Source organism: Lepisosteus oculatus, unplaced genomic scaffold, assembly GCF_040954835.1.
Source record: "Lepisosteus oculatus isolate fLepOcu1 unplaced genomic scaffold, fLepOcu1.hap2 HAP2_SCAFFOLD_96, whole genome shotgun sequence".
Classification (NCBI taxonomy): Eukaryota; Metazoa; Chordata; class Actinopteri; order Semionotiformes; family Lepisosteidae; genus Lepisosteus; species Lepisosteus oculatus.
The window spans coordinates 4,072-73,467 of NW_027168432.1; the positions used below are offsets into that span (position 1 = coordinate 4,072).

General features: G+C 45.7%; 24 non-coding genes and 1 pseudogene across 24 annotated transcripts; 12 read left to right on the top strand and 13 right to left on the bottom strand.

Moving 5' to 3' along the window:
• Positions 1-4,596: 4,596 nt before the first annotated feature.
• Positions 4,597-4,669, bottom strand: trnar-acg (transfer RNA arginine (anticodon ACG)). Its single transcript has one exon. It is a non-coding gene; the product is annotated as a tRNA-Arg (tRNA).
• A 1,624-nt stretch (positions 4,670-6,293) lies between these two features.
• trnas-gcu (transfer RNA serine (anticodon GCU)) lies at positions 6,294-6,375 on the top strand. Its single transcript has one exon. It is a non-coding gene; the product is annotated as a tRNA-Ser (tRNA).
• A 1,339-nt stretch (positions 6,376-7,714) lies between these two features.
• On the top strand, positions 7,715-7,796 carry trnas-uga (transfer RNA serine (anticodon UGA)). The gene has a single exon. It is a non-coding gene; the product is annotated as a tRNA-Ser (tRNA).
• A 1,695-nt stretch (positions 7,797-9,491) lies between these two features.
• trnag-gcc (transfer RNA glycine (anticodon GCC)) lies at positions 9,492-9,562 on the top strand. Its single transcript has one exon. It is a non-coding gene; the product is annotated as a tRNA-Gly (tRNA).
• A 5,443-nt stretch (positions 9,563-15,005) lies between these two features.
• LOC138237429 (U4 spliceosomal RNA) lies at positions 15,006-15,147 on the bottom strand. Its single transcript, XR_011188961.1, has one exon. It is a non-coding gene; the product is annotated as a U4 spliceosomal RNA (small nuclear RNA).
• Positions 15,148-16,439: 1,292 nt separating this feature from the next.
• Positions 16,440-16,558, top strand: LOC138237389 (5S ribosomal RNA). Its single transcript, XR_011188923.1, has one exon. It is a non-coding gene; the product is annotated as a 5S ribosomal RNA (ribosomal RNA).
• A 635-nt stretch (positions 16,559-17,193) lies between these two features.
• Positions 17,194-17,364, bottom strand: LOC138237424 (U1 spliceosomal RNA). The gene has a single exon (XR_011188956.1). It is a non-coding gene; the product is annotated as a U1 spliceosomal RNA (small nuclear RNA).
• A 5,510-nt stretch (positions 17,365-22,874) lies between these two features.
• LOC138237397 (5S ribosomal RNA) lies at positions 22,875-22,993 on the top strand. The gene has a single exon (XR_011188930.1). It is a non-coding gene; the product is annotated as a 5S ribosomal RNA (ribosomal RNA).
• A 2,724-nt stretch (positions 22,994-25,717) lies between these two features.
• Positions 25,718-25,799, bottom strand: trnas-cga (transfer RNA serine (anticodon CGA)). The gene has a single exon. It is a non-coding gene; the product is annotated as a tRNA-Ser (tRNA).
• A 1,389-nt stretch (positions 25,800-27,188) lies between these two features.
• On the bottom strand, positions 27,189-27,270 carry trnas-gcu (transfer RNA serine (anticodon GCU)). Its single transcript has one exon. It is a non-coding gene; the product is annotated as a tRNA-Ser (tRNA).
• Positions 27,271-27,866: 596 nt separating this feature from the next.
• On the bottom strand, positions 27,867-27,980 carry LOC138237367 (U5 spliceosomal RNA). The gene has a single exon (XR_011188901.1). It is a non-coding gene; the product is annotated as a U5 spliceosomal RNA (small nuclear RNA).
• A 393-nt stretch (positions 27,981-28,373) lies between these two features.
• LOC138237377 (U5 spliceosomal RNA) lies at positions 28,374-28,487 on the bottom strand. The gene has a single exon (XR_011188911.1). It is a non-coding gene; the product is annotated as a U5 spliceosomal RNA (small nuclear RNA).
• Positions 28,488-31,784: 3,297 nt separating this feature from the next.
• Positions 31,785-31,926, bottom strand: LOC138237349 (U4 spliceosomal RNA). The gene has a single exon (XR_011188885.1). It is a non-coding gene; the product is annotated as a U4 spliceosomal RNA (small nuclear RNA).
• An 11,013-nt stretch (positions 31,927-42,939) lies between these two features.
• On the top strand, positions 42,940-43,021 carry trnas-cga (transfer RNA serine (anticodon CGA)). Its single transcript has one exon. It is a non-coding gene; the product is annotated as a tRNA-Ser (tRNA).
• A 6,322-nt stretch (positions 43,022-49,343) lies between these two features.
• trnar-ccu (transfer RNA arginine (anticodon CCU)) lies at positions 49,344-49,416 on the bottom strand. The gene has a single exon. It is a non-coding gene; the product is annotated as a tRNA-Arg (tRNA).
• Positions 49,417-50,713: 1,297 nt separating this feature from the next.
• On the top strand, positions 50,714-50,830 carry LOC138237381 (U5 spliceosomal RNA). Its single transcript, XR_011188915.1, has one exon. It is a non-coding gene; the product is annotated as a U5 spliceosomal RNA (small nuclear RNA).
• Positions 50,831-51,060: 230 nt separating this feature from the next.
• Positions 51,061-51,140, top strand: LOC138237358 (U4 spliceosomal RNA; annotated as a pseudogene).
• Positions 51,141-62,289: 11,149 nt separating this feature from the next.
• On the bottom strand, positions 62,290-62,361 carry trnae-uuc (transfer RNA glutamic acid (anticodon UUC)). The gene has a single exon. It is a non-coding gene; the product is annotated as a tRNA-Glu (tRNA).
• Positions 62,362-62,562: 201 nt separating this feature from the next.
• trnah-gug (transfer RNA histidin (anticodon GUG)) lies at positions 62,563-62,634 on the top strand. The gene has a single exon. It is a non-coding gene; the product is annotated as a tRNA-His (tRNA).
• Positions 62,635-63,208: 574 nt separating this feature from the next.
• On the bottom strand, positions 63,209-63,281 carry trnav-aac (transfer RNA valine (anticodon AAC)). Its single transcript has one exon. It is a non-coding gene; the product is annotated as a tRNA-Val (tRNA).
• A 1,196-nt stretch (positions 63,282-64,477) lies between these two features.
• Positions 64,478-64,549, top strand: trnad-guc (transfer RNA aspartic acid (anticodon GUC)). The gene has a single exon. It is a non-coding gene; the product is annotated as a tRNA-Asp (tRNA).
• A 1,149-nt stretch (positions 64,550-65,698) lies between these two features.
• On the bottom strand, positions 65,699-65,770 carry trnae-uuc (transfer RNA glutamic acid (anticodon UUC)). Its single transcript has one exon. It is a non-coding gene; the product is annotated as a tRNA-Glu (tRNA).
• A 201-nt stretch (positions 65,771-65,971) lies between these two features.
• On the top strand, positions 65,972-66,043 carry trnah-gug (transfer RNA histidin (anticodon GUG)). The gene has a single exon. It is a non-coding gene; the product is annotated as a tRNA-His (tRNA).
• A 574-nt stretch (positions 66,044-66,617) lies between these two features.
• On the bottom strand, positions 66,618-66,690 carry trnav-aac (transfer RNA valine (anticodon AAC)). The gene has a single exon. It is a non-coding gene; the product is annotated as a tRNA-Val (tRNA).
• Positions 66,691-67,882: 1,192 nt separating this feature from the next.
• trnad-guc (transfer RNA aspartic acid (anticodon GUC)) lies at positions 67,883-67,954 on the top strand. Its single transcript has one exon. It is a non-coding gene; the product is annotated as a tRNA-Asp (tRNA).
• The last annotated feature ends 1,442 nt before the right edge of the window (positions 67,955-69,396 follow it).

The window sequence follows — 69,396 nt, forward strand, 5'->3', positions numbered from 1 at the left end:
TTTAACAAACAACACACACAACATTTTACATTGTCAATTCAGTTCAAATCAATGTATTTCTATATAGCACCTTTCACAACAAGGTTGTCTCAAGGCACTTAACAATGCAAGTTGTTAAGAGCCTTGTGTCTAATATGCCACTTAGGTTACGTGCTGTCTCTTTGAGGCAAATGTTTAAATCCTCTGAGTTAAGTGCTGAAGTTATAGTAGTCCTATCAGTATTGTTGCCTCCGATCAACAGATCCTCAGTTTTCTCAGAGTTGAGTAACAAAAAGTTTTCACACATCCAAGTCTTTCCTTCATTAATGCATTTAACTAAAGTGATAATAGAAAAGTTGTCGTTTGGTGTGAACAAAATGTTTATTTGAGTGTCATCAGCATATGAATGAAAGTTCATATTATTTTTTCGTATTATCCTACCTAGCAGCAGCATGTAGAGAGAGAGAGCAATATTGGCCCCGGCACTGATCCGTCTGGTACCCCAAATTGAACTGGTGACGTTGATGAAGCAGTACAATTATTAGATATTTGAACATAATGAAAACGATGAGTAAAATGTGAAGTAAACCACTGAAGGACGGTTCCAGATAAGCCAACCTCAAACTCAAGCCTGTGTAACAAAACAGAGAGGTCAACCGTGTCAAAGGCAGCTCTAAGATCTAGAAGCACAAGCACTGTTGCATTCCCCACATCAGTAGCTAAGAGAATATCATTTACGACTCTCGTTAATGCAGTTTCAGAAAGCAGACTGAAATTTCTCAAGTATATTATTTGAATCCAGATACGATTGACATTGGGCAACAACTATTCTCTCAAAACTTTTAGATTGAAATGGGACCTTTGAGACAGGCCTGTAGTTGTTAAGAACTTGTGGATCCAAATTTGACTTCTTAAGGAGCGGTCTAACAACCGCTACCTTAAATTGATCAGGTACAACGCCTGACGCAAGCGATGCATTCATCATACTAATTATAGGTCCTGCCAGTCCTTCGAGGGAATCTTTGACTAGCTGAGTGGGGATGGGATCTAGCGAACAGGTGGTTGACTTTGTCTTACGTCTGTGTCCATGAGTCCACCATAAGAAGAAATCTGAACAGGAGCGGTGATCATGCGAGGTCACCACGGAGGAAACCACTGCTCTCCCCCCAAAAAAAACCACCACTGCCCCTCTCAAGTTTGCTAAAGACCACATGGATGTTCCACAGCAACTCCTGGAACAATGTTCTGTGGACAGACATGACAAAAGTTGAACTTGTTGGTAAATGTGCACAGCGTTATGTTTGGAGATAACAAAACACTGCATACCAACTCCAAAACCTCATCCCACCTGGGAAACATGGCGGAGGCTGTACGGCTTGCAATCATCGAGGGACCGATGAATTCCAAGATGTATCAGGAAATTCTACAGCAGAATGTCAGGGTGTCTGCCTGTGATCTAAAACTCGAAAGAGGCTGGGTCATGCAGCATGACAAAAACAAAGGAGTACATCAACAACAGAGTGGCTGAAACAGAAGAAATTCCGTATTTTGGGATGGCCAAGTAAGAGTCCTGACCCCAATCCCATTGAAGTGCTGTGGCGTGATCTGAAGCAGGCCGTTCAGCGCAAGACATCCCAAAAATATACATGAACTGAAACAGTTTTGCATAGAGGAATAGGCCAAAATACCTCCTAACCGCTGCTCAGGTCTGACCAGCCGCTACAGAAAGTGGGGATTGAGGTTTTTGTCATAAAGGAGGTTCCACTAGCTCCTTAATATAAGGGTTCACGTACTTTTTCCATCAATGACCTTGATTGTTTAAACCATTTGGTCAATAAAGAAACAGCAATGTCAAATGTTGGGCTTGTGTTGTTTGTTAAATCAGACTCTCTTTATTAATTATTATGACTTAGATAAAGATAAGATCACATGTTAGGAGCCATTCATGCAGAAATCCACATCATTCCGAAGGGCTGTTTACAAAAGTTTTTCTCCCAACTGTATGTGAGAGAAAAGAAGAGACGCTCACTGAGTAAGGTGGGGTTGTAGCTTTGCAAATCAAAAGGACATTTGTACGCTCAAAATGGGACAGGAGCACCCCAGATGGTACTCAAACCCACAATCCCTGGCTTAGGAGGCCAGTGTCTTAGCCATTAGGCCACTGCGCCACACTGGGTGAGGTCGATCATGCTGATGAAGAGCCAGTTTTTTTTCCTTTGCTTTTTCAAAGGGATCCCCAAAATTAGGGAAGTTAGGCAGCAGAAGGTTTACTGTGACCTGAGAAGGACCGGCATCCAATCACGGTGGTACACACACACACGCTCTCACTCATCTGAGCTACACGGCTACCAAGATGATCTCAGTTGCGCCGAGCTGGTACGGAACATATTGAACTCATCGACGGCGAATTGTCTCTCAGACAGGCTTTTCACCTCTGAGCTCCCTGACTGACAGTAATCAGCTAGGTAGTGAAACAGTCAGCTGCTTCTAAGCCTTAAACAGCTGCATCTCGGCGCTTCCACAGAGAGATGATTTGAAAGCCAAACATCGCCCATTGGGAACACCTTACTATCACTAGTTTAAGAGACTCTTAAGGTCTTGCAGAGGTGCCTGTCTAATAGCATGCGCTTTGCAAGCTATAGGTGTTTAGGCTGAGGCAGAATGCCTGTTAACAAAATGTTTTTCTAAAGGGGCCTCGCACTCTTTTCCAAGCAATGGTCACCATCCCCACCGAGTGTCACAATGTAGTCATGTCCTAGGACATCACCTGTTAGTCTCCATTTGTCTGCCACCAACACTTTAGGTTACGGGGTCACAACCGCACCCCAAAGACCAGAGGAGCTGTTGTCGTTCTGGCGGCGCAGATTGGGCTGAAGGTGGGGCGCTTGAATCTCGCTGTTGGAGGCCGTCTGAAACTGACCCAAGCCTTTCCCTTGAATTAAATGTAAATAAGAAATGAACCCCAGATGCATATGGAATCAATCACGTGTTTCCTTTGAGCCGTTTCAGAGACTGCTCCAGAGTTTACCTTGCACAGATGCGCAAAGATTAATGATGGGGGTGCACGCTTCCAGGCGTCTTACAACTGTAGGGACTGATTAGAGACAATTCGTAGCTTGTGCTCATTTCCCTCTATTCCCCGTGTTGCAGTGGTAGGATGACGTAAATTCCTGCTTCGACACGTAACGGCATTATAATCAAGTGCAGGAGCTGAGGGCTTTAGTTTTGTTTCGTTTTCTATGGCGTTCGTAAGCGCGCAAATCAAAGGCAATTCCTGCGTCTAACACGAATGTAAATGCTTTTGAAAGTGCAGTGTGGTGCAGCTTGTAAAATCCTTGTCCACATTTTTGGTTTGTTGATGTTTTTTCTGTCTGCCAAAGTTGCATTTTGACATCCGGACTGGGGGACTTTATCATTTGAACGTGAAGCCAGCCTTAAACCCTCTGAGGCGTGTCTGTCTGCCGGCACGAATCTTGTGAAAGGTATTTTTTTTAACGGAGAGCAACTTTAAAAAGGTTTCCGCAGCCAAATCGCAGTCCGTGTTTGATTATAGGAGAATTGCGGCGGCGGCGAGCTCGCATTTGTCGTGCTCGAGTGGTTAAGGCGATGGGCTCGAAATGCGTTGGGGCTTCCCCGCGCAGGTGCGAAACCTGCTGACTCCGGCGTCTGCCGCACGTCGCCTTGTGCCTGCGCGGCAGAGGCGAAGTGCCGCTTTTCCTTTCCTGGTACTATAACAACGCGAAATCGCTTGGACCCGCTGCCATGGAAATCAATTCTTCAGATAACTACACATTTTGCGTTCGCACCTCTGGTGCTCTACTTATGCCTTTGAAAACCTAATGAATAAAGCTGAAAGAACCGACACGATATGTAGGTGCTGGTAAAGCACGCAGTCAAGAACTGTTAACAGCAAGGGTTTCAGTGGGTTAACTGAGGAGAAGGCGTGATCGCTAATTGTTGACTTTTTATTTGGTGTTAGAAACACTCTTACTGTGCATGACGTGCAACAAATGTAGCCACAGAAATTGCATCACGCTTTCATGTATGCTATTGCAGACACCAACGTTGCCTAGATAGAAAACCGAAAAAGCCGTGGGTTTGCTTGCTGGTCTGAAGGATCTCTCTTCGAATCTCTATCATTTGTCAATGGAAGTAAAAGGCGCTGCAATCTCATACGTTCAGAATCAAACCCGCAGCTGTTGTTCGACTTTTTTTTCTTGACTAATTACAACTGAGTGTCGCATGAGCAGTTACATAAACTTGTCTGGTATATTTGAACACAAATGCCGTTCTTCAATTAAAACTAACAGTACATTGTCAGGGACATTCAGTTCTATACAAACAAGAGACAGACAAGAGAATATTTCTACCGTTCATGTGGACTACGTGTTGACTTACTGATCGGAATAATTGAAAGGTTCGGGCTCATAGCCGATGCAGTGCGTGCTAATTAGAACAGCAACGCTAAGCTCTCAGCACCGTACTGAGCCCAGGTGTTTTTCTAAAGCTGTCAGGTGCAGTTCATTTACATGAAGGAAATATCTTACTGGGTACGATTACAATGCAGTAAGTAGCACAGACTACTTAGGGAGTAGCCCGATGTGTTTAAAAACGACCCGAGCCAGGCAGGAGTCGAACCTGCAATCTCCTGATCCGTAGTCAGACGCGTTATCCATTGCGCCACTGGCCCTGGTGTGACACTGCAGGACTGTAACCCAGTGAGATGAGCACTGCACCTAGTAAAATATTACCCCCGGTCCATTCTTTTCCAAAAGTGAGAAACACCTGTTTTCTACATTTTGTCTGTTTTAAAACCATATCTCTTTAAACCAAACCAAGAGTTTGTCTTTTGCACTGATATTCTGATTCATTTCGATTTCAAAGAAAAAAAAAACATTACCTTCCAAAGCATCATAAAATTGTCCCTTCCTCCAGACTCTACTTCTCTCTTGTAGTAGTACAGCAGACCTTTCCAGGTGAGCAGATCACAGAGTCCGAAATGAGCTTCCTCCATCAAGCAAAGTACCTGAACATGACTCTGTCTTCATAAAAGCGCCCCTGTAATAAAGAAATTAAATCCGAAATCAAGAGGGCAGTTGCCTACTGAAGTTCAAGAAGTCATCAATTTTAACCCAGCAACACATTAAAGGCTGCATCTATACAAGTACGATTCTAGAAATGCTCACCAGATTACGTTTTAAGAAGGAACTGTGCCTCAGGTTCCGCCGAGATCTTAACTCGGATGGCAGGATTCAGAGTCCGGAGTGCGGACTGATGGCGCACGGAGGGTCCATATACTGTGGATCCCTCAGTGATCTTCCGCGTATTCAAACCGCCAGCGTGTGACTCCCCTGTCCCCGTGACCTCATTGCTCTGCTCTCGCCTCTGTGGAGCTGAGCCCGACTCATGGTAAAGTGGAAAAAAATATGCCCTCATCGTGGGATTTACTCTGGATCGAGGATAGATGTCACTTTTTTATCGTTGAACAGGATGTATGTGATGTGGCGACTAGGTTCAATATTGTATCCTTTTAAAAGATTAAGGACTGGGGTGAGCGTGATTTACCACCCTTTCAGCTAAGAACCCGACATGAGCACCGTTTAAGCTGCATAGACTCGGTCGTTTAACTCTTCTCCATTAGCAGGGTTAAGGTTAAAGAAAAAAAACATTGCTGACTTCTTTTTTTTTGCCAGCCGCTAGCGCTGATTAGCAATGTTTGTATTTCATGTTTTGCAAGTTCCATCCATTTTAAGAAAAACAAGTCGCGTTAAAGACAGGAAATGAATACTTGCATTTAATTAAGTCTAGCCGTAGGCGGTTGTCTGTAAGGACCAGTTCTGTTCGAGAAGACAGAACAAAGAAGGCACCACTGGGATTCGGACTCAGGATCTCCTGTTTAAGAGACAAGCGCTTTAACCAACTAAGCAACGGCGCCCCGGTAGTGTTGTCCTTTTGCAGCCACTTGGACACACCACTCAGACACATCTGCATTCGGTGTGTGCTCCGCCTGCTCGCTGAGCAAGTTGCCACCTTTACATACAATAGCAACATCGACACCAAGAGAAAGGATGACAAATGGCTTTTATCTGGAACTTTTCATGTCCAAGGAGCTCAATGTGCTTTCTGTGTACAACAGGGCCACTGAACTCCACAATGGCCACTGAACCACAGCAGTGGCTTGCTGGCTTGACATCTCCCAAGGAAAATGTTGAAATCGCATGTGGAACAGGAAAAGGACCCTTGAGTACGAGGGAAAAAAAAGAAAAAGATCATCTGGAGCGCGCCAACCCATGTCTGGACAGCCCAGTTTCATCGACGAGGTGGCCGAGTGGTTAAGGCGATGGACTGCTAATCCATTGTGCTCTGCACGCATGGGTTCGAATCCCATCCTCGTCGCTCTCTACGTTTGACGTTGGCTCTCCTTTTGTTTGCTCCAGTACTAGAGCCTTACATTTTCTAGCGGTGGCTGAACATGGTATAGTAGGCTAACGTTGGTATCGAGCAGTGGTAGTAACAGTATTTACGTGCCGCTGCTGCCAAGTGGCTCTGGGTTGAGACCGCGTTTTCACTTACTTGCAGCACAAATGGAGAAAGCGATTTTTGACAGTCTCTCGAGAGACTGCGCTAGGTGTTTAGGGATAGACTTTGTCAGTTCCCCCTGGGATGATGGCCTCTCAAATAGTTTGTGATTCCTCTAGACGTTTATACAGTAGAAGCCTGCTTCGTGGCTTAAATCCAAGCTAAGGAAACGAGTTAGAGGTCTGATGCAGAACTGCGAATTCAATGAAGGGGAACACTACAGTACATTGCACTGTATGTGTGAGGAAAGCTGCCCCCTACTGTTCCTTGTCGACCGAACAGAGGACTGTAAAGGATACCGCCAAGAAACTTTAGGATGCTGGTTGGAATCCAGCTCCAAAGAAGCCCCTTTGGGTGTTATGTAATCAAAAAGTAAGAACAGAGAATCTCCCTTTGATCAAAAGCGCAACAGAACTGTTTTCCGTGGAGCAGGTTTCAGACCCGTAGACCTGTTTTATTTGTAGGGCAGGGCGCATTCCCAAACGCGAATCTCCTGTTTTAGAAATGCTTTGGGCGGCATGAAGTGAAAATAAGAAGTGGGCTCCAGATGCACATGGAAGCAATCAAGTGTTTCATCCGAGCTGTTTCAAAGACTGCTCAACAGCTTTCCTTTTACAGAGGCCCAACGATTAATGATGGGGGCCCTTCAATGTGCCTTACGACTCTAGGGAGTGATTGAGACGATTCGTAGCGTGTGTTCATTTCCCTCTATTCCCCATGTTGCAGTGGTAAGATGACGTAAATTCCTGCTTCGACACATAACGGCGTTATAATCAAGTACAGGAGCTGAGGGCTTTTGTTTTGTTTCGTTTTCTATGGCGTTCGTAAGCGCGCAAAACAAAGACAATTCCTGCGTCTAACACGAATGTAAATGCTTTTGAAAGTGCAGTGTGGTGCAGCTTGTAAAATCCTTGTCCACATTTGTGGTTTGTTGATGTTTTTTCTGTCTGCCAAAGTTGCATTTTGACATCCGGACGGGGAGACTTTATCATTTGAACGTGAAGCCAGCCTTAAACCCTCTGAGGCGTGTCTGTCTGCCGGCATGTATCTTGTGAAAGGTTTTTTTTTTAACAGAGAGCGACTTTAAAAAGGTTTCCGCAGCCACCTCGCACTCCGTGTTAGATTATAGGAGGAATGCGGCGGCGGCGAGCTCGCTGTAGTCGTGGCCGAGTAGTTAAGGCGATGGATTTGAAATCCATTGGGGACTCCCCGCTCAGGTTCGAATCCTGCCGACTACGGCGTCTGCCGCACGTCACCTTGTGCCTGTGCGGCAAAGGCGAAGTGCCGCTTCTCCTTTCCTGGTACTATAAAAATGCTACATCGCTTGGTCCTGCTTCCATGGAAAGCAGTTCTTCAGGTAATTCTACTCTCTTACCAAAGCTGTTAGGTTCCTTTCCGTGGTGAGATGGGTTGTCATGCAACGCTGCCACATAGTGCCGACAGACAAGTGTGTTGCGGGAGAAGAGAAAAGTGTTTGAAGATTTAAGAGTGTCTTAGGTGGAGCCAAAATCAAGTGTCACAAATGCAAGTGGGAAGATTTCCAATGTTTAATATGGTCAAAATAAGCGGAAGTTACCAGCTGGTCCGGCACAGTCTGCCATGCTTTTGTCATATACTGTAAAGTGGTGTGGAACTGGGTGTCGAACTGGAGCCTCACCATTTGCATATGTGAGGCTCCAGTTATACATCGAGTGTCACATTAAATGACAAAAATGAAGAGAGTTAAAGCACCTGGAGAGGTTTTCTTACAACTTTTGAGCTGACACAGTTTTGGAAAATGTTTCCTTCACGGTGCACTGAACAACATAGGCAGCCAAGAGTCTCCAAAACAAAACAGAATGGACAGATAGGAGAAAATTCCCACTCGTCCTGAAGTTCCCAAAATCCAGCACTGAGCGTAAACAAAGTGTCTAAGTAGCGTGGGAATGCTAACCCTAACCCTAGCTGGAGTTTGAGCAATCCGGCACTGAGCGTAAGAAGATGAGTCAAAGTAACGTCTAATCGGATTAGTTTCCTTAGAGCTGGTTCAGAGTTTGCTCAAGAGTTTACCTTTCACAGATGCGCAAAGAAGAATGTTGGGGGTGCACGCTTCAAGGCGCCTTACAGCTGTAGGGAGTGATTCGAGACGATTCGTGGCGTGTGCTCGTTCCCATATACCGTACGACCCGGGGTGCAGTGCTAGGATGACGTACAATACCGCTTGGGCACGTAACGGGGTTATATGCAAGTGCAGGACGTGAGGGTTTTCGTTTGTTCGTTTTGTTTTGCTCTGCTTTGCTTTGTTTTGCTTTCCATCGCGTTGGTAAGAGCGTAAATAAAAAGGCGATTCCTGTGTCTACCACTAATGTAAGAGCTATTTCAAGTGCGACGTGGTGCGGCTTTTCAAATGCTTGTGGGCATTTCTCTGTTGTTGATTCTTTTTTTGTGTGTAACAAAGTGGCATTTTCATGTCCGGACGGGGAGACTTTATCATTCCGACATGAAGCCACCCTTAAGTCCTCTGAGGCGTGTCTGTCTGCAAGGCTTGTATTTTGGAAATGTTTTTTTGAAACGGAGAACGACTTTGAAATAGGCTTCCGCCGGCGCCTCGCGATCCAGGTAAGATTGTAGCAAGAACGCAGCGGCAGTGGGGCTTGCTGTAGTCGTGGCTGAGTGGTTAAGGCAATGGACTAGAAATCCATTGGGGTCTCCCCGCAGAGGTTCCAATCCTGCCGACTACGTTGTCCGCTTTCAGTCGGTGTGTTTCGGCACAAGCAAAGAAGCGCGCCTCTTTGCTGTTCCTGGTGGTTTTAAAACGCCCAATCGCTTGTACCCGCTGCCTTAGAAATAAGTTCTTCAGCGTCCGCAAATGGCATTTTGCAGCTGGAAGCAGATGTCGACGCGTTTTGCACAGAGCACCAAAAAAGCGTCTTTTTTAAAGGCCCAGGCACTGAGCATTGGTGGTTCAGTGGTAGAATTCTCGCCTGCCACGCGGGAGGCTCGGGTTCGATTCCCGGCCAATGCAGTGGCTTTTGCAGCGAGCGGCTCCATCACTTGCATCCCCTTGCAACTCGCAACTGAAAACCCACTGAAGCTAAGCAGGTGTGAGCCAGGTCAGTACCTGGATGAGGATGAGCTACAGGGAAAAACAAAGCTTCCAGCTGGAAGCGGTGTTAATGGTGCCGGCGGGGGGGCGCTCACCCTGAGGTCTGTGCGGGTCCCAATGCCCCAGTATAGTGACGGAGATGCTGTGTTGTAAAAGGGCGCTGTCTTTTGGATGAGATGTAAAACCGAGGTCACAGCGCTCTGTGGTCATTCAAAATGACCACCAAAACCTTTGACAAAAGCTCTTGGTAATTGATGGTCTTCAATAATGCTTCTCCTTTAGGTACATTTTAAATCAGCTGAAAAATGCTGTGAAATGGGGGGGCACTTCAGGCCAGTGTAGGATTTGGGTTACAAGAACCATGAAACTGCACGAGAAAGCCCGTACACTGATTACACGGCTTTCTATTCAAAGGAGGACAAAAGAAATTCCCTGAGTTTGATTTTTTGCAGCACAGAGAGGAGCACTGTCGTGAGGCTGGTTAGCTCAGTTGGTTAGAGCGTGGTGCTAATAACGCCAAGGTCGCGGGTTTGAGCCCTGTACGGGCTAGGTCCAGGTCCCTGTTTGTGAAACAGGCAAATGACTGTCTCAGGGGCCCATTCCTCATTCTCAAGACACATGTATGCAGTATGTACACTGTGCATTGAGCAATAGGGACTGAATACACCACAGGTAAGGTTAGAAGTCATTCTGAGGTGCCACATGTGAGGGATACAGCTAGGCATCCGAAATGTAGGGTTTGAGACCCTTCAGGAGTACTGCATCCTTTGAGACAGACCCGTGCATGTTAAACAAATGATCATTTCTTTCGGCATTAGGGACTAAATATACTAAACATATGATGCTAAAATGTTATTTTCACATATATTAATGTAATAAATGATTGCTTATGCTTTAGAAACAAATCTAATTAAAATAAAAGCTTAAGTTTTGTATTTATCTTGTACCATAGAACATGATTTTCTTTGTATTTCAAGCCCACAAAGTGTCCAAATGACGCACTACATGATATAAGGAAGATTATCACATGCATATCGGTATTATCTTTCTTATGAAAATGCATTCCTTTCATTACCTTTTACTTTTTAAAATGAACTCAAATTGAGTATAATGTAATAATTTAAGTAGAATAGATTCTAATAATATAATGATCCAGTGTTTTGCACTACTTCACTGCTTCACTGCTCTATGCCATCTGGAAATAAATCCTCAGACTGCTTACTGCCCTGGGCATGTACCAATAAATTAAAGGAGCACATCTGTTTATCACTGCGTTGAAGCAGGAGACACACAGTCTCTGCAAACACATCCTAGATACAGTGTTCCAGCACCTTTGACCTCATCCAGAACATATCATTTCTTGAAAGGGATTGCTGTCCGAATGCACATCTGAATCCCAAGCAGAATCTCTAGTAAAATACGATCATTTGTGAAACAGGCAAATGACTGTCTCAGGGGCCCATTCCTCATTGTCAGACACATGTATGGAATGCTTTCACCGTGCATTGAGCAATAGGGATTAAAAACACCGCAGGTAAGGTTAGATGTCATGTTCTATGATCATTTCTTTCAGCATTAGGGACTAAATATACTAAACGTATGATGCTAAAATGTTATTTTCACATATATTAATGTAATAAATGATTGCTTATGCTTTATAAACAAATCTAATTAAAATAAAAGCTTAAGTTTTGTATTTATCTTGTACCATAGTACATGATTTGCTTTGTATTTCAAGCCCACAAAGTGTCCAAATGTTCTATGATCATTTCTTTCAGCATTAGGGACTAAATATACCAAACGTATGATGCTAAAATCCTGAAAAAAGGATGTGCTCCATCTCGTCAGTAGATTGGATTCCAAAACTGATTTGGGTCAATATACATTACCTTTGAAATTAAAGTACAGTCTACTGTAGGGAACCATCAACTTAGAAAGCATTGGCCTTCCCTGGGGGTCAGGTAGGTGCAAAAGATAAACCTTTATCCTATCTTTATCTTAAGATAAGTGGCCAAGCAGTATTTTTCCAAGTTTCACCAAGCACATCATGTTGCCATAGTAGACAAAGTTCTATAAAATGTTAAATAACTTTTAAAAAAAGCATCTTGGTCTTACAGTACTGTACAAGGTGAATTAAACTGTCCCTGGTAATAAAAAGTAATTAGAAGCATCTCAGAAACTTTATCTCTAGAAACATTAGCTGTTTTATATCATGTAATTTAGTGTGATGTTGTCAGAATTCAAGGACATTATCACACACAGAAATTGGTTCAGTTAAATCTAAAAAACACAGCTAAACATGGGTTTAAATGTAACAGAAGTCTTACCTCTTGTCAAAAGATTTAATTCAAGAAGCGATGTAATAAATGATTGCTTATGCTTTATAAAGAAATCTAATTAAAATAAAAGCTTAAGTTTTGTATTTATCTTGTACCATAGAACATGATTTTCTTTGTATTTGAAGCCCACAAAGTGTCCAAATGATGCACTACATGATATAAGGAAGATTATCACATGCATATCGGTATTATCTTTCTTATGAAAATGCATTCCTTTCATTACCTTTTACTTTTTAAAATGAACTCAAATTGTGTATAATGTAATAATTTAAGTAGAATAGATTCAGGTAGGAAATATAGAGTCATGATGTATATGGCTGACATCATTTCACATGGGTGAATTTTAAGCTAAGAAATAAAAACATTTACAATGAAGATACCATTGCTTAATTTTAAATGCCTTTAAAAAATAAATGCCTCCTGAGAATAATTTGCCACTCCCAGATCCTTGGTAAGGTACTGTTTGAATCCAATCAGGAGAGGAGCATCCAGGGAGTGCTTTCTATAGAGTCCAGCTTGGGCCACTCTCTTCCGGCCTGCTGATACTTTTTAACTACTCAGGGCCTGTAAGGATATAAAACACCGGTTTAAACATTTTATACCTATAAGACAAATTAGAATTTTAGTAAAAAATAGATACATCTGAAAAATAAAAAAGTCTTACTGCTGATAGAGTTCTTCAGAGCTCACATCTTCCCCTTCCTTATCCGCTTCTGTTTCAGTTTCTAGAGCAGCCTCTGGCATCTAATCCTCCTGGACAGCGGCCTCTTGCTCAGGGCCGCTGGAATGCAGGTAGATTCTTTTCAACATGCTTTTACATAATATGTTGTAACAATGATTTCAAAAAGAAACTACAGAAGCCTTACAGATTAAAAATATCTCACCTTGCCAATGTGTCTTCAGGCTTCCCATGTACAAAAAGGCCCAAGGACTCTAGCAGTCTTACAACCACTATCCTGTTTGCCTCACCAGACACGATCTCTATTCTGTGGTAATCCACGATGACCCCCTTCTTCAGGTGATTCATCATGTCCTCCCTCGCCTGTTGAGAGGCCATCCTGATCTTTTCTGCCGTGGCGTGCTTCATACACGCCCTCTTCAAGTGAGCAGGAAGCTGATCAAGAGTATTCAGGTACATCTTGCACACCAGGGGAATCCGCGCGGGTTTCCTTTGAAAATAAATAATACCATCTGTGTATAGAAACAAGCTAAGACTGATTTCTTAAATTATCCTTAATTTTCTCTCTCATAGTTTGAGCATAATGATTTTATTGCATTTATATAAGAATTGCTCATTGCTCCTAAATAAATAATGGTTTCATAAAAAAATGAACACTTACTTGGGCTCAGTCACAGACTTTCCAATAGAAGCCATTGTGGAGTTCAGCAACTGCAGGTCCTAGAAGTGGGGAAGGAATTTTAAAAGAGAAATTGAATTACAATACAGAAGGAATGGCTGAGGGTTCACTGAAATATATAAATATACAAATTCCAAAGACTGAGTCCATATAGAAACAACTACCTTTCATTTTCAGTATAAGAAAAAAAAACATTATCTTCCAAAGCATCATAAAATTGTCCCTTCTTCCAGACTCTACTTCTCTCTTGTAGTAGTATAGCAGACCTTTCCAGGTGAGCAGATCACAGAGTCTGAAATGAGCTTCCTCCATCAAGCAAAGTACCTGAACATGACTCTGTCTTCATAAAAGCGCCCCTGTAATAAAGAAATTAAATCCGAAATCAAGAGGGCAGTTGCCTACTGAAATACAAGAAGTCATCAATTTTAACCTAGCAACACATTAAAGGCTGCATCTATACAAATACGATTCTAGAAATGCTCACCAGATTACGTTTTAAGAAGGAACTGCGCCTCAGGTTCCGCCGAGATCTTAACTCGGATGGCAGGATTCAGAGTCCGGAGTGCGGACTGATGGCGCACGGAGGGTCCATATACTGTGGATCCCTCAGTGATCTTCCGCGTATTCAAACCGCCAGCGTGTGACTCCCCTGTCCCCGTGACCTCATTGCTCTGCTCTCTCCTCTGTGCAGCTGAGCCCGACTCACGGTAAAATGGAAAAAAATATGCCCTCGACGTGAGATTTATTCTGGAGCGAGCCAGTGTTGCGCATAGCTGCCTTCAAAGCAGTTAACCCAGGTTCGATTCCCGACCAACGCAGTTGCGAATGTTTTCAAATGCTGTCATGAGCCTTGGATTGTGACTAGCAAAGCGAAGCCTTTTGAAAGAGCTAAAGCACTGCAAAACGGAATTGAAGGAGAATCTTACAGGGGATTCTGAGCAGCGTCTGCATACATGCAGTCAGATAAAGGTGCTGAAAGCTTGAGCTACTCTCAATGTCATGCTGCCCTTCCCCGGAGTAAATCTGTTACATTGAAAGAATGCTTCTGGCAGGTTCAAAAAGGGACCCTTGTTAATTGGAGAAATCAATGATTTCGAATGAATTCTGTATGCGTTAAAAGACAGCTATACACAGAAAACATGCAGGACACTGCTCACGATGTTTCCCGAGCCGAAACACAGTGCGTTTTTCCAAGCCATTTGACAAAGCCCACCCACTGAAAACTGCAGCAGATCGTGTAAAGACGTTCAACTTTGTAACTACTGCACGCACAGGAAGCAGAATAAATTCCTCTTTTCAAACTGTCAAAGGTTTGCTTTGCGAACGCTGCAGGACATCGCACAATCTCTTTTGAATGGGGACAAACGATTTCTTATGAAGCGCAGTAAGTACAGACGTTTAAAATGCTCCACTCATGCCGACGATGCAGCATGAAGAAGCGCAACCTAACGTTTGACAGACAAAAGCCAGGCGCCGCTATGAGCAATATGAAATCATACTGACAGCACACGGCGTTTCGCGCTGACACAAAAGTAATCTCGACAGACGCTGTTCTCTGCATAAAGCTGAAAGAGCTAAAGAGCGTTCCTGTTGACACGTAACAAGCTCGTTTCTTTCTACCATGATATCACCGTGACCAAATCTGTCTTTAAACACCTTGCTCAGTCTCTGACAAGACTGTCAAAAATTGCTTTCGCCGATTGTATTGCAAACCGGCGGAAGCGGGGTATTGGGAAAAGTTTTCAACTAGCAATAATCGAGCCTCGGCTAAACCTCACAGGCTACGATACTGCCACTGCGCAAAGCTGACGGTTGCCAGGCAACCGCGGGGATCCTATGGAAATCGTTATCGATCGTCTCATGGCATGTCGTTGCTATAACGCTTCATATTTGTCGTCTTCTTCTTCTTCTAGCTTGAGGTTTTGAAGAATTTCATGACAGACAAGGGCTCCGTTGGGAACAAAGGGCGTTGTGAGAAAACCGTTGCTTATTTTCAGCAGCAGAAATACAACCCTTTAAATACAAGATGACAGAACAATGACGAAGGGCATGCCGGGAGGAACTCATGCACTACAGAGGAAAGGGGGCGGGCACGTACAGTTCACATTCAAGCCACAAGTACTCTTCTTGGATGTTGCACAAACAAATCCTAACGTCTTGAAAGCATTGCAGCATGTTTGTGTCCCATTTCCCGTGGCTGCGGGACGACTGACACGAACGGACAAACACAATCTGTGGCGTTTAGCGTGACATAGTCTTGCAGGCATCGTGCTGTCTCACTGCAATATTATACCGCTGGAGGAAACAGTCCATCTGGCCATGAAACTCATTTGAACGTCTAGCTACAGCAACTAACAATATCATGATTTATTCAGGATGTGTGGAATCAGCACGTCCCGGAGACAGCTTCCGAAATCGTGAGCATTCTCTGGTGGTAGGGGCGTTCAAGATGGCGCTCAGGTGGGAGGTAAAGTTTAGTGGTTGGGGAGTTTTTTTGAGTTTTTCATGACCTGAATGTTAATTTTTGCTTTTTTTGACTACAGAAAAATAAGGACTTAACACTAGTTGTTTAAACTTCAGTTTTAATTGAAAGAAAAAAAAACGATTTTTTTTTAGGTTTAAAAAGTCCGATATGAGTAACACTGGGAAAAGAAAAGAGAGTGCTGGGTCTTCGAAGGAGAACTCTAAGATACCTCAATCGTATATGTATAGCACTACAAAAAAATCGATGGCAACTAAAGGGAAAAGTGAAGCAGCTGCAGGGGCAGCAACAGGGCGGAGGCGCCGCGCGCCCGGCCGACGTGTTGGACCGGTGCGCTTTACGTGCTGAAATAAACACGCGACAGCCCCGAAATGTTTCCAGAGTGCTGTGCACTGAAGACTTGGCTGGTGCTCCTCTGTGCAGATTGTTGGTGCTCCTCCAGTGTGGGACGAGCCAACACAAGGGAGCGCATTCGCCAACATCCAGGCACGCAATGCGATTTGGAAAGCAGCTCCTTTCCAAAGAGTTGCACACGAACGATCCTTCAGTCCCGCTCGGGGGGCACGGAACCCCCGCCACACACAGCTTCAAGTAGCGAGTCAGGCGCTGGGGCTTTCGCTTACGGCCACACCACCCTGAAAACGCCCAATCTCATCTGATCTCGGAAGCTAAGCAGCGTCGGGCCTGGTTAGTACTTGGATGGGAGACTGCCTGGGAATACCAGGTGCTGTAAGCTTTTGCTCTCCCGGCCAGCAGGGGTCGCCGTTGGTGCCGTAGGCTTTGGGAGGAAAACCTGCAGGATGGAAAGGTGATCTATAGCCTCATCTCTAGAGATGTTTTGTTGCTGTGGCATGTGTGTGACCCATATTCAAAAAAAAAACCCGTCTGTAAAACGAATATCGAAGCTGCCTCTAAATCTGCAAATGAAGATGAGTCGATAAACCACTCGTTTTTCGTATAACTAGACATATATTCATTTGTTACCGATTTCATTCATTGAGCACGGATACAATAGAGGTACAGCCATTCACTGTTTGACATGTCTGCACTGGTACAGAACCGAGCAATCAGAAAACGGGTGAAACTGTCTTTAGACTCAGCATACAGTACCGAGGCCCCCCATGACCAAATAAAGGCTAACCTCGATAATCAGCCTAAAGAACGCAGACTACAGCAAAACGACTGACTTTGAAAAGGGAATGAACGTCCGGAAGGAGTAGTGGAACTAGCTTGAGATGCTTCTCCGGACCCCTAACTAAAAGCCAGCGAGAACCAGCAGCGGCGTCCACTCCTGTCGAACCGGGATCCTTCCACAGCCACGCAGCTCGTGGTGTCTTAACCCTCCCGTATCTGATTTTGGACCAAGCACATCAGGGGAGAGCGCGAACGCAGTCCCCCACTACCAGAAATTATGCAGTCGAGATTCCCACATTTTGGGAATTTGCAGGGGTCAGCACAGCCGGAGTGCAATGGCCGAGCCTCGCCCTGGGTGAACCGATTTTCGATTTTTAAGAACTTTATTTTCTTTTCACAAAAAAATACAGGAAATCACAAATCAGAAAGCTTTACATTAATATACATACTTAAAACAGTATATATGATCACATCTCATTACATTTTGACACGGTAACAGTTACATAGCAACAATTTTCTTTTTTTCTGGTGCAAATCACATTCTTTATTTAAACATGATAATGTTTTTCACAGTTTCTTGAGATACTGTCCAATGCTCTCTATTTCCCACAGATTTTCTGCTTCCTCCCTCCCTTCTCTCCACAGATCTCTGAGGTAATAGTTCTCTCGGGTGATGAACAGGGCCAGGCTACCTGCTGCCTTGACTGGGACCTCGATGCCTTTGAACAGCCCCATGTTCCTCACTCTCCACAGGGCGTCTTTCCCACTGTTCACCACGGCCCAGATCCTGTCAAACACGTCAGGGGGAAGTTTGACAGGAGAGATGCCGTATATGATGAAAGCAGCGGTCAGGGTAAATTGGGGCGAGAGAGCCTGCAACCAATCTTCAAACTGTGCCCAGAAGGCCTTAGCAAAAAAGCAGGACCACAGGAGATGGGTCACAGTCTCCTCCTCGCCGCAGCCCACCCTAACGCAGCGAGGGCTGGGGGTGAGGCCCCTACGGTACAAGAAAGTTCGTACCGGTAAGCACTGGTGGACGACACTCCAGGCTAAATCTCTGTGAATGTTGCACAGAAATTTAGAGGATGTGTGTTTCCACACCTTCCTTGTTTGGGCTGATGTTAAAATGCCCACAGGGGTCTGCCTATTGTTCTGGGGTGCTACGAAATCTTCCAGTTTTTGGACGCTGACATCTCGGAGGGGAATATGGCCAATTGGGTGAGATCTTAGAAAACTTTTAACTGTCCCATAAATTGCAGGGCATGTGTCAGAGAGTGGGACGTCCAGCTTGGGTCTGACACCCCACACTCTGAACACCTCCCTACCTACCCAGAGCCTGGAAAAATAAGTCCAGGTACGCGCTGCAGGTGCTGTTGCAAAGCCTCTCAGCACAGAGGCCAGGAAAATGCAAAGCAGCTTCGTAGCAATATCTGGGACAGACTTCCCCCCTGAGGGTAGCGGCCTGTACATTATTTCCCTTCTGAGTCTTTCCTGCTTCCCACCCCATAGAAATTGAAACATCAATCTCCTCAGCACCGCCGCAACACGGTGTGGGATTGGGAAGGTAGAAGCCAGAAAATTCAAGACAGGCAAGAGCTCGGCTTTGATGACCAGCACCTTCCCTGTCATGGTGAGGTCTCGGTCCTTCCATTGCATCAGTTTTTTGTTTAAGATTGGCAATTTGTTCTGCCAATTTACTGTTCCCATCTCTTCTCCAAAATACACCCCCAGGACCTTAATTCTCTTCTCTTGCAGCCTGAGATCATGTCCTTCTTTTGGCTCCCTCCAGTTCTGATAAAAAATCTCACTCTTAGATGTGTTAATTTTTGCGGAGGAAGCCAAAGAGAACCGATCACAGCACTGCAGAGCTCTGCTAATTGAGGCATTGTCAGAGAGGAGCAGGGTGACGTCATCCATGTATAGAGATGTCTTTACCTCTCCTCCCCCACTTCCAGGCACTGGTATCCCATTAATGGCCTGATCCTGGCGCAAGGCACAGGCTAAGGGCTCCATAGCCAAAACGAATAACAAGGGGGATAATGGGCAGCCCTGCCTCACCCCTGAACAGACTTCAAAGGTGCGTGATCTATTGCCATTAACCATGACTCTGCTGTTGCTACCTGTGTACAGCAGGTTAATCCACTTTCTCATGATGGGGCCAAACTTCATGTGCTCAAGTACCGATGTTAAGTACTGCCGGTTTAGGCGGTCAAAGGCCTTTTCTAGGTCTACACCTAAAATGCACAGAGGGAGGGAGCGATCCTCAGAGTACAGACAGACATCCCTCAACAAGGCCAGGTTGTCGCTCATCAGGCGTCCTGCTATCCCACAAGTCTGTTCTTTCCCTACCAGTGAGGCCACTACATTTTGTAGGCGCAGGAAAAGGGCTTTGGACAGGATCTTAGTGTCCACGCCTAACAGGCTGAGGGGTCTCCAGTTCTTTATGTCATTTTTTGCTCCTTTCTTAAACAAGAGAGAGATAGTGCCTTCTCTTAAGGAGTCAGGCAGCAATTCTGTCTTGTAGCTTTCCTCGAATAGGAGCAGTAGCGGATCCTGAAGCAGATCCCAAAAGGTGCAATAAAATTCTTTAGGGAGCCCGTCAGCACCCGGAGTTTTCCCCTTCTGTAAGCTCTCCATAGCCTGTCTCAGCTCTTCTACTGTCAAATCCCTCTCAAGTACTTCCCTATCTTCTTCACTCAAAATGTTTTCTAGCTTTGAGGTAAAAAAATGAATATCTTCATCCTTTACCTCTGTAGAGCTGTACAGTCTTGAGTAGAAGGCCTCGGTGCAGGAGAGGATAGCACTCGGCTCTGTTCTCTCTCGTCCCTCCTCATCAACTACACTTTCCATGACAGTCTTGGAGCCTACCACTTTCCTGAAAAAGAAGCGAGTACACTTCTCATTTTCTTCCAAGAACTGCACTCTGCTTCTTAACAGCACTCCTCGACTACTTTCTTCGGCTATGCTCCGGATGTCCTTTTTTAAAAGGGCGATATCCTCGAGCACATCGAAGCCACTGTGCAGCATCGTGTAGAGACGCTGCAGCTGCCTCTGTTTCCTGGCTAGCACTCCTCTCCGTCTGGCAGCAGCCTTCCTTCCCTCAGCCATGAAAAAGGCCTTTGTCCTCACCTTCACCTCCTCCCACCACTCTCCTACTGACCCGTACAGACACTGCAAGGACAGCCACTGTGATAGTTTCTCCTTGTAGCGGGATACTACCCCCTCGTTCTCTAGCAGCTTTGTGTTGAGTTTCCAGAGGCCTGGGCCAAAGACAGTCCCGCCCTGGAGTTCCACTCTACACCCTAAAGCCTGATGATCTGAGAAGAAGACAGGCTGAAGAGTGACCCCAACAACTTTCACTCTCTCTGAGACAAAGCAATAGTCAATTCTGGAGCTGCTATTCCTCCCTGACCATGTATATCCTGCTGTTGTGGGATATATACATCTATATGTGTCTGAGAGTTTAAAGTCTTGAACTAAGTTTTGCAGGGCCAGTGAGCTGGAATCCAATTTTATCGGAGAGCTAGACTGCCTGTCTGTGTGCTCTAAGATACAATTAAAATCCCCTCCCACTATCACGTCTGTGCTGCATAACAATAGGGGGGAGAGTGCCTTGAGTAGCTCCACCCTTCCTCCTACGTCAGTAGGGCAATACACATTGATTAGCCGCAGGTTAACGGTCCCCCATTCCACATCCACACACAGCAACCTGCCATCTATGACCCTCTGAATACTTTTCAATTTGAATGCCCATCCTTTGAAAAGAATGGCCACGCCAGAGGCTCTGTTGTTATTGTCCCCTGACCAAACAGAAGGCCCTTTATCCCACCTATCTTCAAAACTTTTATACCTCTCTTGATAGGCTAAAGCACACTCCTGCAACATCAACACATCTCCCTCTCTCTGCTGGAGGTAATCAAAGACAGACTGGCATTTAACTCTGTCATTGATACCTCTTGTGTTAAGAGAAATTATGTTAAGAGCCATATTACATAAGAAAGTGGAACCAGTCTTTACAAAACACATTTCTCTTCGGTCTCACCTGTTACCTTTTTCTTTTTCTTTTTCTTCTTACCAATTTCCTGCCAGCCATCCTCTGAATGAGCCTGAACCTCCTTCTTGATCAAGGTATCTCCCCTGCCAGGTAAGTATGAGTTAAACAGGCCCCTGCAAGCGGCCCGCACCCACAGCACAAATCGCGCAGCCTAGGCCACCTCCTCGCCCCGCACGCCACCGCCTCCTGCTGGGCCCACTCTTTCACACACTCACACGCCACACTAACACTCAAAAGTGTGGGCAAAACGAGAAAACGAGCGCGCCGTTTCCTACACATCTGCAGTCGCCGTTGCGCATTCGCAGCATGTCCCGGGATGCAATTCGGCCTCATTTGCATAACTCCAGACCGGCAGATCGCCACGCAAGCTCGCGACGTGCGCCTGCCACACACCGAACAAACCTTTTCAGCAATTTCCAAAAAACGGGCCTGCTCGCCTGCCCACAAGGCTCCGTCTCTTACCTGCTCTCCAGAGCCTGCTGCCTTCTGTGCTTTTCTCTCGGCACCGCTGCAGTGCACACAACTCCTGCAGCGGGAGGGGGGGAGAAAGTTCCCGCGCTCCGCCGCAGGGAAGGCTCGCTCCGTGCGCACACGTCCTTTCGATGCCAGTCCAACAAGTGCTCCGCATTAGCTGCGTCGGGGCTCCGGCGTGTCGCACCTCACCTCACCTCGCACTGCCCCCTCCTTGAATGTCTGCCGCTGGGCATGCCCCACTCTCCTCCGCCTTATCTTATCGCGTGTGAGCACCGACAATGGCCACAATGCCGGGGAATGGCACCTGTAAAGTGTTAATTGGGGCACAGGAACAGCCCGTCTCGTCTCGGGGGGGCCGGCTTCAGAGACAATACAGCAAACACAGCGGGGCGGGGGAAGAAGACGACACCACACATGCGGGTACATTCAGCTCCGGCGGGAACGAGACATTTGTCGGTCTTTTCAAGTGCCGAGAGCCGAGCAATCCTTCACTTGTATCGTTTCTCCCCGGTGACTAGATCTGGCCCTGCGACTCTCGACTGGGCTCACCCCCGGGGCAGCCCAGCAGGTGTGAGCCTGGCCGGCACCCGGATGGGAGATTCCACCCCGGAAAAGCTCCGGTTGCTGCTGCTCCTGCAAGAGGTGTGACTGGGACCAGTAGGGAGCGCTCACCCTGCGGGCTGTGTGGCTCTCTTACGCCCCAGCCTCCTGATGGAGGTCAAACCGAGGTCCCGACCCTCCTTGGCCATTAGGAAACCCCAGGGCGTCTCTCAAAAAGAGACGCCGGGGGTGTCCCTCTGGTGTTAGTGCTCCCCTTTACCCATCAGTCGGGGTCTCCTCCTAATCCCCGTCTCACCTGTAACAATCAATGACGAGGCCCCCCTGTCCGTGAGATTTAGTACTCGCGCAAGAGACCGGGGGCAGAGCGCGAACGCGGTCCCCCGCCCCCCACAAAGTGCGCGCTCCGGGTTCCCTCTCGGGGCCCTGCAACACAGCGGAAGGGCAGCGAGAAGGAGCCTCTTGCTCTGACGCCGCAAGGCCACAAGAGGGCGGAGGCGCCGCGCGCCCGGCCGACGTGTTGGACCGGTGCGCTTTACGTGCTGAAATAAACACGCGAAAGCCCCGAAATGTTTCCAGAGTGCTGTGCACTGGAGGTTTTTGTCTGGTGAAGACTTGCCTGGTGCTCCTCCGTGCAGATTGTTTGTCCTCCTCCAGTGCGGGACGAGCCAACACAAGGGAGCGCATTCGCCAACATCCAGGCACGCAATGCGATTTGGAAAGCAGCTCCTTTCCAAAGAGTTGCACACGAACGATCCTTCAGTCCCGCTCGGGGGGCACGGAACCCCCGCCACACACAGCTTCAAGTAGCGAGTCAGGCGCTGGGGCTTTCGCTTACGGCCACACCACCCTGAACACGCCCAATCTCGTCTGATCTCGGAAGCTAAGCAGCGTCGGGCCTGGTTAGTACTTGGATGGGAGACTGCCTGGGAATACCAGGTGCTGTAAGCTTTTGCTCTCCCGGCCAGCAGGGGTCGCCGTTGGTGCCGTAGGCTTTGGGAGGAAAACCTGCAGGATGGAAAGGTGATCTATAGCCTCATCTCTAGAGATGTTTTGTTGCTGTGGCATGTGTGTGACCCATATTCAAAAAAAAAACCCGTCTGTAAAACGAATATCGAAGCTGCCTCTAAATCTGCAAATGAAGATGAGTCGATAAACCACTCGTTTTTCGTATAACTAGACATATATTCATTTGTTACCGATTTCATTCATTGAGCACGGATACAATAGAGGTACAGCCATTCACTGTTTGACATGTCTGCACTGGTACAGAACCGAGCAATCAGAAAATGGGTGAAACTGTCTTTAGACTCAGCATACAGTAACCACTCGGCCACCTCGTCTAGGAAACTGGGCTGTCCTGACACGGGTTGGCGCACTCCAGTTGATCTTTTTCTTTTTTTCCCCTCATACTCGAGGGTCATTTTCCTGTTCCACATGCGATTTCAACATTTTCCTTGGGAGATGTCAAGCCAGCAAGCCACTGCTGTGGTTCAGTGGCCAGTGTGGAGTTCAGTGGCCCTGTTGTACACAGAAAGCACATTGAGCTCCTTGGACATGAAAAGTTCCAGATAAAAGCCATTTGTCATCCTTTCTCTTGGTGTCGATGTTGCTATTGTATGTAAAGGTGGCAACTTGCTCAGCGAGCAGGCGGAGCACACACCGAATGCAGATGTGTCTGAGTGGTGTGTCCAAGTGGCTGCAAAAGGACAGCACTCCCGGGGCGCCGTGGCTTAGTTGGTTAAAGCGCCTGTCTAGTAAACAAAAAATCCTGGGTCCGAATCCCAGCGGTGCCTTTTTTTGTTCTGTGTTCTCGAACAGAACTGGTCATTATGGACAACCGCATACGTCTAGACTTAATTAAATGCAAGTATTCATTTCCTGTCTTGAACGACTTGTTTTTCTTAAAATGGATGCAACTTGCAAAACATGAAATACAAACCTCGCTAATCAGCGCTCGCGGCTGGCAAAAAAAAAAGAAGTCAGCAATGTTTTTTTCTTTAACCTTAAGCCTGCTAATGGAGAAGAACCTAGTCGCCACATCACATACATCCGTTTCAACGATAAGAAGGTAACAACTATCCTCACTCCAGAGTAAATCTCACGTTGAGGGCATATTTTTTTCCACTTTACCATGAGTCGGGCTCAGCTGCACAGAGGCGAGAGCAGAGCAATGAGGTCAGGGGGATAGGGGAGTCACACGCTGGCGGTTTGAACACGCGGAAGATCACTGAGGGATCCACAGTATGTGGACCCTCCGTGCGCCATCATTCCACACTCCAGACTCTGAATCCTGCCATCCGAGTTAAGATCTCGGCGGAACCTGAGGCGCAGTTCTTTCTTAAAACGTAATCTGGTGAGCATTTCTAGAATCGTACTTGTATAGATGCAGCCTTTAATGTGTTGCTAGGTTAAAATTTATGACTTCTTGTATTTCAGTAGGCAACTGCCCTCTTGATTTCGGATTGAATTTCTTTATTACAGGGGCGCTTTTATGATGACAGAGTCATGTTCAGGTACTTTGCTTGATGGAGGAAGCTCATTTCGGACTCTGTGATCTGCTCACCTGGAAAGGTCTGCTGTACTACTACAAGAGAGAAGTAGAGTCTGGAGGAAGGGACAATTTTATGATGCTTTGGAAGGTAATGTTTTTTTTTTCTTTGAAATCGAAATGAATCAGAATATCAGTGCAAAAGACAAACTCTTGGTTTGGTTTAAAGAGATATGGTTTTAAAACAGACAAAATGTAGAAAACAGGTGTTTCTCACTTTTGGAAAAGAATGGACCGGGGGTAATATTTTACTAGTTGCAGTGCTAAGCTCACTGGGTTACAGTCCTGCAGTGTCACACCAGGGCCAGTGGTGCAATGGATAATGTGTCTGACTATGGATTAGGAGTTTGGAGGTTTGACTCCTGCCTGGCGCTGGTTGTTTTTAAACACATCAGCCTACTCCCTAAGTAGCCTGTGCTACTTACTGCATTGTAATCGTACCCAGTAAGAGATTTCCTTCATGTAAATGAACTGCACCTGACAGCTTTAGAAAAACACCTGGGCTCAGTACGGTGCTGAGAGCTCAAGTTGTACCAATAAACTTGACAGTAAAAGGTTGTAATTAGTCAAGAAATAAAGTCGAACAACAGCTGCGGGTTTGATTCTGAACGTATCAGATTGCAGCACCTTTTACTTCAATTGACAAATGATAGAGATTCGAAGAGAGATCCTTCAGACCAGCAAGCGAACCCACGGCTATTTCGGTTTTCTATCTAGGCAACGTTGGTGTCTGCAATAGCATACATGAAAGCGTGATGCAATTTCTGTGGCTACATTTGTTGCACGTCATGCACAGTAAGAGTGTTTCTAACACCAAATAAAAAGTAAACAATTAGCGATCACGCCTTCTCCTCAGTTAACCCACTGAAACCCTTGCTGTTAACAGTTCTTTAATGCGTGCTTTACGAGCACCTACATATTGTGTCGGTTCTTTCAGTTTTATTCATTAGGTTTTCAAAGGCATAAGTAGAACACCAGAGGTGCGAACGCAAAATGTGTGGTTATCTGAAGAACTCATTTCCATGGCAGCGGGGCCAAGCGATTTAGCGTTTTTATAGTACCAGGAAAGGAGAAACAGCACTTCGCCTTTGCCGCGCAGGCACAAGGAGACGTGCGGCAGACGCCGTAGTCGGCAGGATTCGAACCTGCGCAGGGAGTCCCCAATGGATTTCGAGTCCATCACCTTAACCACTCGGCCACGACTACAGCGAGTTTGCCCTCGCCGCATTCCTCCTTTAATCTAACACGGAGTGCGACGTGGCTGCGGAAACCTTTTCAAAGTCGCTCTCCGTTAAAAAAAATAAATACCTTTGACAAAATACGTGCCGGCAGATAGACACGCCTCAGAGGGTTTAAGGCTGGCTTCACGTTCAAATGATAAAGTCTCCCCGTCCGGATGTCAAAATGCAGCTTTGGCAGACAGAACAAACAGCAACAAACCACAAATGTGGATAAGGATTTTACAAGCTGCACCACACTGCACTTTCAAAAGCATTTACATTCCTGTTAGACGCAGGAATTGCCTTTGATTTGCGTGCTTACAAACGCCATGGAAAACGAAACAAAACAAAAGCCCTCAGCTCCTGCACTTGATTATAATGCCGTTACGTGTCGAAGCAGGAATTTACGTCATCCTACCACTGCAACACGGGGAATAGAGGGAAATGAGCACACGCTACGAATCGTCTCAATCATTCCTGTTAGACGCAGGAATTGCCTTTGATTTGCGCGCTTACGAACGCCATGGAAAACGAAACAAAACTAAAGCCCTCAGCTCCTGCACTTGATTATAATGCCATTACGTGTCGAAGCAGTAATTTACGTCATCCTACCACTGCAACACGGGGAATAGAGGGAAATGAGCACACGCTACGAATCGTCTCAATCACTCCCTAGAGTCCTAAGGCGCATTGAAGGGTGCACCCCCATCATTAATCGTTGCGCCTCTGTGAAAGGAAAGCTCTTGAGCAGTCTTTGAAACAGCTCGGATGAAACACTTGATTGCTTCCATGTGCATCTGGAGCCCATTTCTTATTTTCACTTCACGCCCATTAAAGCATTTCTAAAACAGGAGATTCGCGCTTGGGAATGCGCCCTGCCTTACAAATAAAACAGGTCTACGGGTCTGAAACCCGCTCCACGGAAAACAGTTCTGTTGCGCTTTTGATCAAAGGGAGATTCGCTGTTCTTACTTTTTGATGACATAACACCCAAAGGGGCTTCTTTGGAGCTGGATTTCAACCAGCATCCTTGGCGGTATCCTTTACAGTCCTCTGTTCGGTCTACAAGGGACAGAAGGGGGCAGCTTTCCTCACACATACAGTGCAATGTACTGTAGTGTTCCCGTTCATTGAATTTGCAGTTCTGCATCAGACCTCTAACCCGTTTCCTTAGCTTGGATTTAAGCCACGAAGCAGGCTTCTACTGTATAAACGTCTAGAGGAATGACAAACTGTGATTCTGAGAGACTGTCAAAAATCGCTTTCTCCGTTTGCGTTGCAAGTAAGTGAAAACGCGGTCTCAACCCAGAGCCAACGTTAGCCTACTATACCATGTTCAGCCACCGCTAGAAAATGTACGGCTCTAGTACCGGAGCGACGAGGATGGGATTCGAACCCACGCATGCAGAGCACAATGGATTAGCAGTCCATCGCCTTAACCACTCGGCCACCTCGTCGAGGAAACTGGGCTGTCCGGACATGGGTTGGCACGCTCCGGACATGGGTTGGCACGCTCCAGATGATCTTTTTCTTTTTTTTCCCTCGTACTCGAGGGTCATTTTCCTGTTCCACATGCGATTTCAACATTTTTCTTGGGAGATGTCAAGCCAGCAAGCCACTGCTGTGGTTCAGTGGCCAGTGTGGAGTTCAGTGGCCCTGTTTATTATGCCTAATAAACAGGAGATCCTGCGTGATCCTAGATGATTGCAAGCCGTACAGCCTCCGCCATGCTTCCCAGGTGGGATGAGGTTTTGGAGTTGGTATGCAGTGTTTTGTTATCTCCAAACATAACGCTGTGCACATTTACCAACAAGTTCAGCTTTTGTCACGTCTGTCCACAGAACATTGTTCCAGGAGTTGCTCTGGAACATCCACGTGGTCTTTAGCAAACTTGAAAGGGGCAGTGGGGGCAGACACTTCCCGCCCCCCAAAGAAAAGAGCGCCAATCAGACAGGCGGAGACCAAGGACTCGCAGAGCAGACAACCACAATCGCCATAACAAGAGCGATTGTGAGCGGTTTTGTTTTCTCTCTTTGACCAGCCCAGCTGCGCCCCACCCGAAAGCAGGGAAGCAGAAAAATTGCATGGAACTCATTCATGCTCCTCTCCACGGAAATCTTTAGTAAAAGGCAAAAGATTTGTATGAAATGAATAGAAACCAGAGTGCGTGGCTGCACAGCTTCAGGAGCCCAGGCCACCTTCAAGGCCTCTGCCCTGCCGGTCGTGGTTGGCAATGCACCTGGCCTTACAAACGAGCCAGTGGGGTCCGTTCAGCTCCGGGCTCATCGCCTGCGGCTCTCGGCTTGCGGGCGTGCCCAATCCGTGCGATAACTCGGAAAACACCCGGCCACACTGTGCCGGAAACGACGCACTCTGGGAAGCCGCTTTGCAAAGCGAGGTCCCAAGATCCCCTGCGGCCGGACACTTCCCGCCCCCCAAAGAAGAGAGCGGCAATCAGACGGGCAGAGACCGAGGACTCGCAGAGCAGACAACCACAATCGCCATAACAAGAGTGATTGTGAGCGGTTTTGTTTTCTCTCTTTGACCAGCCCAGCTGCAACCACCCGAAGGCAGGGAAGCACAAAAATTGCACGGAACTCATTCATGCTCCTCTCTACGGAAATCTTTAGCAAAAGGCGAAAGATTTGTACGAAATGAAGAGAAACCAGAGTGCGTGGCTGCACAGCTGCAGGAGCCCAGGCTGCTTTCAAGGCCTCTGCCCTGCCGATCGTGGTTGGCAATGCACCTGGCCTTACAAACGAGCCAGTGGGGCCCGTTCAGCTCCGGGCTCATCGCTTGCGGCTCTTGGCTTGCGGGCGTGCCCAATCCGTGCAATAACTCGGAAAACACCCTGCCATACTATGCCGGAAACGATGCACTCTGCTACAATATTATTGCTACATATCTGCATTTGTTGGTTTTTAAGGAGTAAGAGTGCAGGGAGTTTAAACCTGCGATCCAGTGTGTTGAAGTATTTCACAACACTACCCCTAGCACATCTGGAAATAAATCCTCATAATGATTATTGCCCTGGGCATGTACCATAAAATCAGTGAGCATATATATATATATAACTGTGTTGAAGCTAGAGACACAGAATAACTGCAAACACATCCTAAATACAGTGTTCCTGCACCTTTGACCTCATCCAGAATGTATCCTTTTTTGAAAGGGATTGCTGTCAGAATGCACAACTGAATCCCAAACAGAATCTCTAGTCAAATATGATCATTTGTGAAACAGGCAAATGAGTCTCTCAGGTGCCCATTGCTCATTTTCCGACACATTTATGCAATACTTTCACCATGCATTGAGCAATAGGGATTAAAGACACCACAGGTAAAGTTTTCGCGTTGAGCAATAGGGATTAAAGATACCAGAGGTAAGGTTTAAAAGTGATTCTGAGGTGTAACACATCAGCTAGGCATCTGAAATGCGGGGTTTGAGAGCCCTTCAGGGAACACCGTACCTTAAAGGTACCAGAAGTCCACTAGTATAAGCATTAAGTCACTGTCACCCCTGTTACAATGTGATTGCTACATATCTTCATTTCTTTGGTTTTTAAGGAGTAAGAGTGCAGGGGGTCTAAATCTGCGATCCAGTGTGTTGAAGTATTTCACAACACTACCTGTAGCCCGTCTGGAAATAAATCCTCATTCTGATTGTTGCCCTGGGCATGTACCAATAAATCACTGAGCATATATATATATAGCACTGTGTTGAAGCTAGAGACCTGTATGTATAATATGATGCTAAAATGTTATTTTCACATATATTAATGTAATAAATGATTGCTTATGCTTTATAAACAAATCTAATTAAAATAAAAGCTTACGTTTTGTATTTATCTTGTACCATAGAACATGATTTTCTTTGTATTTCAAGCCCACAAAGTGTCCAAATGACGCACTACATAATATAAGGAAGATTATCACATGCATATCGGTATTATCTTTCTTATGAAAATGCATTCCTTTCATTACCTTTTACTTTTTAAAATGAACTCAAATTGTGTATAATGTAATAATTTAAGTAGAATAGATTCTAATAATATAAAGATCCAGTGTATTGCACTGGCCTGGTCAGCCTGGCCTGGTGGATGGTGCACATAGCACTTTCAGTGCTGGAGGTGTTAATGGCGGAGGTGTTGGAGAGTGATAGCTGTGTGGGATGGGTGGGTGAGTAGCTGTCGTGGGTTGTAGCTTTTCCTTTGCAGCTTGTCCTATACCTTCCTCCTGTAGGCGTCCTTGCTCTCTCTCAACTTCTGTTTTAGCTCCCATCATGTAATGATGAACATGATTTACATGATAAAAGGAAGATTATCACATGCATATCGGTATTATCTTCCTCATGAATATGCATTCCTTTCATTACCTTTTAATTTTTAAAATGAACTCAAGTTGTGTTTAATGTAATAATTTAAGTAGAATAGATTCTAATAATATAATGATCCAGTGTGTTGCACTACTTCACTGCTTCACTGCTCTATGCCGTCTGGAAATAAATCCTCAGACTACTTACTGCCCTGGGCATGTACCAATAAATTACAGGAGCACATCTATATATCACTGCGTTGAAGCAGGAGACACAATCACTGCAAACATCCTAAATACAGTGTTCCAGCACCTTTGACCTCATCCAGAACGTATAATTTCTCTCAGGGGCCCATTCCTCATTCTCAAGACACATGTATGCAGTACGTACACTATGCATTGAGCAATAGGGATTAAAGACACCACAGGTAAGGTTAGAAGACATTCTGACTATATTCTAAAATATTGGACTCATATTCTTATGATGGCAGACATGATGCTGTGTTTAAAACCGGGGTAAATGGACATTATATGACTGTCAATTCTGTTTTGTTTTGTAGACTCTTGGCTGCCTATGTGGTACAGTGCAGCGTGAAAAAAACATTTTCCAAAACTGTGTCAGCTCAAAAGTTGTAAGAAAACCTTTCCAGCTGCTTTAACTCTCTTCATTTTTGTCATTTAATTGTCTGTCGGCACTATGTGGTAGGGTTGCATGACAACCCATCTCACCACGGAAAGGAACCTAACAGCTTTTGTAAGAGAGGAGAAAGGGACCTGGCCTGTACGGAGATCGAACCCACAACCTTGGCGTTATTAGCACCACGCTCTAACCAACTGAGCTAACCAGCCTCACGACAGCAATCCTCTCTGTGCTGCAAAAAATCGAACTCAGGGAATTTCTTTTGCCCTCCTTTGAATAGAAAGCCGTGTAATTCAGTGTACGGGCTTTCTCGTGCAGTTTCATGGTTCTTGTAACCCAAATCCTACACTGGCGTGAAGTGACCCCCCATTTCACAGCATTTTTCAGCTGATTTAAAATGTACCTAAAGGAGAAGCATTATTGAAGACCATCAATTACCAAGAGCATTTGTCAAAGGTTTTGGTGGTCATTTTTAATGACCACAGAGCGCTGTGACCTCGGTTTTACATCTCATCCAAGAGACAGCGCCCTTTTACAACACAGCGTCTCCGTCACTATGCTGGGGCATTGGGACCCGCACAGACCTCAGGGTGAGCGCCCCCCCGCCGGAACCATTAACACCGCTTCCAGCTGGAAACTTTGTTTTTCCCTGTAGCTCACCCTCATCCAGGTACTGACCTGGCTAACAAATGCTTAGCTTCAGTGGGTTTTCAGTTGCGAGTTGCAAGGGGATGCAAGTGATGGAGCCGCTCGCTGCAAAAGCCACTGTTTTGGCTGGGAATCGAACCAGAGCCTCCCACGTGGGAAGCGAGAATTCTACCACTGAACCATCAATGCTCAGTACCCAGGCCTTCAAAAAAGACGCTTTTTTGGTGCTCTGTTAAAAAAGCGTCGACATTACCTCTTTCAAAAGGCTTCACTTTCCTAGTCAGATTCCAAGGCTCATTGAACCCGGGCTGTTTCCTCCAGCGGTATAGTATTGCAGTTAGACAGCACGATGCCTGCAAGACTATGTCACGCTCTGACGAGACTGTCAAAAATTGCTTTCACCGATTGTATTGCAAACCGGCGGAAGCGGGGTATTGGGAAAAGTTTTCAACTAGCAATAATCGCGCCTCGGCTAAACCTCACAGGCTACGATACTGCCAATGCGCAAAGCTGATGGTTGCCAGGCAACCGCGGGGATCCTATGGAAATCGTTATCAATCGTCTCATGGCATGTTGTTGCTGTAACGCTTCATATTTGTCGTCTTCTTCTTCTAGCTTGAGGTTTTGAAGAATTTCATGACAGACAAGGGCTCCGTCGGGAACAAAGGGCGTTGTGAGAAAACCGTTGCTTATTTTCAGCAGCAGAAATACAACCCTTTAAATACAAGATGACAGAACAATGACGAAGGGCGTGCCGGGAGGAACTCATGCACTACAGAGGAAAGGGGGCGGGCACGTACAGTTCACATTCAAGCCACAAGTACTCTTCTCGGATGTTGCACAAAAAAATCCTAACGTCTTGAAAGCATTGCAGCATGTTTGTGTCCCACTTCCCGTGGCTGCAGGAGGACTGACACGAACGGACAAACACAATCTGTGGCGTTTAGCGTGACATAGTCTTGCAGGCATCGTGCTGTCTCACTGCAATACTATACCGCTGGAGGAAACAGCCCGGGTTCGATGAGCCTTGGAATGTGACTAGGAAAGTGAAGCCTTTTGAAAGAGGTAAAGCACTGCACAACGGAATTGAGGGAGAATCTTCCAGGGGATTCTGAGCGGTGTCTGCATACACGCAGTCCGATATGGGTGCTGAAAGCTTGAGCTACTCTTAATGTCATGCTGCCTTTCCCCGGAGTAAATCTGTTACATTGAAAGAATGCTTCTCGCAGGTTCAAAAAGGGACCCTTGAATGTGGACATAAAAAAACAAGAGTTCGCTGGCATTATATGCTAGAAGACACAGACCGGCGCCAGACCGGTAAAATGCCAGATGAACTAGGGATTGGACAGTTTCCAAGTGCTTGTACAATCGATGGAAATGTTCAAATAAATGTGCAAAAGAAATAAACAAAATAATCATTTATTTCTTTATCATATTGGCTAGCTAATGTCTTTGCTAGTTAGTGGCTGTGTTTCTGCGTTGGGTAGCAACGGGTGACTGTTCTCAGGCGGAAGATGTAAACAGCTTAATGTTCGTGTTAAATAATTCATTCTATACAGCAATCGCATATTTGGGTACCGTTTCATAAAACTTTCATGCTTAAAATGTTTAGGGAGAAATAGAAGACTGGTGTGTATTTTTTCTTTAAACTACCAAGACAAGCCATACACAGTACAGTTTATGTACATACAGTAATGTTTATGTTCCTAAATTAATATTGTTTATGACCTTCAGATGCGTTATGCTCCTCTTCTTTTTATGCTCAGCTACTAAAATTTCCCTTTAGTGGTAAAATCCATATAAATATTCAAAACTAAGCGGATTAAAATGTGCACAGTAAAGACATTAAATGATTAAATCTTTTCACTACCAACCAATGCACCACGAGTGCCCCTGTCGGTCATTTTGGCCAGCCAAGCACTTACCGCGGTGTCCTCCGGTGCCCTGCAGTGGCTTGTGGGTAGGTTACTGTACCGTGGGTTTTTATCGCGCATTTTGAATGGCTGCATCTGTATGATGTTATATGATGGTTTTTTTTTTTTTCAAATTTTAAATGATCATTTTTCATGGAGCTTTGAAGGGGATAAATTCAGCCTCTTTAGCCAGGCCAGAGCTCCAGGAGCCTGTGTAGGATTCTAGCTTTCTCCCCTTGCAGGCATCGGGCACAGAGGACCTCATGGTTTTCCTAAAAATCTTTTTTTTTTGTATTCCTTGTTGTTCCAAACTTAATTCTAAACACTTTTAATTAGAAATTATATTACAAATAGTGCAAAAAATGACTAATTTCACAAAAAATAATGTAATATAAAACAGATGTTTTTAACTTTATTGTAGTGTTTTAGAAACTAATATGTCTTGAAAAATGGTTATTTTTCACTCCTAGGAATGAAAGCTGTTGTTATATGATGTTTATTTTCAAATTTTGAAAAATCAAAGGATTCTATCTTTCTCCCCTTGCAGGCATCGGACACAGAGAACCTCATGGTTTTCCTAAAAATCATTTTTTATGTTCCCTGGTGTTTCAAACTTAGTTTTAATCAATTTTAATTTGTTATTATGTTAAAAACAGGGTAATAAGTTTCTTATTGGACTATAAATAATGTCATATTGTCTGCTATAAAACTGATGTTTTCAACTCCATTGTAGAGATTCTAGAATCAACCAATAGAGAATTGAAATAAAAAAGGGCATAAGAAGACATTACCAACAACGACCACAAGATGGAGATATTGTCCAAAGAGGCAAGAGGGCAAAGCCGCGAAAAGGTAAAATCATTTCTTGAAAGAGATTGCTGTCAGAATGCACATCCGTATCCCAAACAGAATCTCTATTAAAATATGATCATTTGTGAAACAGGCAAATGAGTGTCTGCTACAATATGATTGCTACATATCTGCATTTGTTGGTTTTTAAGTAGTAAGAGTGGAGGGGGTTTAAACCTGCGATCCAGTGTGTTGAAGTATTTCACAACACTACCCCTAGCACATCTGGAAATAAATCCTCATAATGATTATTGCCCTGGGCATGTACCAAAAAATCAGTGAGCATGCATATATATATCACTGTGTTGAAGCTAGAGACACAGAATAACTGCAAACACATCCTAAATACAGTGTAGTTCAGGTGGGTAGCTGCGTCAGCATGCGTAGGCTGCAAAGGAACAAGTAATAGGTTTATTCCATGCTGAAAAAAAGAAGAAAGAGAACACAACGTTTCGGCCATGGAGCCTTCTTCAGGTGTGAGAGAGACAGGGCAGTAGGCAGAGGTAAAGTAGCGGGAGAACAAAGGTTGGGAGGGTGGAGGAGTGAGAGACGGGAGCAGGGGACAGAAAGAGAGGCCAATCAAGAGGTGTGAAGTCAGAATGGGTGCAGAGAGGTGTGAAATGAAACTTCCAATGAATGGAGAAAATTTAAAAGAACAGTAGTCTGTCATTAAGGGAAGGGAGAATGTGTGATCCTAGCTGCAGAATAATTTTAGTTTCGGTGGTCTTTCTGATGTATGAGTTCCGAAAACCGTTTTTGAGAACACAGACGGAGAGATTAGAGTGGTCGGGGCCGTCAGAGGTGAAATGAGAAACAATGGGCTTGGAGAGATCTTTAATCTTCACAGCCCTGACGTGTTCTCTGAAGTGGTCTCCGAGTCTCCTTCCTGTTTCTCCAATGTAGATGGCTGGACATTTACTGCAAGAGATACAGTAAATGAGGTTGCTGGAAGTACAAGATGCTGTCTGGGTGATCCGGAATTGTCCTGAGGGGCCTTGAATGAGTGTGGTGGTGGCTGTGTACTTGCAGGTGATACAACGAGCTCTGTTGCAAGGGAAAGTGCCTGGTGTGGATGGTTGTTGAGGGCGGTCAAGGGAGCTGTGAACAAGGAGGTTACGCAGATTAGGTGGTCGGTGATATGAGATGATAGGGCGATCAGAAAAGAGGGCCCCAATGGAGGGATCATCCTGTAGGATGGAAAAGTTGTGGTTAATGGTCCTGGGGATAGGAAGTGTGTTAGGGTGGTAAGGAAGCACCAAAGGAATGCGGTTGTTACGGCGGGAGTTCCTGATCGGGTTGATGGTCCAGGGGGTGTTTTTGGCTCGGGCAAGGGCCCTGTCAATCACACTGCTGGGGTATCTTCTGTTGATGAAAATTGAGTACATTTCGAGGGCTTGGTTCTCGAAGTCGATGTCATCGCTGCATAGTCGTCGTAACCTAAGGAACTGTGAAAAAGGAAGAGAGTTTTTAGTATGGTTGGGGTGAAATGAGCTGTACAGGAGGTAGCTGTGTGAATCCGTGGGTTTGTAATAAACTGAAGTGGACAGTCGGGGGTAGTTGATAGACAAGTGGATGTCTAGAAACGGAAGAGTGGTGGAAGATATGTTAACCGTATATTTGAGGGACGGGTGGAAGTTGGTGAAATGGTGCAGGAAGAACTCAAGCTGATCGCTGGAGCATGTGGCGGCACCGACGCAGTCATCAATATATCACTTGTAGAGGTCAGGGACATAGCCAGTGTAGGAAGCGAAGAAGCGTTCTTCTACCCAGCTGACAAAAATGTTGGCATAGCTGGGTCCCATTCTGGTGCCCATGGCCACTCCACTGACCTGTTGGTAAAAAAGATTATTGAAAGAGAATGCGTTCAGTGTGAGGACCAATTCTGCAAGGCGTACCAGGGTGTGGGTGGGTGGATCAAGCACTGTGCGTTTGTCCAGCGTGTGCTTGAGGGCTGTAAGGCCGTCATTATGGGGAATGACGGTGTACAGAGATGTGATGTCCATGGTAAAAATGTGGCATTCGGTACCCTGAAATTGGAAATCATTGAAAAGTTGGAGCGCGTGGTTGGTGTCTTTGATGTATGAGGGAAGATCTTCAACCAGCGGTCTCATGAGGCTGTCGAGAAAGGCTGAGATGTAAGTAGTTGGACAGTTACATGTTGATACGATGGGGCGTCCAGGGGTGTCAGGTTTGTGGATTTTGGGGAGGAGGTAAAATTGAGATACCTGTGGATGTTCCATGATGAGCCGGTTCGCCTCCTGGGGGAGCTCGTTACTGCTGATAAGAAGGGAAATGGTGGATACCACTTCCTTTTGGTAGTCAGTGGTAGGGTCCTGTTGGAGAGGGAGGTAGGCAGAAGTGTCAGTTAGTTGTCTAGAGGCTTCAAAGATATATAGATCCTTACCCACACCACAACAGCACCTCCTTTGTCCGCTGGTTTGATGACGATATCATCCCTGTTGCGGAGAGACTGGAGCACCTGATTTTCTCCTTGGGTGAGGTTAGACCTATGTTTACTGGGTATAGAGAGTGCCTTGGGAGCTTGATTAGTGCATTGGTTGATGAAATAATCAACTGGTGGAAAACGGCCAGAGGAGGGAGTCCAACAGCTCTGTTTGGGATTAATGTTGTTAATGACATCAATAACCGGGTTATAAAGGAACAAGTAACAGTGTTCCTGCACCTTTGACCTCATCCGGAATGTATCGTTTTTTTAAAGGGATTGCTGTCAGAATGCACAACTGAATCCCAAATAGAATCTCTAGTCAAATATGATCATTTGTGAAACAGGCAAATGAGTCTCTCAGGTGCCCATTGCTCATTTTCAGACACATTTATGCAATACTTTCACCATGCGTTGAGCAATAAGGATTAAAGATACCAGAGGTAAGGTTTAAAAGTGATTCTGAGGTGCAACACATCAGCGATACAGCTAGGCATTTGAAATGCGGGGTTTGAGAGCCCTTCAGGGAACACCGTACCCTAAAGGTACCAGAAGTCCACTAGTATAAGCATTAAGTCACTGTCACCCCTGTTACAATGTGATTGCTACATATCTTCATTTCTTTGGTTTTTAAGGAGTAAGAATGCAGGGGGTCTAAATCTGTGATCCAGTGTGTTGAAGTATTTCACAACACTACCTGTAGCCCGTCTGGAAATAAATCCTCATTCTGATTGTTGCCCTGGGCATGAACCAATAAATCACTGAGCATATATATATATAGCACTGTGTTGAAGCTAGAGACCTGTATGTAATAATATGATGCTAAAATGTTATTTTCACATATATTAATGTAATCAATTATTGCTTATGCTTTATAAACAAATCGAATTTAAATAAAAGCTTAAGTTTTGTATTTATCTTGTACCATAGAACATGATTTTCTTTGTATTTCAAGCCCACAAAGTGTCCAAATGACGCACTACATGATATAAGGAAGATTATCACATGCATATCGGTATTATCTTTCTTATGAAAATGCATTCCTTTCATTACCTTTTACTTTTTAAAATGAACTCAAATTGTGCATAATGTAATAATTTAAGTAGAATAGATTCTAATAATATAATGATCCAGTGTGTTGCACTACTTCACTGCTTCACTGCTCTATGCCGTCTGGAAATAAATCCTCAGACTGCTTACTGCCCTGGGCATGAACCAATAAATTACAGGAGCACATCTATATATCACTGCGTTGAAGCAGGAGACACACAATCACTGCAAACACATCCTAAATACAGTGTTCCATCACCTTTGACCTCATCCAGAACATATCATTTCTTGAAAGGGATTGCTGTCCGAATGCACATTCAAATCCCAAACAGAATCTCTAGTAATATACGATCGTTTGTGAAACATGCAAATGACTGTCTCAGGGGCCCATTCCTCATTGTCAGACACATGTATGCAATGCTTTCACCGTGCATTGAGCAATAGGGATTAAAGACGCCACAGGTAAGGTTAGATGTCATGTTCTATGATCATTTCTTTCAGCATTAGGGACTAAATATACTAAACGTATGATGCTTAAATGTTATTTTCACATATATTAATGTAATAAATGATTGCTTATGCTTTATAAACAAATCTAATTAAAATAAAAGCTTAAGTTTTGTATTTATCTTGTACCATAGAACATGATTTGCTTTGTATTTCAAGCCCACAAAGTGTCCAAATGTTCTATGATCATTTCTTTCAGCATTAGGGACTAAATATACCAAACGTATGATGCTAAAATCCTGAAAAAAGGATGTGCTCCATCTCGTCAGTAGATTGGATTCCAAAACTGATTTGGGTCAATATACATTACCTTTGAAGATAAGGTACAGTCTACTGTAGGGAACCATCAACTTAGAAAGCATTGGCCTTCCCTGGGGGTCAGGTAGGTGCAAAAGATAAACCTTTATCCTATCTTTATCTTAAGATAAGTGGCCAAGCAGTATTTTTCCAAGTTTCACCAAGCTCATCATGTTGCCATAGTAGACAAAGTTCTATAAAATGTTAAATAACTTTTAAAAAAAGCATCTTGGTCTTTCAGTACTGTACAAGGTGAATTAAACTGTCCCTGGTAATAAAAAGTAATTAGAAGCATCCCAGAAACTTTATCTCTAGAAACATTAGCTGTTTTATATCATGTAATTTAGTGTGATGTTGTCAGAATTCAAGGACATTATCACACACAGAAATTGGTTCAGTTAAATCTAAAAAACACACCTAAACATGGGTTTAAATGTAAAATAGAAGTCTTACCTCTTGTCAAAAGATTTAATTCAAGAAGCGATGTAATAAATGATTGCTTATGCTTTATAAACAAATCTAATTAAAATAAAAGCTTAAGTTTGGTATTTATCTTGTACCATAGAACATGATTTTCTTTGTATTTCAAGCCCACAAAGTGTCCAAATGACGCACTACATGATATAAGGAAGATTATCACATGCATATCGGTATTATCTTTCTTATGAAAATGCATTCCTTTCATTACCTTTTACTTTTTAAAATGAACTCAAATTGTGTATAATGTAATAATTTAAGTAGAATAGATTCAGGTAGGAAATATAGAGTCATGATGTTTATGGCTGACATCATTTCACATGTGTGAATTTTAAGCTAAGAAATAAAAACATTTACAATGAATATACCATTGCTTAATTTTTAATGCCTTTAAAAAATAAATACCTCCTGAGAATAATTTGCCACTCCCAGATCCTTGGTAAGGTACTGTTTGAATCCAATCAGGAGAGGAGCACCCAGGGAGTGCTTTCTATAGAGTCCAGCTTGGGCCACTCTCTTCCGGCCTGCTGATACTTTTTAACTACTCAGGGCCTGTAAGGATATAAAACACCGGCTTAAACATTTTATACCTATAAGACAAATTAGAATTTTAGTAAAAAAAGATACATCTGAAAAATAAAAAGTCTTACTGCTGATAGAGTTCTTCAGAGCTCACATCTTTCCCTTCCTTATCCGCTTCTGTTTCAGTTTCTAGAGGAGCCTCTGGCATCTTTTCCTCCTGGACAGCGGCCTCTTGCTCAGGGCCGCTGGAATGCAGGTAGATTCTTTTCAACATGCTTTTACATAATATGTTGTAACAATGATTTCAAAAAGAAACTACAGAAGCCTTACAGATTAAAAATATCTCACCTTGCCGATGTGTCTTCAGGCTTCCCGTGTACAAAAAGGCCCAAGGACTCTAGCAGTCTTACAACCACTATCCTGTTTGCCTCACCAGACACGATCTCTGTTCTGTGGTAATCCACGATGACCCCGTTCTTCAGGTGATTCATCATGTCCTCCCTCGCCTGTTGAGAGGCCATCCTGATCTCTTCTGCCGTGGCGTGCTTCATACATGCCCTCTTCAAGTGAGTAGGAAGCTGATCAAAAGTATTCAGGCACATCTTGCACACCAGGGGAATCCTCACGGGTTTCCTTTGAAAATAAATAATACCATCTGTGTATAGAAACAAGCTAAGACTGATTTCTTAAATTATCCTTAATTTTCTCTCTCATAGTTTGAGCATAATGATTTTATTGCATTTATATAAGAATTGCTCATTGCTCCAAAATAAATAATGGTTTCATAAAAAAGTGAACACTTACTTGGTCTCAGTCACAGACTTTCCAATAGAAGCCATTGTGGAGTTCAGCAACTGCAGGTCCTAGAAGTGGGGAAGGAATTTTAAAAGAGAAATTGAATTACAATACAGAAGGAATGGCTGAGGGATCACTGAAATATATATATATACAAATTCCAAAGACTGAGTCCATATAGAAACACCTACCTTTCATTTTCAGTATAAGAAAAAAAAAACATTATCTTCCAAAGCATCATAAAATTGTCCCTTCTTCCAGACTCTACTTCTCTCTTGTAGTAGTACAGCAGACCTTTCCAGGTGAGCAGATCACAGAGTCCGAAATGAGCTTCCTCCATCAACCAAAGTACCTGAACATGACTCTGTCTTCATAAAAGCGCCCCTGTAATAAAGAAATTCAATCCGAAATAAAGAGGGCAGTTGCCTACTGAAATACAAGAAGTCATCAATTTTAACCTAGCAACACATTAAAGGCTGCATCTATACAAGTACGATTCTAGAAATGCTCACCAGATTACGTTTTAAGAAGGAACTGCGCCTCAGGTTCCGCCGAGATCTTAACTCGGATGGCAGGATTCAGAGTCCGGTGTGTGGACTGATGGCGCACGGAGGGTCCACATACTGTGGATCCCTCAGTGATCTTCCGCGTATTCAAACCGCCAGCGTGTGACTCCCCTGTCCCCGTGACCTCATTGCTCTGCTCTGTCCTCTGTGCAGCCGAGCCCGACTCACGGTAAAGTGAAAAAAACTATGCCCTCAACGTAAGATTTACTCTGGAGCGAGGATAGATGTTACCTTTTTATCAATGAACAGGATGTATGTGATGTGGCGACTAGGTTCAATTTTGTATCCTCTTTAAAAGATTAAGGACTGGGGTGAGCGTGATTTACCAACCTTTCAGCTAAGAACCTGACGTGCGCACCGTTTAAGCTGCATGGACTCGGTCGTTTAACTCTTCTCCATTAGCAGGGTTAAGGTTAAAGAAAAAAAAACATTGCTGACTTCTTTTTTTTTGCCTGCCGCTAGCGCTGATTAGCCAGGTTTGTATTTCATGTTTTGCAAGTTGCATCCATTTTAAGAAAAACAAGTCGCGTTAAAGACAGGAAATGAATACTTGTATTTAATTAAGTCTAGCCGTAGGCGGTTGTCCGTAAGGACCAGTTCTGTTAGAGAAGACAGAACAAAGAAGGCACTGTTGGGATTCGGACCCAGGATCTCCTGTTTACTAGACAGGAGCACATTACCCAACAAGTTTCGACGAGGTGGCCGAGTGGCCAAGGTGATGGACTGCTAATCTATTGTGCTCTGCACGCATGGGTTCAAATCCCGTTCTTGTCGCTTTCCATGTCTGATATGTGTGCCTGTTCGACGTTGGCTCTCCTGTTGTTTGCTCTGGTACTAGAGCCATACATTTTCTAGCGGTGGCTGAAGAAGGTATAGTAGGCTAACGTCGGTATCGAGCAGTGGCAGTACCAGTATTTACGTGCCGCTGCTGCCAAGTGGCTCTGGGTTGAGACCGCGTTTTCACTTACTTGCACGGAGAAAAGGAGAAAGCGATTTTTGACAGTCTCTCGAGAGACTGCGCTAGGTGTTTAGGGATAGACTTTGTCAGTTCCCCCTGGGATGATGGCCTCTCAAATAGTTTGTGATTCCTCTAGACATTTATACACTAGAAGCCTGCTTCGTGGCTTAAATCCAAGCTAAGGAAACGAGTTAGAGGTCTGATGCAGAACTGAGAAATTCAATGAACGGGAACACTACAGTACATTGCACTCTATGTGTGAGGAAAGCTGCCCCCTTCTGTCCCTTGTCGACCGAATTGAGGACTGTAAATGGTACCGCCAAGAAACTTTAGGATGCTGGTTGGAATCCAGCTCCAAAGAAGCCCCTTTGGGTGTTATGTGATCAAAAGCGCAACAGAACTGTTTTCCGTGGAGCAGGTTTCAGCCCGTAGACCTGTTTTATTTGTAGGGCAGGGAGCATTCCCAAACGCGAATCTCCTGTTTTAGAAATGCTTTGGGCGGCGTGAAGTGAAAATAAGAAATGGGCTCCAGATGCACATGGAAGCAATCAAGTGTTTCATCCGAGCTGTTTCAAAGACTGTTCAAGAGCTTTCCTTTCACAGAGGCGCAACGATTAATGATGGGGGTGCACCCTTCAATGCGCCTTACAACTCAAGGGAGTGATTGAGACGATTCGTAGCGTGTGCTCATTTCCCTCTATTCCCCGTGTTGCAGTGGTAGGATGACGTAAATTACTGCTTCGACACGTAACGGCATTATAATCAAGTGCAAGAGCTGAGGGCTTTAGTTTTGTTTCGTTTTCCATGGCGTTCGTAAGCGCGCAAATCAAAGGCAATTCCTGCGGCTAACACGAATGTAAATGCTTTTGAAAGTGCAGTGTGGTGCAGCTTGTAAAATCCTTGTCCACATTTGTGGTTTGTTGATGTTTTTTCTGTCTGCCAAAGTTGCATTTTGACATCCGGACGGGGAGACTTTATCATTTGAACGTGAAGCCAGCCTTAAACCCTCTGAGGCGTGTCTGTCTGCCGGCACGAATCTTGTGAAAGGTATTTTTTTTTTTAACGGAGAGCGACTTTAAAAAGGTTTCCGCAGCCACCTCGCACTCCGTGTTAGATTATAGGAGGAATGCGGCAGCGGCGAGCTCGCTGTAGTCGTAGCCGAGTGGTTAAGGTGATGGACTCGAAATGCATTGGGGACTCCCCGTGCAGATTCGAATCCTGCAGACTACGGCGTCTGCCGCACGTCGCTTTGTGCCTGCGCTGAAAAGGCGTAGTGCTGCTTCTCCTTTCCTCGTGCTATAAAAACGCTAAATCAATTGTCCCCGCTGCCATGGAAATCAGTTCTTCAAGTAACCACACACTTTGTGTTCGCACCTCTGGTGCTCTACTTATGCCTTTGAAAACGTAATGAATAAAGCTGAAAGAACCGACACAATATGTAGGTGCTCGTAAAGCACGCAGTAAAGAACTGTTAACAGCAAGGGTTTCAGTGGGTTAACTGAGGAGAAGGCGTGATCGCTAATTGTTGACTTTGTATTTGGTGTTAGAAACACTCTTACTGTGCATGACGTGCAACTAATGTAGCCACAGAAATTGCATCACGCTTTCATGTATGCTATTGCAGACACCAACGTTGCCTAGATAGAAAACCGAAATAGCCGTGGGTTTGCTTGCTGGTCTGAAGGATCTCTCTTCGAATATCTATCATTTGTCAATGGAAGTAAAAGGCGCTGCAATCTCATACGTTCAGAATCAATCTCGCAGCTGTTGTTCGACTTTATTTCTTGACTAATTAGAACTGAGTGTTGCATGAGCAGTTACGTAAACTTTTCTGGTATATTTGAACACAGATGCCGTTCTTCAATTAAAACTAACAGTACATTGTCAGGGACATTCAGTTCTATAAAAACATGAGACAGACAAGAGAATATTTCTACCTTTCATGTGGACTACGTGTTGACTTACTGATCGGAATAATTGAAAAGTTCGGGTCATAGCCGATGCAGTGCGTGCTAATAAGAACAACAGCAATGCTGAGCTCTCAGCACCGTACTGAGCCCAGGTGTTTTTCTAAAGCTGTCAGGTGCAGTTCATTTACAGTACGCCCCCTGTCTCAACGGTAGGACGGAGTCAAATACTGCCTCGACACGCAACAGCATTATAATAAACCGCAGGACTTGAGGGCTGTTCTCTTTGAATGTTCCAAGTCATTCGTAAGAGCGTAGGTCAAGGGCCATTCGGGCATCTCCTGTAACTCGAGTAAAAATGCTATTCAAAGTGCAGTGACTGAAATCGTCATCCACATGTCTCCGTTGTTGATTTCTTTCTGTCTAAGAAAGTTCTATTTTCATGTCCGAACGGGGAGACTTTATCATTCCAACTTGAAGCCACCCTTAAGTACTCTGAGGTGTGTGTCTGCTTACACGTATGGCGTAAAAGGTTTCTTAAACGGAGAGCGAACTTGAAAAAAGTTGCCGCCGCCGCCTTGCACTCCTTGTTCGATTGTAGCAAGAAGCCAACAGCTGGCGTACTTACTGTAATCGTGGCCGAGTGGTTAAGGCAACACACTTGAAATCTGTTTGGGTCTCCCTGCGCAGGTTCAAATCCTTTGCATTTGCTCTCGTGCGTGCATGAAAAAGGACCAGCGCTGTTTTGTTTTCGCTGGGACCTTTAACACTCTAAATCGCCTATACCCGCAGCCTGTGAAATCGATTCTTCAGCACCCACGAGTGACGCTTTGCAGCTGGACGCAGATAACGATGCTTTTCTGCAACGAGCTTTCCAGCTGAATTTTCTCGGCAGCTCCGTACTGAACCTGTTCTCCATTGCAACATAGCGGAGGCTCGTCACGTCTATAGCAAGGCTGTGTAGGACCGCATACGCCACAGTGACTTGTACACAGACCACATGAAAGGCAAGCAAAATACACTTTTAAAATTCCAAAGACTCACAAGGTCAGAGGAACAGCGATGACCTGAACAGATCTGTTACAGAAGTCTAGGTTGACCTTTTTAGAGCTGTAATTGCATTTTTGTTTAATAGAAGATCAAATCTACTCGCATGTACCAGCACCTTACAGTTTATTGATGTTTATTCTATTTAAGTAATAAGATTGCTAACGATGTTGGACTTTAGCCGGTGTTTTTTAGAACAAATTGCTTACTCTTCTGTAAGGAATACGCAGTACGTACCTTTGTTAGTCATTGCTCACCATACCTGTAACTTTCTTATCTAACTCACTTCCTCAAATGGTGAAGGTCCACAAACATAAATGAAAAAAACCCAAATCCAAGTGTCTGTAAAAGCGCGGTGCTCCGCTGGCGCTGTTCCCTAGTGGCTTAAAGTGCCTGCCTAGTAAGCAGGCGATCCCTGGTCTGAATACCAGCGGTGCCTCTCTCCGTGTCTTGTTGTGCCGAATGTCTCATTTCAGACAAACATGTACAGCTTGGTTCAGTTTAATGCAAGAATTCATTTCCTTTCTGGAATAACTTGTTTTTGAAGAAATCCATACAGCTTGTGAAAGATGAAATCCATTTCTTGGTTGTCAGTGGAAAAAGATTGCCGGCTGCAAGAAGCGCAAGTGATTGTTTTCTTTGACCATAAACCTGCAAATGTAGGGCGCACAAAAGACTGTCAGACTCTGTGGTGCTGAAAAGTTGGTGGTTCAAGCCCCTCCAGTATGCGTGTCTCAGTTTTTCCAATGTAAACATCATCACCATCGCTAAAGAAGATGGCACAGAAGACTCCACAGCCGAAACGTTGTGCTTCTTTTCTTCTCTTTTCAGCATGGAGTAAACCTTTGCTTTATCCTTTGCAGCCTACGCATGCTGACACAGCTACCTTTCTCTTAACGCGCCTCAATCATTATTCACCAAAACCATCAGCAGAATGTGTCGCCTTTGTGGTGATGTCACTCCTCTGCTTCACAAATGTCCTTAGTGACGGGCCATTTCTTTCTGCCATTTTTCCGGAGCAGTTATTGATTGCTCCATCATTTCCCTCTTACTTTCCATCACTAGATTGAAAAGAAAAACAGAAACAGGCTGACAGGACGACAATCAAATTGCAAAAACTCATCAAAGCACTCGATAGAGTATTTGAATCCACAAGTAGCTACGAGCAACTTTGTCCTGGCTTGCATGAAAGTCGGAAAATGTCAAAAAGAAAAAGATGGTGGCTTTTTCATATTCGTTCTTTTATTTTTAGTTTGTTGCTTCTTCTGTCCATTGTCCTCCTGCCTGGCTCTTGACCTGTGACTGTTTGAACGCACACAGTACACTTTCATGCAGGGGATTTGTCCTGAGCCTCTGTGAAAGACCCACCCACCCCCATAAATAACTGCTCTAGAAACACATGAATGCAAAACTAAACCACAGCTTAAAGAGGAGCTTGTCATGACCGCCAGGCAGTTAAGACCAACTCTTAAGCAATCTAATCAGCACCAGCAGCGGGTGATTATTAACAAACGCCGCCGCACGAGTTAACCCACCTGCACACACTCCACCGTGCGGTACGCAGTGCTATTTTTACCATCTTTACCTGCTTCCCGCTGGTATTGAGTCTACTCCTTGAGAGCTCTACCTGGCGTTTTTTCCATTACCTCGTTTATTCTGGATATTGGACTCCCCTTCTGCCTTTTTGACTTTGGACCTCGCCTCTCACCTTGGACTGTTTGCCACCAGTGTTCTCCCTGGATTACGACTTACCTTACGCTTCTTGACCATGAAACAAAGCAAAGCAGAGCAAAACAAAATGAACAAACGAAAACCCTCACGTCCCGCACTTGCATATAACGCCGTTATGTGCCCAAGCGGTATTGTACGTCATCCTAGCACTGCACCCCGGGGCGTACGGTATATGGGAACGAGCACACGCCACAAATCATCTCGAATCACTCCCTACAGCTGTAAGGCACCTTGAAGCGTGCACCCCCAACATTCTTCTTTGCGCATCTGTGTAAGGTAAACTCTTGAGGAAACTCTGAACCAGCTCTAAGGAAACTAATCCGATTAGACGTTACTTTGACTCATCCTTTAAGGGACCCTTGTTAATTGGAGAAATCAATGATTTCGAATGAATTCTGTATGCGTTAAAAGACAGCTATACACAGAAAACATGCAGGACACTTCTCATGGTGTTTCCCAAGCCGAAACACAGTGCGTTTTTCCAAGCCATCTGAGAAAGCCCGCCCACTGAAAACTGCAGCAAATCGTGTAAAGACGTTCAACTTTGTAACTACTGCACACACAGGAAGCAGAATAAATTCCTCTTTTCAAACTGTCAAAGGTTTGCTTTGCGAACACTGCAGGACATCGCACAATCTCTTTTGAACGGGGACAAACGATTTCTTATGGGGCACAGTAAGTACAGATGTTTAAAAAGCTCCACTCATGCCGACGATGCAGCATGAAGAAGCGCAACCTAACGTTTGCATTCCTAGCAAATTCCTTTTATTTTTTGATAAATAAAGACAGTCTTGTTTAACAAACAACACACACAACATTTTACATTGTCAATTCAATTCAAATCAATGTATTTCTATATAGCGCCTTTCACAACAAGGTTGTCCCAAGGCACTTAACAATGCAAGTTGTTAAGAGCCTTGTGTCTAATATGCCGCCTAGGTTACGTGCTGTCTCTTTGAGGCAAATGTTTAAATCCTCTGAGTTAAGTGCTGAAGTTATAGTAGTCTTATCAGTATTGTTGCCTCCGATCAACAGATCCTCATTTTTCTCAGAGTTGAGTAACAAAAAGTTTTCACACATCCAAGTATTTCCTTCCTTAATGCATTTAACTAAACTGATAATAGAAGAGTTGTTGTTTGGTGTAAACAAAATGTTTATTTGAGTGTCATCAGCATATGAATGAAAGTTCATATTATTTTTTCATATTATCCTACCTAGCAGCAGCATGTAGAGAGAGAGAGCAATATTGGTCCCAGCACTGATCTTCTGGTACCCCAAATTGAACTGGTGACATTGATGAAGCAGTACAATTATTAGATATTTGAACATAATGAAAACGATGAGTAAAATGTGAAGTAAACCACTGAAGGACGGTTCCAGATAAGCCAACCTCAAACTCAAGCCTGTGTAACAAAACAGAGAGGTCAACCGTGTCAAAGGCAGCTCTAAGATCTAGAAGCACAAGCACTGTTGCATTCCCCGCATCAGTAGGTAAGAGAATATCATTTACGACTCTTGTTAATGCAGTTTCAGAAACCAGAATGAAATTTCTCAAGCATATTATTTGAATCCAGATACGATTGACGTTGGGCAACAACTATTCTCCCAAGACTTTTAGATTGAAATGGGACCTTTGAGACAGGCCTGTAGTTGTTAAGAACTTGTGGATCCAAATTTGACTTCTTAAGGAGCGGTCTAACAACCGCTACCTTAAATTGATCAGGTACAACGCCTGACGCAAGCGATGCATTCATCATACTAATTATAGGTCCTGCCAGTCCTTCGAGGGAATCTTTGACTAGCTGAGTGGGGATGGGATCTAGCGAACAGGTGGTTGACTTTGTCTTACGTCTGTGTTCATGAGTCCACCATAAGAAGAAATCTGAACAGGAGTGGTGATCATGCGAGGTCACCATGGAGGAAACCACTGCTCTCCCCCCCAAAAAAAACACCACTGCCCCTCTCAAGTTTGTTAAAGACCACATGGATGTTCCACAGCAACTCCTGGAACAATGTTCTGTGGACAGATGTGACAAAAGTTGAACTTGTTGGTAAATGTGCACAGCGTTATGTTTGGAGATAACAAAACACTGCATACCAACTCCAAAACCTCATCCCACCTGGGAAGCATAGCGGAGGCTGTACGGCTTGCAATCATCGAGGGACCGATGAATTCCAAGATGTATCAGGAAATTCTACAGCAGAATGTCAGGGTGTCTGCCTGTGATCTAAAACTCTAAAGACGCTGGGTCATGCAGCATGACAAAAACAAAGGAGTACATCAACAACAGAGTGGCTGAAACAGAAGAAATTCCGTATTTTGGGATGGCCAAGTAAGAGTCCTGACCCCAATCCCATTGAAGTGCTGTGGCGTGATCTGAAGCAGGCCGTTCAGTGCAAGACATCCCAAAAATATACATGAACTGAAACAGTTTTTCATAGAGGAATAGGCCAAAATACCTCCTAACCGCTGCTCAGGTCTGACCAGCCGCTACAGAAAGTGGGGGTTGAGGTTTTTGTCATAAAGGAGGTTCCACTAGCTCCTTAATATAAGGGTTCACGTACTTTTTCCATCAATGACCTTGATTGTTTAAACCATTTGGTCAATAAAGAAACAGCAATGTCAAATGTTGGGCGTGTGTTGTTTGTTAAATCAGACTCTCTTTATTAATTATTATGACTTAGATAAAGATAAGATCACATGTTAGGAGCCATTCATGCAGAAATCCACATCATTCCAAAGGGCTGTTTACAAAAGTTTTTCTCCCAACTGTATGTGAGAGAAAAGCAGAGACGCTCACTGAGTAAGGTGGGGTTGCAGCTTCACAAATCACAAGGACATTTGTACACTCAAAAAGGGACAGGAGCACCCCAGATGGGACTCAAACCCACAATCCCTGGCTTAGGAGGCCAGTGCCTTATCCATTAGGCCACTGGGGCACACTGGGTTGGGTCGATCACGCTGATGAAGAGCCAGTTTTTTTTTTCCTTTGCTTTTTCAAAGGGATCCCCAAAATTAGGAAAGTTAGGCAGCAGAAGGTTTACTGTGACCTGAGAAGGACCGGCATCCAATCACGGTGGTACACACACACACGCTCTCACTCATCTGAGCTACACGGCTACCAAGATGATCTCAGGTGCGCCGAGCTGGTACGGAACATATTGAACTGATTGACGGCGAATTGTCTCTCAGACAGGCTTTTCACCTCTGAGCTCCCTGACTGACAGTAATCAGCTAGGTAGTGAAACAGTCAGCTGCTTCTAAGCCTTAAACAGTTGCATCTCGGCGCTTCCACAGAGAGATGATTTGAAAGCCAAACATCGCCCATTGGGAACACCTTACTATCACTAGTTTAAGAGACTCTTAAGGTCTTGCAGAGGTGCCTGTCTAATAGCATGCGCTTTGCAAGCTATAGGTGTTTAGGCTGAGGCAGAATGCCTGTTAACAAAATGTTTTTCTAAAGGGGCCTCGCACTCTTTTCCAAGCAATGGTCACCATCCCCACCGAGTGTCACAATGTAGTCATGTCCTAGGACATCACCTGTTAGTCTCCATTTGTCTGCCACCAACACTTTAGGTTACGGGGTCACAACCGCACCCTGGAGACCAGAGGAGCCGTTGGCGTTCTGGCTGCGCAGATTGGGCTGAAGGTGGGGCGCTTGAATCTCGCTGTTGGAGGCCGTCTGAAACTGACCCAAGCCTTTCCCTTGAATTAAATGTAAATAAGAAATGAACCCCAGATGCACATGGAATCAATCACGTGTTTCCTTTGAGCCGTTTCAGAGACTGCTCCAGAGTTTACCTTGCACAGATGCGCAAAGATTAATGATGGGGGTGCACGCTTCCAGGCGTCTTACTACTGTAGGGAGTGATTGAGACAATTCGTAGCTTGTGCTCATTTCCCTCTATTCCCCGTGTTACAGTGGTAGGATGACGTAAATTCCTGCTTCGACACGTAACGGGATTATAATCAAGTGGAGGAGCCGAGGGCTTTAGTTTTGTTTCGTTTTCCATGGCGTTCGTAAGCGCGCAAAACAAAACAAGAAAACAATCCAACTACTCCAACTACAGGCTGATCAAGGTATCTCCCCTGCCAGGTAAGCCGAGAGCCGCAGGCGATGAGCCCGGAGCTGAACGGGCCCCACTGGCTCGTTTGTAAGGCCAGGTGCATTGCCAACCACGACCGGCAGGGCAGAGGCCTTGAAGGCGGCCTGGGCTCCTGCAGCTGTCCAGCCACGCACTCTGGTTTCTCTTCATCTCGTACAAATCTTTTGCCTTTTACTAAAGATTTCCAAGTAAAGGAGCATGAATGAGTTCCATACAATTTTTGTGCTTCCCTGCCTTCGGGTGGGGCGCAGCTGGGCTGGTCAAAGAGAGAAAACAAAACCGCTCACAATCGCTCTTATTACGGCGACTGTGGCCGTCTGCTCTGCGAGTCCTCAGTCTCCGCCTGTCTGATTGGCGCTCTTTCCTCTGGGAGGCGGGAAGTGTCCGGCCGCAAATATGAAGCATTACAGCAACGACATGCCATGAGACGATTGATAACGATTTCCATAGGATCTCCGCGGTTGCCTGGCAACCGTCAGCTTTGTGCAGTGGCAGTATCGTAGCCTGTGAGGTTTAGCCGAGGCACGATTATTGCTAGTTGAAAACTTTTCTCGTCAGAGCGTGACATAGTCTTGCAGGCATCGTGCTGTCTAACTGCAATACTATACCGCTGGAGGAAACAGCCCGGGTTCAATGAGCCTTGGAATGTGACTAGGAAAGTGAAGCCTTTTGAAAGAGGTAATGTCGACGCTTTTTTAACAGAGCACCAAAAAAACGTCTTTTTTGAAGGACTGGGCAGTGAGCATTGTTGGTTCAGTGGTAGAATTCTCGCTTCCCATGCGGGAAGCTCTGGTTCGATTCTCAGCCAAAGCAGTGGCTTTTGCAGCGAGTGGCTCCATCACTTGCATCCCCTTGCAACTCGCAACTGAAAACCCACTGAAGCAAAACAGGTGTTAGCCAGGTCAGTACCCGGATGAGGGTGAGCTACAGGGAAAAACAAAGTTTCCAGCTGGAAGCGGTGTTAATGGTGCCGGTGGGGGGGCGCTCACCCTGAGGTCTGTGCGGGTCCCAATCCCCCAGCATAGTGACGGAGACGCTGTGTTGTAAAAGGGCGCTGTCTCTTGGATGAGATGTAAAACCGAGGTCACAGCGCTCTGTGGTCATTAAAAATGACCACCAAAACCTTTGACAAAAGCTCTTGGTAATTGATGGTCTTCAATAATGCTTCTCCTTTAGGTACATTTTAAATCAGCTGAAAAATGCTGTGAAATGGGGGGTCACTTCACGCCAGTGTAGGATTTGGGTTACAAGAACTATAAAACTGCACGAGAAAGCCCGTACACTGAATTACACGGCTTTCAATTCAAAGGAGGGCAAAAGAAATTCCCTGAGTTCGATTTTTTGCAGCACAGAGAGGATTGCTGTCGTGAGGCTGGTTAGCTCAGTTGGTTAGAGCTAATAACACCAAGGTTGTGGGTTCGAGTCCTGTACGGGCCAGGTCCTTTTCTCCTCTCTTACAAAAGCTGTTAGGTTCCTTTCCGTGGTGAGATGGGTTGACATGCAATGCTGCTACATAGTGCCGACAGACAATTAAATGACAAAAATGAAGAGAGTTAAAGCAGCTGGAAAGGTTTTCTTACAACTTTTGAGCTGACACAGTTTTGGAAAATGTTTTCTTCACGCTGCACTGTACCACATAGGCAGCCAAGAGTCTCCAAAACAAAACAGAATTGACAGTCATATAATGTCCATTAACCCCGGTTTTAAACACAGCATCATGTCTGCCATCATAAGAATATGAGTCCAATATTTTAGAATATAGTCAGAATGTCTTCTAACCTTACCTGTGGTGTCTTTAATCCCTATTGCTCAATGCATGATGTACGTACTGCATACATGTGTCTTGAGAATGAGGAATGGGCCCCTAAGACATTTACCTGTTTCACAAATGATCGGATTTTACTAGAGATTCTGTTTGGGATTCAGATGTGCATTCGGACAGCAATTCCTTTCAAGAAATGATACGTTCTGGATGAGGTCAAAGGTGCTGGAACACTGTATTTAGGATGTGTTTGCAGTGATTGTGTCTCTTGCTTCAACGCAGTGATATATAGATGTGCTCCTGTAATTTATTGGTACATGCCCAGGGCAGTAAGTAGTCTGAGGATTTATTTCCAGACGGCATAGAGCAGTGAAACAGTGAAGTAGTGCAGCACACTGGATCATTATATTATTAGAATCTATTCTACCTAAATTATTACATTATACACAACTTGAGCTCTCAGCACCGTACTGAGCCCAGGTGTTTTTCTAAAGCTGTCAGGTGCAGTTCATTTACATGAAGGAAATCTCTTACTGGGTACGATTACAATGCAGTAAGTAGCACAGGCTACTTAGGGAGTAGGCTGATGTGTTTAAAAACAACCAGCGCCAGGCAGGAGTCAAACCTCCAAACTCCTAATCCATAGTCAGACACATTATCCATTGCACCACTGGCCCTGGTGTGACACTGCAGGACTGTAACCCAGTGAGCTTAGCACTGCAACTAGTAAAATATTACCCCCGGTCCATTCTTTTCCAAAAGTGAGAAACACCTGTTTTCTACATTTTGTCTGTTTTAAAACCATATCTCTTTAAACCAAACCAAGAGTTTGTCTTTTGCACTGATATTCTGATTCATTTCGATTTCAAAGAAAAAAAAAACATTACCTTCCAAAGCATCATAAAATTGTCCCTTCCTCCAGACTCTACTTCTCTCTTGTAGTAGTACAGCAGACCTTTCCAGGTGAGCAGATCACAGAGTCCGAAATGAGCTTCCTCCATCAAGCAAAGTACCTGAACATGACTCTGTCATCATAAAAGCGCCCCTGTAATAAAGAAATTAAATCCGAAATCAAGAGGGCAGTTGCCTACTGAAGTTCAAGAAGTCATAAATTTTAACCTAGCAACACATTAAAGGCTGCATCTATACAAGTACGATTCTAGAAATGCTCACCAGATTACGTTTTAAGAAAGAACTGCGCCTCCGGTTCCGCCGAGATCTTAACTCGGATGGCAGGATTCAGAGTCTGGAGTGTGGAATGATGGCGCATGGAGGGTCCACATACTGTGGATCCCTCAGTGATCTTCGCAGTGTTCAAACCGCCAGCGTGTGACTCCCCTGTCCCCCTGACCTCATTGCTCTGCTCTCGCCTCTCTGCAGCTGAGCCCGACTCATGGTAAAGTGGAAAAAAATATGCCCTCAACGTGAGATTTACTCTGGAGTGAGGATAGTTGTTACCTTCTTATCGTTAAAACGGATGTATGTGATGTGGCGACTAGGTTCTTCTCCATTAGCAGGCTTAAGGTTAAAGAAAAAAACATTGCTGACTTCTTTTTTTTTTGCCAGCCGTGAGCGCTGATTAGCGAGGTTTGTATTTCATGTTTTGCAAGTTGCATCCATTTTAAGAAAAACAAGTCGTTCAAGACAGGAAATGAATACTTGCATTTAATTAAGTCTAGACGTATGCGGTTGTCCATACTGACCAGTTCTGTTCGAGAACACAGAACAAAAAAAGGCACCGCTGGGATTCGGACCCAGGATTTTCTGTTTACTAGACAGGCGCTTTAACCAACTAAGCCACGGCACCCCAGGAGTGCTGTCCTTTTGCAGCCACTTGGACACACCACTCAGACACATCTGCATTCGGTGTGTGCTCCGCCTGCTCGCTGAGCAAGTTGCCACCTTTACATACAATAGCAACATCGACACCAAGAGAAAGGATGACAAATGGCTTTTATCTGGAACTTTTCATGTCCAAGGAGCTCAATGTGCTTTCTGTGTACAACAGGGCCACTGAACTCCACACTGGCCACTGAACCACAGCAGTGGCTTGCTGGCTTGACATCTCCCAAGGAAAATGTTGAAATCGCATGTGGAACAGGAAAATGACCCTCGAGTATGAGGGAAAAAAAAGAAAAAGATCAACTGGAGTGCGCCAACCCATGTCAGGACAGCCCAGTTTCGTCGACGAGTTGGCCGAGTGGTTAAGGCGATGGACTGCTAATCCGTTGTGCTCCACACACATGGGGTTGAATCCCATCCTTGTCGCTCTCCATGTCTGACACGTGTGCCTGTGCGCCTTTGGCCCTCCTGTTGTTTGCTCCGGTACTAGAGCCGTACATTTCCTAGCGGTGGCTGAACATGGTATAGTAGGCTAATGTCAGTATCGAGCAGTGACAGTAACAGTATTTACGTGCCGCTGCTCCCAAGTGGCTCTGGTTTGAGACTGTGTTCTCACTTACTTGCAACGCAAACGGAGAAAGCGATTTTTGACAGTCTCTCGAGAGACTGCGCTAGGTGTTTAGGGATAGACTTTGTCAGTTCCCCCTGGGATGATGGCCTCTCAATTAGTTTGTGATTCCTCTAGACGTTTATACACTAGAAGCCTGCTTCATGGCTTAAATCCAAGCTAAGGAAACGAGTTAGAGGTCTGATGCAGAACTGCGAATTCAATGAACGGGAACACTACAGTACATTGCACTGTGTGTGTTAGGAAAGCTGCCCCCTTCTGTCCCTTGTCGACCGAACAGAGGACTGTAAAGGATACCGCCAAGAAACTTTAGGATGCTGGTTGGAATCCAGCTCCAAAGAAGCCCCTTTGGGTGTTATGTCATCAAAAAGTAAGAACAGCGAATCTCCCTTTAATCAAAAGCGCAACAGAACTGTTTTCCGTGGAGGAGGTTTCAGACCCGTAGACCTGTTTTATTCGTAGGGCAGGGCGCATTCCCAAACGCGAATCTCATGTTTTAGAAATGCTTTGGGCGGCGTGAAGTGAAAATAAGAAATGGGCTCCAGATGCACATGGAAGCAATCAAGTGTTTCATCCGAGCTGTTTCAAAGACTGCTCAAGAGCTTTCCTTTCACAGAGGCGCAACGATTAATGATGGGGGTGCACCCTTCAATGCGCCTTATGACTCTAGGGCGTGATTGAGACGTACGTAGCGTGTGCTCATTTCCCTCTATTCCCCGTGTTGCAGTGGTAGGATGACGTAAATTCCTGCTTCGACACGTAACGGCATTATAATCAAGTGTAGGAGCTGAGGGCTTTAGTTTTGTTTCGTTTTCCATGGCGTTCGTAAGCGCGCAAATCAAAGGCAATTCCTGCGTCTAACAGGAATGTAAATGCTTTGGAAAGTGCAGTGTGATGCAGCTTGTAAAATCCTTGTCCACATTTGTGGTTTGTTGATGTTTTTTCTGTCTGCCAAAGTTGCATTTTGACATCCGGACGGGGAGACTTTATCATTTGAACGTGAAGCCAGCCTTAAACCCTCTGAGGCGTGTCTGTCTGCCGGCATGTATCTTGCGAAAGGTATTTTGTTTTTAACGGAGAGCGACTTTAAAAAAGTTTCCGCAGCCACCTCGCACTCCGTGTTAGATTATAGGAGGAATGCGGTGGCGGTGAGCTCGCTGTAGTCGTGGCCGAGTAGTTAAGGACATGGACTTGAAATCCTATGGGGACTCCCCGCTCAGGTTCGAATCCTACCGACTACGGCGTCTGCCACATGTCGCCTTGTGCCTGTGCGGCAAAGGCGAAGTGCTGCTTCTCCTTTCCTGGTACTATAAAAATGCTACATCGCTTGGTCCTGCTTCCATGGAAAGCAGTTCTTCAGGTAATTCTACTCTCTTACCAAAGCTGTTAGGTGCCTTTCCGTGATGAGATGGGTTGTCATGCAACGCTGCCACATAGTGCCGACAGACAAGAGTGTTGCGGGAGAAGAGAAAAGTGTTTGAAGTTTTAAGAGTGTCTTAGGTGGAGTCAAAATCAAGTGTCACAAATGCAAGTGGTTGGATTTCCAATGTTTAATATGGTAAAAATAAGGGGAAGTTATCTGCCGGTCCGGCACAGTCTGCCATGCTTTTGTCATATACTGTAAAGTGGTGTCGAACTGGGTGTCGAACTGGAGCCTCACCATTTGCATATGTGAGGCTCCAGTTATACATCGAGTGTCACATTAAATGACAATAATGAAGAGAGTTAAAGCAGCTGGAGAGGTTTTCTTACAACTTTTGAGCTGACACAGTTTTGGAAAATGTTTCCTTCACGCTGGCTGCACTGAACAACACAGGCAGCCAAGAGTCTCCAAAACAAAACAGAATGGACAGTTAGGAGAAAATTCCCACTCGTCCTGAAGTTCCCAAAATCCAGCACTGAGCGTAAACAAAGTGTCTAAGTAGTCTGTGCTACTTACTGCATTGTAAGAGTACCCAGTAAGAGATTCCCTTCATGTAAAGGAACTGCACCTGAAAGCTTTAGAAAAACACCTGGGCTCAGTACGGTGCTGAGAGCTCAGCTTTGCTATTCTAATTAGCACGCACTGCATCGGCTATGAACCCGAACTTTTCAATTATTCCGATCAGTAAGTCAACACGTAGTCCACATGAACGGTAGAAATATTCTCTTGTCTGTCTCTTGTTTGTATAGAACTGAATGTCCCTGACAATGTACTGTTAGTTTTAATTGAAGAACGGCATTTGTGTTCAAATATACCAGACAAGTTTACGTAACTGCTCATGCGACACTGAGTTGTAATTAGTCAAGAAATAAAGTCGAACAACAGCTGCGGGTTTGATTCTGAACGTATGAGATTTCAGCGCCTTTTACTTCCATTGACAAATGACAGAGATTCGAAGAGAGATCCTTCAGACCAGCAAGCAAACCCACGGCTATTTCGGTTTTCTATCTAGGCAACGTTGGTGTCTGCAATAGCATACATGAAAGCGTGATGCAATTTCTGTGGCTACATTTGTTGCACGTCATGCACAGTAAGAGTGTTTCTAACACCAAATAAAAAGTCAACAATTAGCGATCACGCCTTCTCCTCAGTTAACCCACTGAAACCCTTGCTGTTAACAGTTCTTTACTGCGTGCTTTACGAGCACCTACATATTGTGTCGGTTCTTTCAGCTGTATTCATTAGGTTTTCAAAGGCATAAGTAGAGCACCAGAGGTGCGAACGCAAAATGTGTGGTTATCTGAAGAATGTATTTCCATGGCAGCAGGGCCAAGCGATTTAGCGTTCTTATAGTACCAGGAAAGGAGAAGCGGCACTTAGCCTCTGCCTCGCAGGCACAAGGTGACGTGCGGCAGACGCCGGAGTCGGCAGGTTTCGAACCTGCGCGGGGAAGCCCCAACGCATTTCGAGCCCATCGCCTTAACCACTCGAGCACGACAAAAGCGAGCCCGCCGCCGCCGCCGCATTCCTCCTATAATCAAACACGGACTGCGAGGTGGCTGCGGAAACCTTTTTAAAGTTGCTCTCCGTTAAAAAAAAAATACCTTTCACAAGATACGTGCCGGCAGACAGACACGCCTCAGAGGGTTTAAGGCTGGCTTCACGTTCAAATGATAAAGTCCCCCCGTCCGGATGTCAAAATGCAACGTTGTCAGACAGAACAAACATCAACAAACCACAAATGTGGACAAGGATTTTACAAGCTGCACCACACTGCACTTTCAAAAGCATTTACGTTCGTGTTAGACGCAGGACTTGCCTTTGATTTGCGCGCTTACGAACGCCATGGAAAACGAAACTAAACTAAAGCCCTCAGCTCCTGCACTTGATTATAATGCCGTTACGTGTCGAAGCAGTAATTTACGTCATCCTACCACTGCAACACGGGGAATAGAGAGAAATGAGCACACGCTACGAATCGTCTCAATCACTCCCTAGAGTCGTAAGGCGCATTGAAGGGTGCACCCCCATCATTAATCGTTGCGCCTCTGTGAAAGGAAAGCTCTTGGGCAGTCTTTGAAACAGCTCGGATGAAACACTTGATTTCTTCCATGTGCATCTGGAGCCCACCCAGTGGGCAAAAGACGTATAATATACGTCTATTAAACGCATACCTTAGACGTCTAAATGTGGTCTACAATTCGTCTAGAATGAAATTCTAATATACGTCTAAAGTTATACGTCAATTATACGTCTATGTTTAGACGTTCATTATACATAAATGGTTGGAGTTCTATTATACGGATAAATTTAGAGGACTATTATACATATATGGTTGGAGTTCCGGATAACTTTAGAGGTCTATTATACGTATATGGTTAGAGGTCTATTATACGCATAACTTTAGAGGTCTATTATACGTATATGGTTAGAGGTCTGTTATACGTATATGGTTAGAGGTCTATTATACGGATAACATTAGAGGTCTATTATACGTATATGGGTAGAGGTCTATTATACATCAAAGATAGGTTTTATAGGTGTAGAAACAAGTAAACCAAGCCAATGATTAGATTTAGAAATGTATTCTGAAAATACACATTCACACCTGAAACATGTATTTCAAATTATACATTGTATACAATCAATCAACAATCAACATATGGGCAATAATCATAAAAAACACAACTAGTCTTGAACTTCAGCTACAAATTCTGGTAACATGGCAATATACAGTATAGGTGAGTAGCACCTGAAGAAGGCTCCACGGCCGAAACGTTGTGTTCTCTTTCTTCTTTTTTTCAGCATGGAATAAACCTATTACTTGTTCCAATATACAGTATAGTAATGACAAACACAAAACTAATTACATTAACACACTAACTCAAAACCACATTTTGATTCAAATATACATTTTAAAATGTACAACTTCTATATTTCCAAGAAAAAAAAATATTACAATGGAAGTTAAGATGATTTTTGTCCACTATTTGCAAACCCTGTCTAATTGTCCTAACAGTTAGAACCAAAAACCTATTATTTTCAGTGTCCAGATCTCCTGGCCCCCTGCCTTGCATATGCATTCTTCAAGTAACACATTGCATGGTCCTTTATTTCTTTTTCTGTTGATGTAGGGTGGGACTTCAGCACCGCAGCTAGGAGAAAATTATATAATATTACTTCCCAAATAAATGATGATTAATATCTTCTTTAGTATAATCTAAAAAATGAACGGTTTACTAAGCTCAAAACTGAAATAAATGTATAAAATTTAGCTTGCATCATAGCAGTTGAGCAATAAAGTCTGTCCTAATTAAAGAGTACCCAAAGTTTGAAAGTACAACATAGAATAAGAATAGAGAAACGGCAAAACGATTTTGTGTCATCTTCCCCATTCACACTATTTTATGTGCCATTTTTTGCTTATTCACGTACTATTTTAATCAAAATAATATTAAGAAAGATCTGTATGTATTCAGATAGTATTATTATTGTTCATACTTACTCGTCAAAAGAGGATTGCTGAGATATTTGCGGATATACTTCTACATTTGAAAAACGTGTCCAAAATGGTGACCAACGAATACTAGCAATGCATTGTGGTATATAAGCGGAAAATATGCTGGGTTCGATATTTTCTCAACGTATGCGTTTATTAATGTTGTCGATATTATGGTTGAAATATAATATAATATAATATAATATAATATAACATTGAAAATACATCGCGGCTATGTGCCCCCTGCTATGAGCTGATGTGCAATTTTAACGCATGTAGTTAGTAAGGATCGGTCACTGTTGTATGGTATTATATATAATGACATTATGGAATAGGATGGGGACAGGCCTGGCATCACGGGGGGAGGGGGGAATGTCGCCCCTTCAGTTTTGGGCAAAAAGATTTACCTAACTTAATTTGCGCCCTAAAAAAATAGTTGTACTTTGTCAATGGTCAGACAACACTAAATGACACGAACAGTCACTCAGTCTGTTTGATGGGCAGGAGGGCTATCCGTCCAGGAACTGCACATATCAGTGTCGTTATTGAGTGTCAACATTACGATCCTGTTTGCTCAGGTGGACCGATTCCTTGCAGTAGTTTATCATTATACTTAAAATCGTTATATAACTAGGACTAGTTATAGCAGTCTGTGCTTTCTGTTGGTTTTACAACATTTTTTCTTAACGATTCAGAACGTCCATGTAGCTGCAAAAATGAACGCTTATGGTACTTTTCGCTCCAGGCAATACTCTCCAGTGAGAGTGACGAAAAATGTGAAACTGAACTTCATCGCAAATACCAGATTGCTAGTCGATATCTTCTATCATGAAGCACTAATCAATGGCATAGCTGCGAGATTTCATTTGGGTAGCTGCACCGTACAGCTCCGTTTCAACCGAAATATCACCCCCGCTCAGAATTTCAGACGCCCCCCTACAGATTTTTCCCCGGGCACCGCGCACTGATGGGAGACGGGGTTTCCAGGAAATGGTATCAACTTTTCTCAAGAAAATAAAAATAGAAACTCTATAGGCACTCAAACATTTTACTGTTTTTTTTTCAGGCAGGTGGCAAGACCCCTCCGCAAAACCCTTGTATGCCAAGCTGTGGGCATTGATTCGTCGAATATACGTATATTCACGGCGAAAATAAGGTTATACGTATATATACGTCGCCTCGACGTATAATCAACGTCGAATTGCAACCGTAAAATCGACGACATTAATAAATGCATATATAACGTCGAAAACACATCTAACACTAGGAGTATACGGCACTCTGCACAGTGTACGAAGTAAATTATTTTCGCAGTAATTAATTTACACGTGTATAATAAATATAGTAAATATAATTAATTACTGCGAAAATAATTTACTTCGTACACTGTGCAGAGTGCTGTATACTCCTAGTGTTAGATGTGTTTTCGACGTTATATATGCGTTTATTAATGTTTATTTCACAGTGTCGTGCACCTTTTCATTGCTCTCGCTTTCAGAGCCTCCGCACGGCACACGACTCAACATCAGGAAGCACATTGAAGTGAAAGCAGGGAGCGCTGCGACATGCACTGTGCAGATCCCGCCACACTAAGAGGTGAGTGGGTCTGTTCGATGCACAAAGAACGCTTTGATAAGCGTCAAAGGCAAATCATTCCGAGTTGGTCGTTTGTGTTTTCCGTTCAGACGCGAAATGCTGAAATGATCTCTCGGCTCCTCGGTTGTCATTTCTGCTCCGTAAAGGAATCACAGCACGAGTCGGCTTCCAGCACGGGGGGTCGGGACACGATGCCGGGGGTCGGAGAGAGCGATGTCTTCCTCGTTAGTATAGGACCTGTCACGTGGACCTGTCACCTGTCCCCACCTGTCACGCGGGAGACCGGGGTACATCAGGACGCGCATTGAAGTGAAAGCAGGATGCGCTGCGACATGCACTGTGCAGATCCCGCCACACTAAGAGGTGAGTGGGTCTGTTCGATCACAGCACTAGGCGAATCCCCAATCCCCTTTTGTGCGTGGCGACAGAAGAAGTCTGGTCTGTTTCCTCCCGGTTTCGATCCGGGGATCTTTCGCGTGTGAGGCAAACGTGATAACCACTACACTACGGAAACTGTGGTCAGATGTGCCCAGCGGCCCAGCGCTGAGCTTCACCAATGCGATTCAGCTGCTTCCAGTGCCTTTATTGGGATGCGCTGATGGACCATGCTCTCTCTCCAGAGACCAGCACGCCTGTCATGGACGGAGCAGGAAAGACGGCACCACATTCTACAGCCCTCTCCACGCAATCGACGAAATCGGGCTACTGAAGTGGAGAAAATCGCCTCTCCAGAAAGTGCAAATATCATCTTGGAGAGTATAAATCCTATTGCCGAAGGTCAGCCCTGTCTACCAGAGTGACCCTCCCACCTCCTGCAGCGATGGTCAGCTCGTCTCACACGCGAGAAGTTTCGGCTGGAAACAAGCGCCCCCTCTTCTCGCACGTTGAGTAGTTTTAATGCGGCTCCTTCGTACACAGTGCTGATCTTTTGGAAAGCAGGAGGCAAGATTGACACGTTCCCATACCGGGAGTCGAACCCGGGCCGCCTGGGTGAAAACCAGGAACCCTAACCGCTAGACCATATGGGAGTGCACAACCCTGCTGTTCCGGGCATCATGCAAGCAAACTACATAAATATGAGAAAACACGCAAGAGAGCTGTCACTCAGAGTGTCGAAGGGTCGATGTATACTGGGGCTCAGTTGAAATGCAACGTCAGGACTTTCCCGAATTATGTCACACGAAGAGAGCACAGCCTTTTCCGCCCTGCCACGTGTGTATCGGTAACTCGCCGTGATCGTATAGTGGTCAGTACTTTGTGTTGTGGCCGCAACAACCTCGGTTCGAATCCGGGTCACGGCAGAATAGGGGCGTCTGCTTTTACTACTTGCACGAATGAAGGCAAAAAAAAGCCAATTGATGTGAACGAACGGCGCTTTACAGAGGAGTACTGCCTGACTGGATCGTTGATGAACGACAGAGACCACTCCGACCTCTTCTCGGGTTTCTTCAATGACTTACTAAGGATCTTCTTCACATTCGCCCATGCAGGGGAAGCCAGTTACACCAAAGCAAACGCAGGAAAGTGCAATTCAAGCAGAGACCAGGAGGGACTTGTTTACACCGAGAGTGGTCGGAGAATGGAACAATGCGCCCAGCCCTGTTGCTGGAGCCAATTCTTGATGAGATCTTGGGCTCACTAAGAAGCCCCCGCTGGATGCTAATCTTTCTGTTGTTCTTGCAGGTCCTGCGCTGCTATTGAGCCGACAGAGCTCGTCCTGATCTGTCGGCACAGCCCAATTGCAAATGATCGGCTCCGCATACAGAAGGAACGTGCGTTTGGTACAAGAGTGCATGAAGGCACTGGAAATACATTGGGAACAAATGACCGGTCGCTCAATACCTCTGTGAAGTACAGGAGCGTGCAAAACGAGGCTGTTTCCGCCCGGTCTCGAACCGGGGACCTTTCGCGTGTTAGGCGAACGTGATAGCCGCTACACCACGGAAACCTGCGGGGACTGCTGCTGGTGTCTCGCTTGCGTTTCGGGCTGAGAAAGGGACGCGTCACTTTAGGCAGGGGGCGCTGGAGAGAGGAACAAAGGGCGCGATGAAACAAAACACCGAAACCCGGGATCTTTAGATCTTCAGTCTAACGCTCTCCCAGCTGAGCTATTTCGGCGGTGCACAGAGCCCACAGCCACCTGCTCCAGCCTTCCTGTGTTGCGGCATGAGCGCACCAAGAGTAGCGGGAGAGTGTTGCAGGAACGTCACTCAGAAGGAAAGCCACCCAGGTGCGCCCTCTGAGCTCTGTCCAGCGCATCTTCCTCGCATGGACTCCTGCCTGCGACGGGCAGGAAACAATTAGCAAGAACAGAACAACACCCCATGGGTGTCTCATGACCACACCTTAGGTTGTGACACGTGCAGGTGTGAGGGGTTGCCGGGCTACTTTGGAGCAGAGCTTGGGCGGAGGGAGGGCGGGAAAGCAGACAAAGAGGTGACACCTCAAGGTCTGCACGATCACAGCTCTCCGCCGCCCCAGGCTTCCGCTCGATAAGCTGCTGGACACACCCGCCCCTCCTCACACAGACCGTGGAAAAGCCCCCGAGTCGGAGGGCTCTCTCTTCCTCCCAGGAGCTCTTGGACACGACGCACAGACAGGGTGCGGGGAGCCGCCGCCTGCAAACACGGCTCCAGGCAGGACTCCACTCCGTAGGAGCCGCAGAGCAGAGGAGATGGGGGCAGCTTAGCTCCTGTGCAGAGACCTGAGCTGCTGTTGCTGCAGACGCTGTCTTTTCTGCACTCGGGGTAGGAGTGAATGTTGAGTTGCCCTTAGAAATGAAGCAGAGTACTTCAACGGCACGGGTGTGTGTGTGTGCGTGCGCCCTGGTGATTCTGGGAGACAGATCGAACCTGGGCTAAAAGAGAGGAGGCTTAGCCCTCTTCCATTTGCTACTTCAAAGTTGTACAACCCATTTGTATCTGCTAGGCGGCGCAGTTGTCGTGCACAAAGAACGCTTTGAAAAGCGTCCAAAGCAAGTCATTCCGAGTTGGTCGTTTGTGTTTTCCGTTCAGACGCGAAATGCTGAAATGATCTCTCGGCTCCTCGGTTGTCATTTCTGCTCCGTAAAGGAATCACAGCACGCGTCGCCTTCCAGCACGCTGGGTCGGGACACGATGCCGGGGGTCGGAGCGTGTGATGTCTTCCTCGTTAGTATAGTGGCAAGTATCCCCGCCTGTCACGCGGGAGACCGGGGTTCGATTCCCCGACGGGGAGTAGCTTTTCTTTTACCTCCTTAGAGAAAGGACTGCCTTTCACTTCTCTGTTTTCTAACACAGCGTCGTGCACCTTTTCATTGCTCTCGCTTTCAGAGCCTCCGCACGGCACACGACTCGACATCAGGAAGCACATTGAAGTGAAAGCAGGGAGCGCTGCGACATGCACTGTGCAGATCCCGCCACACTAAGAGGTGAGTGGGTCTGTTCGATGCACAAAGAACGCTTTGATAAGCGTCAAAGGCAAATCATTCCGAGTTGGTCGTTTGTGTTTTCCGTTCAGACGCGAAATGCTGAAATGATCTCTCGGCTCCTCGGTTGTCATTTCTGCTCCGTAAAGGAATCACAGCACGAGTCGGCTTCCAGCACGGGGGGTCGGGACACGATGCCGGGGGTCGGAGAGAGCGATGTCTTCCTCGTTAGTATAGGACCTGTCACGTGGACCTGTCACCTGTCCCCACCTGTCACGCGGGAGACCGGGGTACATCAGGACGCGCATTGAAGTGAAAGCAGGATGCGCTGCGACATGCACTGTGCAGATCCCGCCACACTAAGAGGTGAGTGGGTCTGTTCGATCACAGCACTAGGCGAATCCCCAATCCCCTTTTGTGCGTGGCGACAGAAGAAGTCTGGTCTGTTTCCTCCCGGTTTCGATCCGGGGATCTTTTGCGTGTGAGGCAAACGTGATAACCACTACACTACGGAAACTGTGGTCAGATGTGCCCAGCGGCCCAGCGCTGAGCTTCACCAATGCGATTCAGCTGCTTCCAGTGCCTTTATTGGGATGCGCTGATGGACCATGCTCTCTCTCCAGAGACCAGCACGCCTGTCATGGACGGAGCAGGAAAGACAGCGCCACATTCTACAGCCCTCTCCACGCAATCGACGAAATCGGGCTACTGAAGTGGAGAAAATCGCCTCTCCAGAAAGTGCAAATATCATCTTGGAGAGTATAAATCCTATTGCCGAAGGTCAGCCCTGTCTACCAGAGTGACCCTCCCACCTCCTGCAGCGATGGTCAGCTCGTCTCACACGCGAGAAGTTTCGGCTGGAAACAAGCGCCCCCTCTTCTCGCACGTTGAGTAGTTTTAATGCGGCTCCTTCGTACACAGTGCTGATTTTTTGGAAAGCAGGAGGCAAGATTGACACGTTCCCATCCCGGGAGTCGAACCCGGGCCGCCTGGGTGAAAACCAGGAATCCTAACCGCTAGACCATATGGGAGTGCACAACCCTGCTGTTCCGGGCATCATGCAAGCAAACTACATAAATATGAGAAAACACGCAAGAGAGCTGTCACTCAGAGTGTCGAAGGTTCGATGTATACTGGGGCTCAGTTGAAATGCAACGTCAGGACTTTCCCGAATTATGTCACACGAAGAGAGCACAGCCTTTTCCGCCCTGCCACGTGTGTATCGGTAACTCGCCGTGATCGTATAGTGGTCAGTACTTTGTGTTGTGGCCGCAACAACCCCGGTTCGAATCCGGGTCACGGCAGAATAGGGGCGTCTGCTTTTACTACTTGCACGAATGAAGGCAAAAAAAAGCCAATTGATGTGAACGAACGGCGCTTTACAGAGGAGTACTGCCTGACTGGATCGTTGATGAACGACAGAGACCACTCCGACCTCTTCTCGGGTTTCTTCAATGACTTACTAAGGATCTTCTTCACATTCGCCCATGCAGGGGAAGCCAGTTACACCAAAGCAAACGCAGGAAAGTGCAATTCAAGCAGAGACCAGGAGGGACTTGTTTACACCGAGAGTGGTCGGAGAATGGAACAATGCGCCCAGCCCTGTTGCTGGAGCCGATTCTTGATGAGATCTTGGGCTCACTAAGAAGCCCCCGCTGGATGCTAATCTTTCTGTTGTTCTTGCAGGTCCTGCGCTGCTATTGAGCCGACAGAGCTCGTCCTGATCTGTCGGCACAGCCCAATTGCAAATGATCGGCTCCGCATACAGAAGGAACGTGCGTTTGGTACAAGAGTGCATGAAGGCACCGGAAATACATTGGGAACAAATGACCGGTCGCTCAATACCTCTGTGAAGTACAGGAGCGTGCAAAACGAGGCTGTTTCCGCCCGGTCTCGAACCGGGGACCTTTCGCGTGTTAGGCGAACGTGATAGCCGCTACACCACGGAAACCTGCGGGGACTGCTGCTGGTGTCTCGCTTGCGTTTCGGGCTGAGAAAGGGACGCGTTTAGGCAGGGGGCGCTGGAGAGAGGAACAAAGGGCGCGATGAAACAAAACACCGAAACCCGGGATCTTTAGATCTTCAGTCTAACGCTCTCCCAGCTGAGCTATTTCGGCGGTGCACAGAGCCCACAGCCACCTGCTCCAGCCTTCCTGTGTTGCGGCATGAGCGCACCAAGAGTAGCGGGAGAGTGTTGCAGGAACGTTACTCAGAAGGAAAGCCACCCAGGTGCGCCCTCTGAGCTCTGTCCAGCGCATCTTCCTCGCATGGACTCCTGCCTGCGACGGGCAGGAAACAATTAGCAAGAACAGAACAACACCCCATGGGTGTCTCATGACCACACCTTAGGTTGTGACACGTGCAGGTGTGAGGGGTTGCCGGGCTACTTTGGAGCAGAGCTTGGGCGGAGGGAGGGCGGGAAAGCAGACAAAGAGGTGACACCTCAAGGTCTGCACGATCACAGCTCTCCGCCGCCCCAGGCTTCCGCTCGATAAGCTGCTGGACACACCCGCCCCTCCTCACACAGACCGTGGAAAAGCCCCCGAGTCGGAGGGCTCTCTCTTCCTCCCAGGAGCTCTTGGACACGACGCACAGACAGGGTGCGGGGAGCCGCCGCCTGCAAACACGGCTCCAGGCAGGACTCCACTCCGTAGGAGCCGCAGAGCAGAGGAGATGGGGGCAGCTTAGCTCCTGTGCAGAGACCTGAGCTGCTGTTGCTGCAGACGCTGTCTTTTCTGCACTCGGGGTAGGAGTGAATGTTGAGTTGCCCTTAGAAATGAAGCAGAGTACTTCAACGGCACGGGTGTGTGTGTGTGCGTGCGCCCTGGTGATTCTGGGAGACAGATCGAACCTGGGCTAAAAGAGAGGAGGCTTAGCCCTCTTCCATTTGCTACTTCAAAGTTGTACAACCCATTTGTATCTGCTAGGCGGCGCAGTTGTCGTGCACAAAGAACGCTTTGAAAAGCGTCCAAAGCAAGTCATTCCGAGTTGGTCGTTTGTGTTTTCCGTTCAGACGCGAAATGCTGAAATGATCTCTCGGCTCCTCGGTTGTCATTTCTGCTCCGTAAAGGAATCACAGCACGCGTCGCCTTCCAGCACGCTGGGTCGGGACACGATGCCGGGGGTCGGAGCGTGTGATGTCTTCCTCGTTAGTATAGTGGCAAGTATCCCCGCCTGTCACGCGGGAGACCGGGGTTCGATTCCCCGACGGGGAGTAGCTTTTCTTTTACCTCCTTAGAGAAAGGACTGCCTTTCACTTCTCTGTTTTCTAACACAGCGTCGTGCACCTTTTCATTGCTCTCGCTTTCAGAGCCTCCGCACGGCACACGACTCGACATCAGGAAGCACATTGAAGTGAAAGCAGGGAGCGCTGCGACATGCACTGTGCAGATCCCGCCACACTAAGAGGTGAGTGGGTCTGTTCGATGCACAAAGAACGCTTTGATAAGCGTCAAAGGCAAATCATTCCGAGTTGGTCGTTTGTGTTTTCCGTTCAGACGCGAAATGCTGAAATGATCTCTCGGCTCCTCGGTTGTCATTTCTGCTCCGTAAAGGAATCACAGCACGAGTCGGCTTCCAGCACGGTGGGTCGGGACACGATGCCGGGGGTCGGAGAGAGCGATGTCTTCCTCGTTAGTATAGGACCTGTCACGTGGACCTGTCACCTGTCCCCACCTGTCACGCGGGAGACCGGGGTACATCAGGACGCGCATTGAAGTGAAAGCAGGATGCGCTGCGACATGCACTGTGCAGATCCCGCCACACTAAGAGGTGAGTGGGTCTGTTCGATCACAGCACTAGGCGAATCCCCAATCCCCTTTTGTGCGTGGCGACAGAAGAAGTCTGGTCTGTTTCCTCCCGGTTTCGATCCGGGGATCTTTCGCGTGTGAGGCAAACGTGATAACCACTACACTACGGAAACTGTGGTCAGATGTGCCCAGCGGCCCAGCGCTGAGCTTCACCAATGCGATTCAGCTGCTTCCAGTGCCTTTATTGGGGTGCGCTGATGGACCGTGCTCTCTCTCCAGAGACCAGCACGCCTGTCATGGACGGAGCAGGAAAGACGGCGCCACATTCTACAGCCCTCTCCACGCAATCGACGAAATCGGGCTACTGAAGTGGAGAAAATCGCCTCTCCAGAAAGTGCAAATATCATCTTGGAGAGTATAAATCCTATTGCCGAAGGTAAGCCCCGCTAAGCCCCGGCGCAAAATAGGCAGGCAGGACCGCACTAAGCGTCAGAGCCGCCGTGAGCGCTACGGGGAAGGCAAGGGCTCAGGCAGAGTCTATCATAAGACTGGACGAAGGGAGTCGACTGCAGCCCGCCTGGCCAGGCTTGAACAAGCCCTGCCTGAGAGATCAGGACAGGGTAAACCTTCCGCAGCGAATGCCAGAAGTGTGAATGAGCTTAGGGGGACCACGCCCCTTCTCACTGGAGGAGGCGGGGATCCGTCCCAAGCCCCTCCCTCAGTCTATCTGATTGGGTGGGAGGGTTCCTGTCTGGAAGAAGGCTGTGACTCTGAGTTGGGCGCTGACCCCGCCCCTGAAGTCAAAGAAAAGGCAGGCTTCCTACAATTCTTAGGGAATCTCAGCCAGAAAGGCAAAGCAAGGCGTATTTATATCAAGGTTTCTCTTGAAAACGTCTTAGATAGAGAAG